General features: G+C 48.1%; 1 long non-coding RNA gene across 1 annotated transcript; it reads left to right on the forward strand.

Moving 5' to 3' along the window:
- Positions 1-19,024: 19,024 nt before the first annotated feature.
- Positions 19,025-44,244, forward strand: LOC149126813 (uncharacterized). Its single transcript, XR_016234792.1, has 3 exons — positions 19,025-19,440; positions 38,870-39,028; positions 40,807-44,244. It is a non-coding gene; the product is annotated as an uncharacterized LOC149126813 (long non-coding RNA).
- Positions 44,245-71,086: the final 26,842 nt, after the last annotated feature.

A 71,086-nucleotide genomic window follows, 5' to 3' on the forward strand; every position in this document is an offset into this window, starting at 1 on the left:
TTGGTCTAGGACCACTCATTTTTGGGGAAGTCAACTGCCCTGTTGTGAGGTCGAACAGCCCCTCCCAAGAGACTTGTGTGCAAAGGGACTGAGGCCTCCCACCAACAGCTGTATGAGCCCTCTTACCTGTGGATCCTCAGGTCAAGTCTGCAGGTGGCTACAGCTCCATGAGCAGCCCTGCGCCAGAACTGTCTGCCTCAGGTTTATGCCCAGGAGAAACTAGGAGGAGACAGTATCTGTGTTGCCTTACGTCGCTCAGTTGTGGGGTAGTTGGTTACATAGCCATGGATAATGAGTACACTTACTCCTCTAATACTCAAGTTTAAAAAAAAAAGTTTATGTTTTTTTCATGTACTTGAAAGGCAGAGCAACAGAGAGAGAAAGAGAGAGAGAGAGAGAGAGAGAGAGAGAGAGAAGCAGAGACACACAGAGACTTCCTTCCAATGATTCACTCCCTAAGTGGCCACAACAGCCAGGGCTGGGCGAGGCTAAAGCCAGGAACCAGGAGCTCCATCCCGGTCTCCCATGTGGGTGGCAGATCCCCAAGTACTTGAACTCGCAGGAAGCAGTTCAGGAAGCTGGGTAGAAGCAGGGCCTGGGGCTCCAGCTAGTGCTCTGGTTTGGTTCGTAGGCACCTGCTGCACCGCAACACCCACTCCACAGATATCCAAGTTGGTGCTTGCAGAATGAGTGATACTGCTCCAGATCACATAGCTAACACGTGGAAGGGCTGAATTCCAGGCGGAGAGCTCTCAGCTTCCTGGACTCTGGGGTGGTGGCTCTGGGGGCTGGGTAATGGCCCCTCACTCTCAGGGTCCCCCTGGAATGGTGCCATGCAGCATTGTGACAGCACTGATAATTTGGGATTGACACCTTGGCTGGGTCCTGGGTACCCTTCTCATTACCAACCTCCAAAAAATAATTTAGGAAGAAGAATAGCTGGGATTTTTGTCCAGTTAAAAAAAAAAAAAAACAACAGACAAAACACTATCTTCCTTTTTGGCTGTGTGTCCTTGGCCCCCATCACGTTCTGTCGTGTCTCCAGAGTCACTTTTACCCCAGTCTGTCATTTGACAGTGAACCTCTCTTAGTCTTGGTTGGAACAATTAGCTTCATTTCGGTGTGTATGCTAACATGATGGTGTGCAGCGGCTGACTCATCATCCGGTGGGGATGAAGCACAGGCCAGGGAGCTGTCCCTGACAAGCCCTCCTTTTGTCTTTGTGCCCTGTGCTTAGGTCTCCTTGCTCCTCTCCTTTTCTGAGTCTCTGCACTCCCACCCCACCCCTTCTCCCTTTGCTGTGTTCTTCACAGACTGCCTCCTATTTCCAACCACAGTGTGGTCTTGGAGAAGTGAGCCTCCTCGCCAAATGTCAGTTTCTGTATCTGGGAAGGGAACACCTCGCTTTCAAGGTTGTCTGAAGTTCTGTGACAAGACACGGGGAGAGCACCCAGCGCTGGGTCTGGTGTAGCGTCAGAGTTCAGAACTGAGAGCTCCTGTGTGCCAGTGTCGTGTCTCTTATTAGAACTCGCTGATGAGGACAGCCGGGCTCCCTGGAGTTGTCTCTGCTCTATGGAAATCCTTCCCTATTTGCATGGGGTCTAAAATTGCTGCTGGTTCTGTGTATTTTTTTTTTTTTTAATCTTTGTCACTGTAGCAGGTGCAGCACTTTGGACCCACCATTTGGGATTCTGTTTGTTCTTCTAGTCCTCCACCACCCCTCCCACCTCAGCTTTTGTCTCTCCCCTTGTCTAGGGTTTCACTGCCTTCCCCCAGGGCCGTGAACCCCTCTGCCATCTGCCCTCACCTGGCCCAGCTGTTTTTAGGTCACCTAATCCTTTTAAATTGTTCCTTTTCCAGGTGATCAACACATGGCATATTTTCCAAGTAGTTTCCAAGGTATCTGTACATACTTTCTCCATTTCTTTAAAAATACTAGACATTGGAGCCGGCGCTGTGGCATAGTAGGCTGGGGTTCTGCCTATGGCGCCAGCATTCCATATGGGCACTGGTTCAAGTCCCAGCTGCTCCACTTCCAATTGAACTCCCTACTGATGGCCTGGGAGGGCAGTGGAGGATGACCCAAGTCCTTAGGCCCCTGCACCCATGTCGGGGACCCGGAAGAAGCTCCTGGCTTTGGATTGGCCCAGCTCTGGCCTTTGCAGCCATATGAGGAGTGAACCAGAGAATGGAAGACCTCTCTCTTTGTCTGTCCCTCTCTCTGTCTGTAACTCTGCCTCTCAAATAAATAAATACATCTTTAAAAAAATACTTGACTTTGGTGTTTTACTACAATGCTGACTCCACAGATACCTTCTCCACATTCCTAAGGCTTGCTCCTGGTGGGAAGGACGGGTCTCTCACCAGCTTGCTCCTGGGGACACGCCAGCTACAGTCCTGGGTAAGGTGGAATTGACCCACACTTTTGATTAAAGAGGGAAGAAGCCCTCAGAAGTCCCAGGAGTGATCTGAAGGCCACTCCTGACCCATTCTGAATTTTTTCACTCGTTCGCAAATTAACTGGGCACATGGAATATTCTATCTGCTTGATTGGAGAACCTCATTTTTCACCTGCTAGCATTCCAAACTGACTTCGGGAATATATTTAACGTTTATTTATTTCCGTTTATTTGAAACATAGAAAGAGATTTGCATCTGCTGGATCACTCCCCAAATGCCTGCAACAGCCAGTAGCCAGGAACTCAGTCTAGGTCTCTGATGGGGGTGGCAAGGACCCAAGTCCTTGTGCCATCATCTGCTGCTTCCCAGGGAGAGCATTCGCTGGAAGCTGCAGTTGGGAATGGGACTGGGACTTGAACTTGGACACTCTGATATGGGATGCGACGAAGGTGTCCCACGTGGTGTCCTAACCACCGTGCCGTGTGCCTGCTTCTTTGGGAATCGTTACTTTGACTTTTCCGGTATGCTCCTCACAGGACTGTAAATTCAGGATGACACCCGAAGCACAAGGCAGTTATCCATCCCCCATCCCTTCTCCACCTTAAAGTCGAGTCCAGAGACTTCAATAAAACAGCAACAATTCCAGAAGGAAATATGGAAATAAAGGATGCCGTCTCTGTTTTGATTTTTTTGGCAAGAGTTCACACCCAGTGCTTAGCAGACCCACCATGGGCTGTTTTAGGGCTTTGAGAGGACAGAGGGGATTTGTGTGTTGGAAATGAGGGGTTGTCATTTTCACAGAAAGATAAATGAGCAGGGCCAGGCCTTCTTCAGTCTTTGTCTCTGGACTGGCCTAGCTGTTGCTACTGGGCAGGTCATTGCCCTGGACTAGGTTTGCAGTTCTGGGGGGACAGTGGTACCCGTGTCTCCGGGCTGCTCAGGCAGCACTTGATGTCATGCACCAGGCGCACTTGGGACCATGGGTGGGCCTGGCGGTTGCTGGGATTGCTTTAGGAGTGAGAACAGGCAGAGCTGTCTTCTGTGGTGCTGGGGCTCTTCTGGCCATGACTGAGCCGTGTTTGTCTGAGTAGACCTGAACTGGGACAAACAGCTAATTGCAGACCAGCTTATGTGATTCAGCCAGGCAAAGCTGAACAAAGCCCACTTTACTGCTCATTTTATAGCCTGCGACTTTTAATGGCTTCTGCAGGCCACAGTTCCTTCTCCTTGAAGCCAGTGTGAACTTGTTAGCCTGTAGTTTATTTTTGTTTAGCTTGTTCTTTGCATTTCCAGGGTGCTTAATAATCATCAATTTGTTCTCTCTCCTGCTAGGCCCCACTCTTCTGTTTATTTATTTATCTATATGGTGGAGATTTGCCTAACATCACACAGACCTGTTCAGGGACGTGTAGTGCTGTTGAGTCCCTGGTCTGTGTTGAGTTCACTGTGGTGTGTTACTTCTCACTGTACAGCAGGTATCCAGTGAGATCAAAGTGTATTTGGGTGTTTGGGAAAGGATTCCCAAACTAAGTCCCTTCTAGAATAACTCACCTCATTTTGGGCAAATTTGTGGAGACTGTGCCCTGTATAGGATTTTGAATGACCATACTGATTTTAAGGGAGTCGTGTTACTAGAGATGGCTGCATCAGGAGTTCTTGCCTTCCCTCAAGAAAAGAATCTCAGCCGTGAGACAGAGATGGATGGAAAACACCCTAGCAAAGTTTAATGCGGGGGATTCACCTGCTAGGCCAGATGGGCATCTTCGCAAGGACCTGAGAACCCAGTTGGCATTGAGACTGGACTTTTTTTTTCTCTTTAAAATTGTATAGTTTTTTTTTTTTTTTAGCGATTTATTTATTTGTTTGAAAGGCAGAGTTACAGAGGCAGTGAGAGAGAGAGAGAGAGAGAGAGAGAGGTCTTCCATCCAATGGTTCACTCCCCAAATGGATGCAGTGGCCAGAGCTGGGCCGATCCAAAGCCAGGAGCCTGGAACTTCTTCCAGGTCTCCCATAAGGGTGCAGGGGCCCAATGACTTGGGCTACCTTCAACTGCTTTCCCAGGCCATAGTAGAGAGCTGGATTGGAAGTGGAGCAGCTGGGTCTTGAACCGGCGCCTATATGGGATGCCAGCGCTTCAGGCCAGGGCGTTAACCCGCTACACCACAGCACCGACACCGAGAGGGATCTTTCAATTATTGTTTCACTCCCCAAATGGCTGCAACAATCAGGGCTGAGCTAGGCTAAAGCCAGGAGCCTGGAACTCCTTCCTGGTCTCCCACATGGGGGACAGGAGCCCAAGCACTTGGGCCATCTTTCTCTGCTTTCCCAGGTACATTAGCGGGGAGCTGGATCAGAAACAAAGCAACCAGGACTTGAACTGGCGCTCTGGTATGGGATGCTGGCATTGCAAGCTGCAGCTTAACCCACGGCACCATGATGCCAGCCCTCACTGAAGAACCTTGAGGTAAAGCTCAAGTGACAGAAATTGCCAGAGCAGCAAAATAGGGAAAGGAGCTGTAGCAGGGGGAGGCTGAGGGTGGAAAGGTGCGTGTGCATGGGAGCAGCGGCTCTTCTCGCTCATTCTTGCTCTTTCTCACTCTGTTCAGGGGTGGGGGAATGCCTGGCCCACGGGCTGTATAACGTTTGTGAAATCATTTGGTCTGGCCGTGCCAAGACAGCTGCAGGCAGGCGTTGAGATTCAATAAATTTATAGTTGGCCAAATTTTAGGTTGATAATTTTGTATGGCCTGCAATAATGTTATCACTATCCAAATGGCCCTGGCAGGAAAAAAAAGGATCCCCACTCCTGCAGTGTACCAACCAAACAAGCCCAATTTAGGGACTTGGTGGTGCTGAAGAACCGACAGAGGCCAGTGTCTGTGGGTGGTGAGAAGAGTCAGCGGAGCGGTCAGGGTGAGCAGTTACTGAAGACACTGCAGGGAGCAGCTGGCAGACAGGCCCATCTTCTAATGCTGGAAGGGAGCAGCAGGCAGGACAGCCAGAGGGTGTCTGGCACAATGTGGACCGCAATCCAAGGAGCACACTAGTAACTGCAGTCCCTTTCACTTAGGGCGAGTTTCCTATGGTCCAAACGGTTTTCCCAGGTGGATGATTTGCATTTCTGGGTGGAGCTGGGGAGTCTGCACCACCCTTAGCTTTGGGACTTTCCTAGTGTTCTGGGGCAACCCTCTACACTTATTATTTGTGAGCCCCTAGGGAGTAGTATGTTTTAGTAGAATAGGACCAAGAAGTTACTCTTGTACCCTCTGAAGGTTGGCTTGAAATGAGCTGGCAATAGATTAACAGACGAAAAGGCATAGACATTTAACAACACGCACATGCACACCAGAGTCATGCAAAATATGACACTCAAAGAAACATTCAGATGGATGAAGCTTAAATACTCTCTTCACAGCAGGAGAGGGAAAAGGAGAGAGCTAGGCAATTGGGGTGGGAATGAAGGGATGACGACTTTTCAGGGAAATGAATGAACAGCTGTCGAGCCCAAAGTTGCTCTGGGTTCTGTGGGCTCTTCACTGGGAACCAACACATCTTCTTAAGCACACAGAAGCTCTTGGCTGTCCTCTGAAGAATAGATGCAAAGTCCACCTGGATAGCGATGAGTTTCAGTCTCCCCTCCATTGAGTAATCTGTCCTGTTATTTGACGATATTCCTAGGGAGGGCATTTAAGACAATTGCATTTCTGTTGGAATTTTTCTCAGTCAGAGAAGGGAACTTCAGGGGGAGCCCCTCTGCTGGGTAGGATGTGGGGATGGATGCAGAGACCAGGGGAGGGTTAGAGAGTCCTTGATTCGGAGGCAGCGTCTGAAGTCTTCCAGCCTCCTTCAACTCCAAGTGCTCAGCATTTCAGTGCATCCTACTGGGAGACATTGGTTCCTGGGTCCACATTAGTATTCACACCTACGACAGCCTGCTGCTGGTCTAAGCCAGTCTTTTCCCTCCAGGCAGTCCTCTCAGCATCAATATCCCAGATGCCCAGGCTGGGGGCTCTGGGCACTCCTGAGGTACAAATGAGTAACTTCTGCTTCTTTATGCAACTCCCGCGTCCCCACGGAACCTTGCTAAGGTGCCAGGGACCACTTTCCTATTGATGTTTCCAGCTATGTGTGGCAGAATTGATCAGTCCCTGTGAGCATCAGGGTCTTCGAATTGTTGTTTTGGTCTCGTAATTTATTTTTCTCTCTGAAGAGTGGCTTCTTTTAGCTACTTGAGAGCAACTCCATGGACAAAGGCAGGCTTTTGGAGAACAACATGTGAATAGTTGGGTAGCAAGATAGCTTCCAGAGATAAATCCAATCCTGGCTTTGCAAAAGCACATCAAGACACATACCCTCTGGAAGGAGGATTAAAAGTGCAGCTGCTACCTCTGTAATATCTAATATTTCTATGAGATTTGAAGGCTTGAGAATGTAAAAAATTTGTCTTACGTGTTTGTGAGTTTCCTGAGGTAAGATTAAAGATAACGTCCAGGTAGACAAAGCCGACTCAGAAAGGGGATCAGGCAATGAGATGAACAATTCATAAACCAATAAATATTAATTATACAGCTGTGAATCCAGCACTCAAAATACTGAAACGAATACAACAGAATTGCTGACTTCAAGTTTTCAAGCAAATTACAATAGAATGTGATGACACCAAGACGATGCCGGCGGCCACCTACCACCTGCTCACCGGCCAGGAGCAGCCCGTGTTCCTGTGATGTCCCCAGCCCTCGGCCCCTCGCTATGCCTTAGCCCCGCCCTCCACGGGGCCCCGGAATGTTCCCGCCCCCACATTATTTTCTGATATAAAATATTAAAAGCTTATCGAATAGCCAAAAAAACCCAGAATGTGATGAAATATACAACTTCAGTGGTGTAGATGCTGTCAGGTTCCAGTATCTCTTCTGAAGTACGCAGTTCCGTAAAGATGAAATCGTTAAGTTATGGTGGTGACACAAGGGTAAGAAGCCCTGAGTTATGGACTCAAATGGCCCCTACAGTTAACATAGTCAACTTTGCAATGCTAGCCTCTATTCCAAAAGCTTTGGTGGAAATCACGGGCTGGGGGCAGAATGTAACTAATGCCTGCATGTAGCCCCCCAGACTGACTGAAGCCCACTTTTCCATCATAAAGAACCTGGTATTGCTGACCAATCATAGAAGGCCATGAGCACCACTGACCAACTGGGAACCTGGATGAGTGCTTGACATGCACTTGTCATCCCAACCCCGATCCGTAAGAGCCTTCATCCCTAACCCCACAGGGAGCCTGGGAATAAGCGAAGGCTGCTGGCTGCTTGCTCTGCACTCCACAATGAACCCTTCCTTTCTTCCACCACCGTGTCAGTGGTTGATTGGCTTTCTGTGCTTTGGCCAAGCAGACCCAGTTTTGGTGGTTCTATGGTAAGTACTCCAGCCAGTTTTGTGGGTTGATCGGCATGAGAGACAAGGACAAGGCATAGAGTAACCTTGTCCAGAAAGGAAGTTCATATAGTTAAAGTTCTAAGGGGTGGCTGGCGCCGCGGCTCACTAGGCTAATCCTCCCCTGCAGCGCCAGCACACCGGGTTCTAGTCCCGGTTGGGGTGCCAGATTCTGTCCTGGTTGCCCCTCTTCCAGTCCAGCTCTCTGCTGTGGCCCGGGAAGGCAGTGGAGGATGGCCCAAGTGCTTGGGCCCTGCACCCACATGGGAGACCGGGAGGAAGCACCTGGCTCTTGGCTTTGGATCGGTGCAGTGCGGTGGCTGTCGTGGCCATTAGGGGGTGAACCAACAGAAGGAAGACCTTTCTCCCTGTCTCTCTCTCTCACTGTCTAACTCTGCCTGTCAAAAAAAAAAAAAAAAAAATTCTAAGGGGTAGCTGAGTCCTGAAGGAAATAGAAGATCACTGCTGGGTGACGGCAGGTGTTGTAAGCGTAGGGACTGTGTGCAGTGTTTGGAGGACACCAAGGCTGGAATGGACAAAGGAAGGGGCTAGTGAGAGGAGGGTAGAACCAGACTGAGACTTTTAGACTTAATTACTGGGTCCAGGAGAATTAATGAAGCATTTTAAGCAATATGATCAAAATGTCTTTGTTCTAGTTTATAAAGTGACTCCACTTTATAAAGTGACTCTACTTTATAAAGCTGGAAGTAGAACTCATTTACAGTTTTTGTCTAGTAACCCTTCTTTCTGCTGGGTATGATTGTTCTGTTGCTGTCAGCATAATTGATTTTTTTCTGTATTCATACACATCCCTAATAACCTTATTATTCATGGGCTAATTAAGAGTTTTGGGACTATGCCTCAGTGTTGCTGGGCATTTGGCTTATTCTTAGTGTCTTATAAAGCTGGAGTAAATTACAGGATTTATATGGTTTAAGCTGTATTTTAGGGAGCAAAGGGACATCATATTTATTATAATTCTAACAAGTACATTTTGTAGTAACTCTGAGTGTGTTGTACAATAAAGAGGATGGCTCATTATTTTCTTTTTAAAGATTTAATTATTTGAAAGACAAAGCAACATAAAGAGAGGGAATGAAAGAGAGAGAGGGGAATATCTTCCATCTGTTGGTTCACTTCCCAAATGGCTGCAAGAGCCAGACCTAGGTTAGACAAAGCCAGGAGCCAGGAACTCCATCCTGGTCTCCCACATGCATGGAGGGACCACAGCATTTGGGCCATGTTCTGTTGCTTTCCCAAGCATATTAGGAAGAAGCTGGATCAGAAATGGAGCAGCTTGGACTCAGACTGGCACTCTGATTTTGGATGGTGCCATCATAAGTGGCTTAACCGGTTGTGCCAGAACTCTGGTGCCTGACTCATTCATATTTTAAAAACTATTTTTGGGGGCTGACACTGTGGTATAGCGGGCATAGCCACCATCTGCAGTAGTGGCATCCCATGTGGGTGCTGGAGTCCCAGCTGCTCCACTTCTGATCCAACTCCTGCTAATGCACCTGGGAAAACAGTGGAAGATGGCCCAGGTCCTTGGGCCCCTGCACCCATGTGGGAGACCCAGAAAAAGCTCCATACTGCTGGGTCTGGATCGGCCCAGTTCTGGGCATTGCGGCCATTTGTGGAGTGAACCAGTGGATGGAAGACCTCTTTCTCTCTGCCTCTACCTCTCTGTAACTCTGCCTTTCAAATAGATGAATAGATCTTAAAAAATAAAAAAAAACAAAGAAAAAAACCCTCTTTTTTATTTTGAGAGGCAGAGAGAGTAAGAAAGATAGGTAGGGCTGGCGCCGCAGCTCACTAGGCTAATCCTCTGCTTTGCGGCGCCGGCACACCGGGTTCTAGTCCCGGTTGGGGCACCGGATTCTGTCCTGGTTGCCCCTCTTCCAGGTCAGCTCTCTGCTGTGGCCAGGGAGTGCAGTGGAGGATGGCCCAAGTGCTTGGGTCCTGCACCCAATGGGAGACCAGGAGAAGCACCTGGCTCCTGCCATCGGATCAGTGTGGTGCGCCGGCTGCAGCGCGCTGGCCGCGGCGGCCATTGGAGGGTGAACCAACGGCAAAGGAAGACCTTTCTCTCTGTCTCTCTCTCACTGTCCACTCTGCCTGTCGAAAATTAAAAAAAATAAAATTAAAAAAAAAAGAAAGATAGGTAGACAGAGAGAGCTCCCATCTGCTGGTTTGTTCCCCACACACCCACAATGGCCAGGCCTACGCCAGGGCTGGAACCAGGAGCTAGAAACTCAGTATGGGACCCAATTACTTGAGCTGTAACTGCTGCTCCCAAGGTATACATTAGTGGAAGTTGGAATTGATTGTGAAGCCGGGACATGAACCCAGGCACTGCAATTTGAGACGCGAGTGTCCTGAGTGACATCTTAACCGCTAGGCCAAACACCTGCCCCTCATTAATCATTTTGAATTTCTGAAATTACAATTTTCACATCTTCACTGCCTTAAAGGTCTTCGTAATAGCATGCTTATGCAGGTGGGTGTTGCCGAGAAAATACTGTCTGATAATTATACTTACTGGGGGAGTGTGTTGAAAAAAGAAGTGGCTTTTAATGGTTTATTATTTTGATATGCTTATTCATTTGTTTGAAAGGCAGAGACCAAGACAGAGCTCTTCCATGGTGCTCAAATGCCTGCCACAACAGGGGCTGAGCCAGGCCAAAGTCAGGGACCAGGAGCTTAATTAAGGTTTCCCAGGTGGGTGGCAGGGATGCAAACACTGGAGCCATCAACTGCTGCATCAGAGCATGCACACTTAGGAGGAAGCTGGCATTGGAAATGAAGCCAGGGATCCAGTCCAGGCACTCTAATATGGGCTGTGGGTGTCCCAAGCAGCGTCTTAACCTGGGTATTTAATGCCTGCCCTGCTGGTTTTTAGAGCTAGCTGTGTGGAATGTATGACCTTGGGCAAATGCCTCAACCATTCAGAGCTCTGACTTTCTCGTCTGAAAAATGGGGGTGAGAATACCTAGCTCGTTGCAAGGCTGTGGGGATGAAAGACCTGCCCAAGCTTGTGTTGACAGGGGTCGTGAGTGTAGAATCTGGGGTCAGGTGGTGTACTAGACTGAACAGTGCTCCCCCAGAGTCATATCTGCTGAGAACCTCAGTACATGGTCTTATTTGGATACAAGGTCCCCTATAATTCCAGTTTCATGAGGAATCTAGAGTAGGCGAATTCATAGGGAAAGAAATTACAAGTTAACAGAGTCTTTGGGGAGAAGCCAGAGTTATTATTGCTTAATGGATACAGATTTTCTGTTTTGGGTGATGAAAGTGTTTTGGAAATAACCGCGCTGGTTGCACAACACTGTGAATGTATCAGTGCCATTGAACTGTACACTTGAAAATGACCCAGATGGCAAACATTCTCAGTATGTATTTTACAGTGATTACTGAGGTCATACTGTATTAGGGTGGGCCCTAAACCCAATGGCTGGAATTCTTATCAGAAGAGATACAGGAGGGTAAGCATTCTGGCACAATGGGGCAAGCCATCACCTGGGATGCCTCTGTCTCATGTAGGAGGCCTGGACTTGAGTCCTGCCTCCACTTCAGAGCAAGCTTTCTGCTAATGCTCATCCTGGGAGGCAGCAGATGATGGCTTAAGTACCCGGATCTCTGCCACCCACGTGGGAGAACTTAGCCAGAGAACTTCCTGGCTCCTAGCTTCTACCTGGCTGAGTCCTGGCTGTGGGGAGTGAACCAGGGGTTGGAGGATCTCTTGCTCTCTGTCTCTCAATCTGTGTTGGTCTGACTTTGAAATAAATACATAAACATTTTTTTTAAGAAGAGATACAGAGAGACACATGGAGAGTATAATGCCCTGTGAAAATGGAGGCAGCTATTGCAATGATGGGTCCTGCTGTGGTTTGAATAGGATATGGCTCTGGAACATATGTTGACATGTAATCCTCAAAGTCAGAAGTTAATGCCTCTGAGAGGGTGAAAACTTCATCCCAGTGTGGTGTTTAGGGGGCCCTTGGTCGTCAGGGGCTGCCCTCTGAAGGCAGTTCCCATAGTGGGTTGCTTGTAAATACCTTGCATTGGGCCCAGCCACTGTCTCTGCTCGCTGACTCACCACATGATTTTCCACGTGCACGTTCTACCATTGCCATTCCTGACCTCACCAGATGGTCAGTGGGTCTGGCTTGATCTTGGGCCATGAACGTCCCAAACTGAGCCAAAGCAAACCTCTCTCCTTTGTAAATGGCTTCTCTGTTATTGTGATGGAGAGGTCTATAAGCCAATATTGCTAGCAGCCACCAGAAGCTAAGAGAAGAGAGGGGTGGAGCAGATTCTCCTGCAGAGCTTCCAGAATGAACCAGCCTGGCTAACACCTTGATCTTGTACCTCTAGACTCCAGAACTGTAAGTGGATACATTTCTGTAGCGTAAGCCACCCAGTTTGTGCTACTTCATCACAACAGCCCTAAGTAACTAATACTGACAACCTGGGTTGAAATTTTAGCTCTGCCACTTATTTGCATGAATCTGGGTGACAACTTCTATGAACCTCAGTTTTCTCATCTGTTAAATGGGCATAATGATGCATACCTTACAAGGTTAATAGGAAGATCAAATGAGATATGAGTGTAAACTTTGCACAGACTGCTCGGTTTGTAATCAGTGCACATTCCATAGGTGTGTGTTATTAACAACAATTGAGAGCAACACATAGAAATGAGAATTAACTTAGCAGAGGCTGGCTCAGCAAGCTTTGATATTCATAGATTTGTTTCAGAAATCAAAAGGACTTGCTTCAAAGAAGATTTGCTTTCTCATTCAATGTGATCAAAATGTGTTATTTGAGCTGGCGTCACTGGAATGCACATGAAAGTTGAATGATTTTTCAGGCTCTGAGAGGCTTGGGAAATTGGTAAGCTCATCGTCCTTCCAACAGCCTCCCTCTGTCTCTGATGCACCTGCCCACACAGCCACGCAGGCTGCACACTTGGGAGAAGAGGGAGAGCCTTCTGTGGAGCATGCTGCCTGGGGCAGGTCCCTCAGTCACGCAGGGATGAGCCGACTGTCCGGGCGCTCAGTGCACCCTACAGAGCCAAGACCTGCAAGGCAAGAATCGCTTGCTGTAAGATGTGTGTGTGTGTGTGTGTGTGAGAGAGAGAGAGAGAGAGAGATTTCGTTTGTTGACAAATGGGGAAAATAACACATTTTTCCAAAAACAGTGCAGCACTATTGTCGCGCTGTAAAGTGGGGTTAAATCCATAGGTGAGGGGGCGGCGTTGCAACTGGATTGGGTATGAGAGCAGCCGTTGTGAACCCCACTGCGGCTGGAGTGGCCTGTTAGCAGCAGCAGCGTTAGCATGCCCGCCTCACACAGGGACTGTGGGACTGGTTAAATGTTTGTGCTCCCTGGTGCTTGTAACAATTTACAGGTGAACCCACAGGTCTGGCCAGGCCAGGCTTGTATTTGTAGCAGTCCCTGTCTGGGCAGTTCCTGACTGGGCTCTGTGATTCATAAGGGATTTCAATGCCAGTCATCCAACATGGCTTTTTAAAGAAGATTTATTTGAAAGGCGGAGTTACAGAGAGGAAGAGTCAGAGAGAGAGAGAGAGAGAGAGAGAGAAGAGAGAGAGAGAGAAAAGAGAGAGAGAGAGAGAAGTCTTCCATCTGATGGTTCACTTCCCAGATGGCTGTAATAGCCAGAGCTGCACTGATCTGAAGCCAGGAGCCAAGAGCTTCTTTTGAGTCTCCCATGCGGGTACAGGGGCCCAAGGACTTGGGCCACCTTCAACTGCTTTCCCAGGCCATAGCAGAGAGCTGGATTGGAAGTGGAGCAGCTGGGATGCGAACTGGCACACCTGTATGGGATGCTGATACTGCAAGTAGTGGTTTTATCTGCTATGCCGCAGTGCCGGCCCCCACCATAGCTCTTGACACACCCCTGGTTAGGATAGGACAGGTCTTATCATCCTTGGATTGCAAGCAGGGAGTCTGAGTCCGGAGAGGTTAAGCGAGTTGTCAAGTTCAAAGTGCTGGCCAATGGTTGTCAAATGTACTTGCAGTCAAAGTGCCCCCTTCCACCACTGATGGAGCCAGCAGCTGCATGAGCTCTGTGAAGTGTGGAGGTTGGGATATGGGGCCCAGGGGAGGTCGAGGTGCGGGCTGACAGGTCGTCTCAGATGTTGGTGGTGCAGGGAAGAAGCCTGCTGTGAGGGGAGCTCGGAAGGCAGCATTCTCACACTAGAGATGCGGGCCTCGTACCTGCTCCAGTGGATCTGTCTGCCAGAGCATGTCGAACCCCCCATGACGCTGACAGTGCAGGAGACAGGGCCCGCTCAGCTCAGGTCTCATGACTCAGCAAAGTGTGCCTCCCACCTTCTGCTGCGTCTGCCACAGGGGCCTGCAGACTCGTGTTCTCCAGGACGGCACCTGGCATTGATTGGACACTGCGCATTAACGCATTGACTTGCACACTGACTCTTCCATGGAGACCGGTCCTGTATGCCTGTGTGCTTCCTTTCATCGCTGCTGGCATAAAGCATTCTCACTTGGCCAAGCTTCTCACCCCGCACCCTCTGCCTCTGCTCTAGCCATACTGGCCCTCTTTCACGTCCACCAGACCTGGGTTACTCATTCTTCACCTCTTAATTTTAAAGCTACTTGCTTAGAGACGTATTTCCTAAACCCCTTTAGTAGGATGTTTGCTTTTTACTTTTTAAAAAATGCTGGAGTGCAGGTTGTGGCACAGTGGGTCACGCTGCTGCTTGCGGGGCCAGCATCCCCTGTTGGAGAGCTTGTTAGAGTCCTGGCTGCTTTACTCCCTACCCAGCTAATGTGTCAGGGAAGGCAGAGGGAGACCGCCCAAGTACTTGAGTCCCTGCCACCCATGTGAGAGAGCTGCTTGGGGTTCCTGGCTCTGGGCTCTGGGCTGACTCAGTCCAGACTGTTGGGACCATTTGTTAACTGAAGCAATGGATGAAACATCTTTCTTTCTCTCTCTCTCTCTCTCTTTCTGTCTGCCTTTCAAATAAATAACTTTTTCAGAAAATTGTGACAAAATACACATAACGTAAAACTTACCATCTTAACTATTTTTAAATGTATACTTCAGTGGTGTTAAATACTTTCATCTTGTTTAACCAAGCTCAAGAACTCTTTTTCAGGCTGGCATTGTGGCACATTAATTAAGCTGCTGCCTGAATCGCCGGCACCCCATAACAGTGCTGGTTCATGTCCTGGCTGTTCCACTTCTAACACAGCTCCCTGCTAATGTGCCTAGGAACGCAGTGGCAGATGGCCCAAGTACTTTGGTCCCTGCACCCATCTGGGAGACCCAGACCAAGTTACAAGCTCCTGGCTTTGGCCTGGTCCAGCCTTGGCTGTTGTGGCCCTTTGGTGGAGTGAACCAGTGGATAGAAGATCTTTCTCTCTCTGTCTCTTCCTCTCTCTGCTGCTCTGCCTTTCAAAAACAAGTAAGTACATCTTTAAAAAGAAAGAGATTGCATTTTCTAGACCGTTCAGGCGTGCATACTTTGTTAAGGTTAACCAGCACTGCAGGAGGCCGTCTACCTCCTAATCTGGGCCTGGCATGTGGGTCCCTTTAGCATTTATGGAGACCCAGGGCACGAGTCTGTGTGGTCCAAGGGTCCTGTATCTAGAACATTAGAAGTTATAAATGGCTACATAATTGGTTATCCTCCACCTTGTCAGATTTGTCGTCATTAACAATCAAATTTAGAAATCTATGTAAAGCTGTTTTTTTTTTTTTATCTCAAAGTTGGCAGTCCATCAAGGTTCACTGAATTTCATTATTATTGCTTGTGTCAGTTTCTGCTAATGGGCTAGAGGTGTTTGGGTGAGCAATACATAAAGATGTACTAATTTGTGCTTTTTTATTGTGTATTTATTCTATAACATTTCCCCCAGCTAAATGGAGGTATAATTCATAAATGAAATCATGCATATTTTGATATACAATGTGATGCTTTGTACACACGCACAGGAGTGATTGAATCCAGCTAATTAACATAACGGTCACCTGACATACTTATGATTTAATTGTGTGGAGAACATTTAAGATCTCCTGTCTTGGTAAAGCTGCCACCTTCAGTGTGTGAAGGTTTGGGTCCTGGCTGCTTCCTTTTCATTCCAGCTTCCTGCTACTGCACCTGGGAAAGCAGCAGACGATGGCCCAAACGCCTGGGCCCTGACAGCCCTGTGGGTGACTTGGAAGAAGCTCCTGGCTCCTGACTTCATTCTGGCCCAACTCTACTCTAGCCGTTACGACCTTCTGGGGAGTGAGCTAGTGGATAGAAGGTTTCTCTCTCTCTCTCTCTCTCTCTCTCTCTGTAACTCTTCCTTTCAAATAAATAAAACCTTTAAAAAGATGATTTTCAAAATTCTTCTAAAAATTCAAAATTATCAAGCAAAAAGCAAATGCAAATTATAATTAAAATGTCTAAAAGCTTAAAAATAATTGCTTAATCGGGATAATGTATTTAAAATTTAATTGCATTTTACTCTGTTTTTATAAAAATTCATCTATTTATAATACTAGCCATTCTGTGTCTATCTAGTTGCTGATGTTCAGAATCAGTGTCACTGAATGAAGATCCTGACATTTATACTTCTACAAATGCATATTTGTAAATTTAAGGATAATATGGCCTGTTTAAGGTTGTATAATATCCCTCAGCTGCCATATGCAACAGTTGGAGAAACCATCGCAACTCCTGGGGAGCTCTGGAACACAGTGTGGGGTTTTCCCTTTTGTGTAAGGTTTCTACTTCTGAAGTGCTCCTGGCACTTGCAAGTGTGGTCTGTTGCAGATGTTGGCAGTGACACAGCCCGTGATCTTGATGGTTCCAGGGCATAGTCACCTTGAGAGTAAATAAGGCAGGATAGTGGAGAGGCTCTCTCCTGGGGTTTGTGTGGGGTAAGTCTGGGTGCTGTGCAGGCGCTCTGCAGCAGGTGGGCCTGGCAGGACCTTCTAGCCGGTTCCATCTGAGGCTGGTTCCAAAAGGCTGTGATAGAGACGGATGCCACGGCCAAGTGCTTTTCTAGCTAGCGTAGTGAATGTTGGGAATGGTGTGCTATTGCAGAAAGTGCTTGAATGTTAGAAATGGGCTCCTGGAGAAATTACAAGGCATCATGTTTGCAATATGGTAGCGACTCCATTGGAGACAGTAAGAGTGAAACCTGATCCCAAAGGAGTCCTGAACGTGCCACCCCTGCCCATGATCCTTGGGCAACTTTGTTGTTTCAAACTGAAGGCAAATGAGACACTTTTTGGGTTTTTATCTCTTTTCTGTGTAGACCCCATGAATGTAAAAATAACATCAATAAAAAAAACAGCATCAATAAAAATTGCTTGTTGGGGCCAGCGCTACGGCGCAGCAGGTTAAGCTGCCGTCTGTAGTGCCAGCATCCCATGTGGGTGCCGGTTTGAGTCCTGGCTGCTCCGTTTCTGATCCAGCTCCCTGCTAATGTGCCTTGAAAGCAGTAGAAGATGGCCCAAGTGTTTGGGCCCCTTTACTCATGTGGGAGACTCAGAAGAAGCGCCCAACTCTGGCTCTTGTGGCCATTTGGGCAGTGAACCAGCAGATGGAAGACTTCTCTCTCTGCCTCTCCCTCTCCCTCTCTGTAACTCTTTCAAATAAATGAATAAATCTTTAAATAAATTGTGTTTTCATTAACTTTTGTTTGCCTTCTGCCTTTGTAATTCATAGACCTCAGTGACTGAATCAAAGGGAGTAGAGGAAATCTTTTTCATCTCCTACATGGATTTCCTTAATTTAACATTTTAGGTGTTAATATTTATTTATTTAATTTATTTAGTTTATTTATTTACTTAAAGACAGAGTTAGAGAGAGAGGTAGAGACAGAGAGAGAGGTGTTCCATATGCTGGTTCACTCCCCAGATGGCCGCAATGGCCAGAGCTGCGCTGATCTGAAGCCAGGAGCCAGGAGCTTCTTCTGGGTCTCCCACGTAGGTTCAGGGGCCCAAGGACTTGGGCCATCTTTTGCTTTTCCAGGCCATAGCAGAGAGCTGGATCAGAAGAGGAGTAGCAGGGACTAGAACCAGCGCCCATCTGGGATGCTGGCGCTTCAGGCCAGGGCTTTAACCCGCTGCGCCACAGTGCCAGCCCAATATTCATTTATTTAAAGAGCAGACAATGAGAGAGGGAGGGAGAGAGAGAAAAAGGGAGAGAGAGAGAGAGAGAGAGAGAACTTCCATTATGCTGGTTTACTCCCCAGAAGCCCCAAACAGCCAAGGCTAGGCAGGGCTGAAGCCTGGAGCCACTCCCAGGGTGTTTTAGCAGGACCTGGATTGCAAGCAGAGGCAGCACTGGGTCCCAGGCAGTCTAATAGGAGGTGTGGGAGTCCCAAGAAGTGGCTTAACCTGCTGCGTCACAATGTCCACTCATAATCTGAGGTTTAATCTAAATGGCCTAAACGAATTGTTTATACTCTTGTGTAGCCATCATTCAACAGAGCATTGCATGTTGGGAAGTTTTATGAAGGAGGTGTAGCACTTGCTGAACTATGGTGATTACAACGAAGTCTGAAGATCCTCTAATGTTAGCTGGTAGGCAATGATTTCACGTGTTTGAAGACTTAGACAATGGGAGTGAAGTGAGAATCAAGGAATCGAGGTTCTTATGCATTTGTTTATTTATTTGCTTTATTTGAAAGGTGGAGAGATAGAAACAGGGAAAGAGAAAGAGAGAGTGAATTCCTATCTGCTGGTCCACTCCCCAGCCTGCAACAGCTGGGGCTGGGCCAGGTTAAAGTTGGGAGCCAGAAACTCCATTCAGGTCTTCCCCATGGGTGGCAGGGACCCAGGTACCTGCTGCCTCCCTAGGTGCACATTAATGGGAATTTGAAATGGGAAGCACAGCTGGAGCTAACACCCAGGTACTTTGATATGGGAAGTGGGCATCCCAAGCAGTATCTTAACTGCTGCACCATAAGCTCACTCTTACGCATGTTGGTGTGTTTGGGGCTTGGTGTTCTACAGTGATTTCAGACATTGCTGCAAGGAAAGTCCTATGTCTTAGTCACACGTCGGCCAGCCCCAAGCCCGGTGCTTGACACACAGGAAGGACAATGCTCAGTTAAGGTTTGTAGCATTGCGTCTGGGCCATTTTAGCTTTGACTGCCTTCTTCCCAGAAGCCCCCACACTTGCTGGCTTTTCTGTGTTGGGAACTTAAAAATGTCCAGGCTGCCCTATCTCCCTCCAAGGCCTTCAGGGCGGATCCCTTGCCTCTACCTGCTGGGTAGGACTGATTTCAGCCTGGGAGATAGCAATCTGTGTAAGTCACACCAGACTTCACCCTGCTGGGGGACTGTTTGTGTTCAAACTGGAGTTTGGTGTTGGAAACACTTTGCTATGGTAACAGGGACTTTTAAAGCGTTTCCTCCAGTACCCTCTCTAACTGGCTGTTGGGATTTTAAGTGAATCCACCTGCCCTCCAGCTGTACTAAAGCATTGGCAACAGTGCAGGTAGCACCGGAGAGCTTGCTGGGAAACCAGGCTCTCAGCTCACCTCAGGCTGCAGGAGTAGAAATTGTACAGAAGCTCCCCGCAGTCTTCCCCAGGAGCACCTGAGGGTGTACCCCTGCAGGTAAGAGCAATTGGTGTCTTCATTCCTCTCTTGGGGGGACTCTGACCCTTGCCCTGCAGTCATCTGCCTTCCCTATCGTTAGTTTTCAGGCTTTATTGTGTAACAAAGGATTGGAGGACACATGTTCAACATGCAGATCCCTCTGAGGGTCTGATGGAGTTGTTCTGGCCCAGGCGAGGCTCTGGGGGGAAAGACTGGAACGTTATGATGGAAGCCTGCTTGCTCCATAGCATAGAGGAAAGGCTGGGTGAGGTGGGAGCGCTTCATGAAAGCCCTGGGCTTAGAGGATAAAGTCCTTGTTATTTGCAGACTGGATCTTCTGCCTGTTTCTCTATTAAGAAAATGTGATAACTTTACGTTTTGGGGTTGTTTTAAGGCAAGTGATTGAAGTTAGGTTTATCACCTGGGTACCTTTTTTCCCCTCCTTGCAAGAGGAATATGCCTTTTTTTTTTTCCAGTGCCCAGGCACCCTGTCTCCATTGCTTCACCTCCTGCCTTTGGGACCCCCCTGGGGCTGTTGACACTTTCTGGAGTCTGGGGAGTGGCTGCTGACTGCAGCAGGTGAAAGCTGTGCAGATGGTTGATAGGGAAGGAGGTGGAGTTGCATCATTTTCTTGGTCTCTTCTGAGTTATTACGGAGGGTGAAATCGTTGGCTGTGGGGAATTAATTGAGTAGGATGAGCCCAGAACTAAGAAAATGCCTGTCCCAAGACTTTCTGGAAGGTATCACCGTAGATTGCATATTCTTGAGGGTTTTGGCCATGGGGCTGCTGAGATAATCAGTGGAGATGTAGTCACACACTAGATTAGATGGGCAAGCAGACGTTCATGGACAGCAGGTGGGCAAAAGGAGTCATTTGTTGGCTGTGCTTTTTTTTTTTTTTTAAGAACGGACAAATTATTCTTAATTTTTTTTTTATCTATTTGAAAGAGGGAGAGGGAGAGGGAGAAGGAGAGGGAGAGATTGGTCTCCCATCAGCTGGTTAATTCCCCAAATGTCATGCTGGAATGAGGAACTCTGAACTCAATCTGGGTCTCCCACTTAGGCAGCAGGAACTCAAGCACTAGAGCCATCACTCGCTGCCTCCCAGGGTGTGCATTGGTAGGAGGCTGGAATCGGGAGCAGAGCTGGGACTCGAACCCAGGCCCTCTGAAACGGGATGTGGACATTCCAAGCTGTGTTTTAACCACTGTGCCGAACACTCGTCCCTCGCTCCCTGCCCGAGTGAACTGTCCATGATGCAATTCTGAAGACTGTAGTTGTCTCATGGGTTTTGGTGTCTTTGGGAAGATTACTGAGTCTCCCAGAACGCGTGTTCTGCCAGGAAAGTGAAGATTGCAGCCGTGTGTGATGCGACACTTCTTTTCACCTGATGAGAAGATCTAAGGTACCAAAGAGGGCCAGGAACACATGTGCATTTGTTGTAGCAATTAATTCAACAATCAGTTGTCAGTTGTTGCTTACTGATGAAGCAGCCGGCTAACATTCTGTCTCACCCTCACCTTGGGCCGAGATGTAGTCGTCTGTGCCTGTTGGTGTCTGCTCTGTCAGTTTTTTTTTTTCCTAGAGAGAAAGGCACTGACTGTTTTGCGAACACACTTGAAATGGTCACATTCTGAGCTCATCTCCTACAGCAGGGAAACCTCTCTATCTCATTTGTTTGGACACTCCGCCTAGTCCTTCTTTTTAGGCCCCAAATGGCACTTGGCCTTCCCCTTGATGGATTCATTGTGTTGATTTAAGCCAATGTGGCAGAAAATCTGATGTCATCCGCAGCTGCTACCCTGAGTTTCAAAGAGGCAGCTGTTAACCCTTACACAGATCCACGCGAAGGTGTGTGGCTGTTCCAGTGTGCGCTTTGTCAGTATCTGTTCCGGGAGGCGGGTTTCTATACTGTATTTAACATTTATGGGGCATTGGCCAAGGAGTTTTGAGCTATTGCACACGTTCAATTAACACCCATTTATCAAACTTGTATCATATGCCAGGCAAGGAAGTAAATCCAGCCACATCTGCAGCCTTCCCGGTCTCTGGGTGCCTTAGGAGTTCCCAGACTTTAGGGAATGTTTTGGCCTTGGGGAAGGAATTCTGCTTCTAGGAGACGCATTGGGAACCCTCAGCCTCTGGCAGATTTCCAGGTGGAAGACTCACTCCCAGACCGCTGGCCCCAGAGCCCTCAGATGGTTGGTGTGAGAGGGTCTTGGCACAGGCGGGGTTGCTGGGGTGTTAGGAGTCTCCTCGTGCTGCTGGTGTGGCATCTGGGGGGTCCTCAGGACCTAGTGGAGGTGTCGGCCCGAAACACTCGAGTTCTTGGATACTGCTGTGGGCTGTCTCCTGCAGTTCTGCTTGTTGGAGCCTTGCTTCTCAGGGTGGTCATGGGAGTGATGTGGAACTTTCGAGGGTGGGGCCTAAATTGTGGGAGATCTTTAGTCCATTGGGGGTGTGCTCTCGCAAGGGAGCACTGTGTCTTCCAGAGAGCAACTTGCTCTGAAGCCCCAGCCTGGCCCCCAGATCTCTGGATCCCTGTTTTATGATGTGGTGTCTTCCTCCTGGGTGGGCTCCTGCCATTGCAAGGCCGTCCACCATAAAGTCCCAAAGCTGAGCTGCTGCTGGCACCTCCATCTCTAGAACTGTGAACTGTGTGGCCCTCCTTGTGGAGTTAGGCTGCCTCAGGTATTTTGTTATAGTAACAAAATAACTAATGCAGATACTCCCAGTGGCTTTTTTTTTTAACCTAGGAAAGACAATTCTGCTGTTTTAGTTTTATGGATTAACATTTTATTTACTGAAGTTGTGCATTCAGAAATCTTGATCGTTCTTTACGTTTTAAGGGACAACTTAAGAATCCTATTATTCTAGCGTGTTTAACAATCATTTTAAAGGGGTCTTTGAATTATGTTTGTTCCAATTCATAACTTTCATTAACTGAACTCCTTTATGTATTTTAAACTCCATTTGTAAATTCAACGTATTCCATTTCATTTTTGAAGTGCTTTAATGATCAGACTAACAAACATTTTAAACACTGAAGTAATTTTTATAGGTCTAATACATGTGGAAGTATGGTAGGCCTTAAGTACTCTTAAATGTCCCAGTAGTGGACTAGCACTTTAGTAAGGTTTTGACTTAAAAATCATAAGCCTAAATCAATTGTTCAGCTACAGATTCTAAATTGGAATTACAAAGCTGAACTGTTACTCTAATTGCCCATATTATCTTAAACCTTGCAAAATTTTAAAATATTGAATACATCAGCTGAGAACAAAAATAGTAGTGATTTCTGTACTAAATTCTAGATTTTCCTGGGGTTGCAAAGTGTCGACCAACTAAGCGAACAGCTAGGCACTTCAGGCAGGTTAGAGGAAACACTCTCAGCCTCTTGATTCATAAAGACGCATGAGTTCATGGGGGAACACCGAGAACTTTCTTGGCGACGCTAATGGCATACACGGAACGCTGTGTGCGGTCTGTGGCTAACCTGAGGCTCAATCCGGTGGCCTTTGTTCCTACATGGGCGACTCCCATGATCCACCTGAAAAAGCCTGACATGTCTGCCAGTGATCACTTAAGTGGACTTTGTATTTCTTTGGCTCCCACGGTAATGGAAGAAGTTTCCATCAATTCTTTTTCTTTTTTTTTTTTTTTTTTTGACAGGCAGAGTTAGACAGTGAGAGAGAGAGAGAGAGACAGAGAGAAAGGTCTTCCTTCTGTTGGTTTACCCCTAAAATGGCCGCCACGGCCGGCATGCTGCGCCGATCCGAAGCCAGGAGCCAGGTGCTTCCTCCTGGTCTCCCATGGGGTGCAGGGCCCAAGGACCTGGGCCATCCTCCACTGCCTTCCTGGGCCACAGCAGAGAGCTGGCCTGGAAGAAGAGCAACCGGGACAGAATCGGGCGCCCCAACTGGGACTAGAACCCGGGGTGCCGGTGCTGCAGGCAGAAGATTAGCCTAGTGAGCCTTGGCGCCAGCTCCATCTAATTCTAAAGGGCCTTTGAACTGAAGGTAAACTTATATTTTCATAAAATGTTATCTCCTAGGACTGTATACCTCTTGCAAATATTAAAAAAAGATCTGACTTCTCTCTACATCTCTTGGCTTTGCCTCATTATTTGATTGATTTGACTGATTTGGCCACAACTTCCGTTCTACTGACACATCCTGATTTTGGATGGGATGATATCAGGTCCATAAAAGCATGTTCCACACTGTGTGTCTGGCACTCAGTGGCTGCCTGGTCAGTGGTGGTCATTGTTACTTGAGATTCAGACCGGGATGCCTAAACCATTAAGAGAATCAATCCAGTGGTGTCCCTAGGTGTCCTACACATACTGAAAACCAGACAAGGTATTAGAGAGAGAAAGAGAGGGAGTGTGGGGGGAGGAGAGGGAGACATGCATGTAAGAACTCAACAAGAAATAGGGAAAGGATAAAAGGGAGAAGATAGGCAGCGAATCACCTCTAACCATATAGAGATATTTATATTTAGTAAAATATTTTCAGCTTCAGCTTACACAAAAAAACCAGTGAAGCATCCAGTTGAATACAGGAACGTGTCACCGCAGGGAGACGATGACTCACAGAGAGATTTTCTTCATAAAGAAACAGAGCGCAGCCTATTCAAAAGCCGTTCCATTTAATGCAACACTGCATTGAACCGGGCTCCTTTTCAAGGGGCTGCTATTAGAAGCAAGATGATTATCTTTAGCATTTAGATGGCATGCTGACTCGGGCCATAGCACTGGGGCACTTAGGTGCTGCCATTTCAATGTTCGGGGTGATATCTGGGAGTTTAAAAATAGCCTGCACAGCCTTTCAGGGCTTCCTCGTGCGGGTGCGGCTGTGTGCCATGTGCACGGAGCCCTGCAGGGACGGCGGCTGTGTTGGAAGCTTGCCCTCTTGTTGACTTGAGGGGTCCAGGCCGCAGCACCACCCAGGGGGCACGGGCCTGTCCTGTCAACATACTTTGGGACCACAGGTGAGCTAGAGGGGAGAGGAAAGCCATGCCGGGGACGTGGTTCTTGTTCTGGTCATGACCTGTGGGCCATTCGTCTGTCCTCTTGGTCTAAAAATCCAGTTAGGGACTTGGCAGGCCTTAGACTTCTCTGGTTTTCTTCTCCCTTTCTTTTTTTAATTTCAAAAAATCTTTATCTTTTGTTAAAGACTTGTTATTTATTTGAAAGAGTTAGAGAGACCGATTTTCCATTTGCTGGTTCACTCCCAAATGGCTGCAACAGTCAGGACTTGGCCAGGCTGAAATCAGGAGGCAGGAGCCTTATCTGGATCTCCAATGTGTGGGTGGCAGGGGCCCAAGTACCTGGGCCACCTTCTGCTACTTTCCCAGGCCATTAGCAGGGAGCTGGATCAGAAGTGGAGCAGCCAGAACATGAACCTGCACCCATATAGGATGCTGGTGTCACAGGCAGTGGCTTAACCTGCTACATCACAATGCTGGCCCCTCTGGCTTGTTCTTTTTATTAAAAAAAATATTTATTTATTTATTTGAAAGAGAGAGAGACAGACAGACAGAGGTAGAGAGAGAGGAGTCTTCCATCCAGTGGTTCACTCCCCAAATGGCTGGGACAGCTAGGGTTGGTCCAGACTTGAGTCACTAGTTAGAAGAGTATTTTTTTTTCTTTAAAGATTTTATTTGAAAAGCAGAGTCACACACACACACACACACACACACACACACACGGTGGGGGGTGGGGGCCTTCCATCCTCTGGTTCACTCCCCAAATGGCCAAATGGCTACAAAGGCTGGGACTGGACCAGGCTGAAGCCAGAAGCCAGGAGTCTGGAACTCCATCCTGGTCTGCCACATAGGTGTTAGGGGCCCTGGCACTTGGGCCATAGAAGAACATTTCTAGTAGGACAGTTCAGAGATCAAACAATGCTTTTAGAGGTGATACGTGTTTAGTGTTAAATAAAATTCACAGGAGGCCGTTGTTTTGAACTAGGCACCTGCAATGGGCCCCAACAGAACAGGATAAAAATCAATATGGAGTCTCTCCTGTTAGTTTCACATCTGCAAGCTGAAACTAAGCTGCCACCTGATTTTCCAAGAAGTCAAGAGAAAAGTAACAGCTGATTTTCTCCAGCAGGTCAGTTCCAATGGACGTGATAGTCAAGTTCCTTTCGCCTTAATTCTTAACAGAAAAGGCAGCCTGATGTTAACCAATGAGTTACTTTTCCCATTGTTCTGTCTTCCTGTCTCTGCTTTATAAGGAAAATAACCGTGAAATGACAACCTACTTTTTTGTTTGTTTCTGCTTTCTTCAGCCCTTTTTGTATAAAACCAGCCTCCTCTGTTCCGCTCACTGGAACTTACTCTGTTTTATGGAATGAAGTGTTGCCAAATTCTAGAATTTAAAATGAAACCAATTTAGGTCTTTAATTGTCATTTTGTCCTTTGACACTAGGTCCTTAGGTGTGCTATAGAGGGTATTCAAAGAAGAGGTTCTTCTGAGGAGAACAATGAACAGAAGAGAGAAAAATTCTAAGTGAGTGAAGGCTGGGACACAGTTGGCTAGGACACAGGAGGCATGAGCAGAGACGGTGAGGCAGAGTGGAGCCCTGGGGGCCGCAGGGGTCTGTTCCCAGAGGGGTGGCTACCACCACTGCTGCTGAGCCAACCAGGGTTGCGGCACCTGTGGCTGCTTTGACGTGTGCCGTCCAGGATGAGTCACCAGGTACACTTCGCTGTTTACATGGCAATGAACTAATGAGAAGCAAAAATTTCACCCCATCAGTCACATTGGCCATATCTTGAGTACTGAGTAGCCGCAGGGGTGAGTGGTCCCTGAATTGGAGAATGCAGAGAACATCTCCTTTCTTAATGAAAGTTCTATTGGATGGCGAAGAGCTAAATGGTTTCTTGGACTCATTACTTCTCTGTGTGTCCTTAACTGAGACCCCTAGGCTTTATTTCTCTTTGCTCTTGGAGAGTTTCCTTAGTACAGGAACTTTATTTTTTTTTTTAAGTTTATTCATTTATTTATTTGAAAAAATCAGAGTTACACAGAGAGAGAAGGAGAGGCAGAGAGAGAGAGAGGTCTTCCATCCGCTGGTTCACTCCCCAATAGGCCGCAACGGCTGGAGCTACACCAATCCAAAGCCAGGAGCTTCTGGGTCTCCCACATTGGGCCATCTTCTACTGCTTTCCCAGCCACAGCAGAGAGCTATACGGGATGCTGGCATAGGAGGTGGCAGCTTTACCCGCTATGCCACAGTGCCGGCCCCAGCTGCACCATCTGAGATTCCCATCAGCATGCATAAAGGTTCTCATTTCTTCACTCCCTTACTAATGACTGATACTTGCTTCTGTGTTTTTTTCTCCTAATGATTAGTGATGTTGGGCATCCTGTCCTATCCTTGTTGGCTCAGCTGCTTTCCTGGAGCACCAAGGACTGGACGTCGGAAGACCGTGCTATTTTCAATGGTTTAACTAGCTTTTTTGATGTTGCTGATATATTTGGTTTCTATTTCTCTGGTGTGGGGGATTTACTGCACTTTGAGGACATCGTTGCTTTTTTTTTTTTTTTTTTTTAAAGATTTATTTTATCTGTTTGAAGGAGTTACAGAAAGAGATGGAGACACAGAGAGAGAGAGGTCTTCCATTAGCTGGCTCACTCCCCAGATGGCTGCAATGTCTGGGTGTGAGCCTATCTGAAGCCAGAAACCAGGAGCTTCCTCTGTGCCTCCCATGTGTGTGCAGGGGCCCAAGGACTTGGGCCATCTTCTGCTGCTTTCCCAGGTGCGTTAGCAGGGAGCTGGGTTGGATGTGGAGCAGCCAGGGCCTATATGGGATGCTGGTGCTGTGGGCTGGGGCTTGAACCCACTACGCCACAGTGCTGCCTTGTTACTACTTTTCCAGGAAATAATTTTAAGGGCCTTTGTCTAAACAACAGTGAAGTAAGGATCCTCTCAGAAATGGAGAAGTTTGAGGCATGAAGAGCTAAGGATCTAAAAGTTTGTCCTCTTTGTAAGTGAAAAGAAATTGCCATAGATGCTTTTGTTTTCTTTTTTCTGCTAAAAATCTTTCCTCTGTGTTGTGTTGGAGGTTGGGGTGTGGACATACAAGGGGAAAGAGAATTGACCCCTAAAAACAAGTCTGAGATGGAGCTTCCCTGAAAGCCCCTCGCCCAGGGCCTTGGTCTTGAACAGGCCCTGTGAAGCCTGTGTCTCAAGTTCTTGAGGCGGCAGTTACTGTTGGTCATGTCCCAGCTTTTCAGGGCATCTCAGATTGTACAGCCTGGTGTCAGCTGCCACTGAGGGGGATTTAGAGAAAGGCCCATGCTTTGAGTACAGTCAAGGGAAGAGCAGCTGCCTGCAGAAAAAGTCTTGGAACAGGACGAAGGCAGAGCTGATGTGTAGGGCCACATGGTGTTTGAGTGGCCAGTGTCATGAGCAGGACAGGTCTGTGGGACATGTGGGCTTTCCCTGGGGATTCCCAAAGAGATGTGGGAAAGGGAACCCCGTGCAAGGCTCACTCTCCTGCTGTCTTGCGTGTTGAGGTCCGCGCTGGGATGATTCAGGCCTAAGGAGGAAGTATGACATTGGTTTGTAGTCACGGGCTGGTTAGGGCTGAGGTGTTTGGGTTCCACGAGTCAGAGCTGGTTGCCCACTGGGCTCTTCCCTAGCCCCTCTCTTCTGCTAGTTGTAGCTTTTTGTGGGTTGGGCTCCCTGGCTTGGGCATGACAGTCACCAGGTTTTGACTCTGTGTGGCCACAGGTTCTTTGAGGTGCTAAAGGAGAAGTGGAAAACGCAGGGTGGGGCCCAGGGCCACAGACAAGGCTAGTCCGAAAGCTGAAAAGAAGAGGTTTGGTATAGTGAATAGGACACCGCCTGAGGGCTGGCATTGTGGTACAATGGGTTAAACTTCTGCCTGGGGCACCAGTATCCCATATGAGTGCCAGTTTTGTTCCCAGCTGCTCCACTTCCCATCCAGCTCTCTGTTAATGTGCCTGGGAAGGCAGCTGAAGATGGCCCAAGTACCTGGGCTTCTGACACTCATGTGGAGGACCCCATTAAACGTCCTGGCTCCTGGCTTTGGTCTGCCCCAGCCCTGGCCATTGCAGCCATTTGGGGAGTGAACCAGCAAATGGAAGATTTCTCTGTCTGTCTGCCTTTCAAATAAAATGAAAACAAACAAATGAATCAAAAGAGAAGTTCTAAATTATTTGCTTGTTTGGGTTTTAAAAAAATTCTTTGGTAAAGGTTGATTGCATTTGCAAGTTTCCATTGTGGTCTGAGCCTGGGTTCTCTCATCTGTAAGAAAAGGGTTAAATCAGATCAGTGTGTTTCAATCTGTCCCCTTCTAAGTTCTGGGGTTCGGAGGAGTTCCTTGGGGACCTCAAAGGAGGAAGCTCAGCAGGCCTTTCATCAGAGCAAAACTTCAGTTTCCTGGCTTTCATAAGAGGTTTCGTTTTAGCAAAGCCCCCCATAGCTAAAACTGCTTCGGAAACCATGGACCAGACGCCCTCTGGGCTCCTTGCTGGATCACACTGCTTATCAGGCACTGAGGATTAGCTCCTTCAGTTTATAAATATCACATTTGTCATGAGAATAACAAAATTATTTTGCATTTACCATCTGTTTGTGAATTGATTTATAGATTGGTATTTTATTTAAAGATGTATTTATTTATTTTAAAGGCAGAATTACAGAGAGGGAGGGAGAGAGAGAGAGAGAGAGAGAGAGAGAAAGAGAGAAAGAGAGAGAGAGAGAAAGAGAGAAAGAGAGAAAGAGAGAAAGAGATCTTCTATCTGCTGGTTCACTCAAATGACTACAATGGTTGGGGCTGGGCCAGGCTGAAGCTAGGAGCCAGGAACTCTATCCTGGTTTCCTATGTAGGTGTGAGGGGCCTAAGTACTTGGTTCATCTTCCGCTGCTTTCCCAGGTGCATTAGCAGGGAGCCAGATTGGAAGTGGAGCAGCCAGGACTCTGCTGCTCTGATATAGAATGCCGGTGTTACAGGCTTTGGCTTAACTTGCAGCAACACAATGCTGGCCCCAAGAATAGTATTTTAAAAACACACATGTTTTTATTAAAGACTAGGCCATCATTTGGCTTCCCTTTTGTGGTAATAATGTTTTTCTTCTCCATCTCAATGACCTCCGTGATCTCCAGGTTCAGTGATTCTGTAGGCGGCACAGAGTGTGGGGAGCAACTCGGACTAGACTAAGTTACTGGAATTAAGACTTATTCTATGCATCTGCTCTCCCACAATATGGCGCTGAGAAGGGAGAAACAGCTTCTACACAGCTGCCTCCAGTTCAACCAATAAACTGTAGGACCTGCTCCTGTTTGGAGGAGAGCAGCGTACTCGGCGTGTGGGTAGCAGAGTTGGGATTGGTGGAAGAGGACTATAAAGGAGGAGAGAGACAACATGCACCAGGAACATCTAAGGGGAACATCTATCTGAAGGAACACCTGTGCAGCCCCTGAGAGAGCCGGCCGGCGGTGTGCCACTCCCCTGCGGAAGTGGGGAATGTGGCAGGGGGAACCGCCCTTCCACGGAGGTGGAAGGGACGGCAGCCAATCCGGGAAGAACCAGCAGCAAACCCGGGGAGGGCCGAGCAGACGAAAGAACAGCGCAGGGTCCTGTGTCGTTCCTCCACGAAGACGGGGAGCGACACAGAGGAGTTGGTTATAGTCACATTCATGGCTGTGATAAATCACAGAAAAGAGACGTAAAGCAAAGTCAGCAAGGATGAACCCCTACATGGAGTGACTTGGGGGAGACCAGGTGCCATCTTCCCAAGTCCTCTCCCAGTGGATTCATGTAGGATGTGCGACATCCCCAGCAACCAACTGTGATGACGCGCTAGTGACAGTGTCCACCAGGGAACTCAGTGGAGACTCAGCACCCAGTACTGGGGACTGGTTGTAGTTTTTTTGGTACGTCCCAAAACTCCAGACTTCCAGAGGAAAGGATAACCTGTGTTGTGTAAGCAGTGTTGACTTAGCGAACCCCTCTTGCCAGAGAATGATGGGCGTCCTCAGAACTCCAGCTTTACAGATGCCAGCCAAGGGCAAACCTTGCAGGCAGGCTTTTCTAAAGATAGCAGTCAAGTTTGCTTTGGGGACTTTTCCGCATGCTCTTACACTCTTTATTCTTGTCTCTTACTTCTGCTTCTCCTTCTTCCTCTCTTTAAGAAATAATGTACTGGATGTCTTGCACAGTGGAAGGTAGCCTGGGTTTTGCTCCTCTACTGAGGGGCCCAGTCATAGTGGGCATATTCATGACTGCTCCTTCTGGGAGGGAGGGCTGCCAAGAGGGAGGTAGCAGAAAGAATAGGCAGGAGCCTGATGCTGGGGTTCAGTTGTTTGGCGATACTATGTTCCATGGGAAGCAGGGGACCATTCTGAGAGCCCCCACCAAAGACAGAGATTGGCCAGGTCTTGGAGGATTTAGCTTGGCTTGCTTTCGCCATAAATTCAGCATGTTTCTAGACTATCTTCCATGGCCTTAGGTTGATGTGTGTTCATAGAAGGTCGGTTATCACCTTTCTCTCAGTAACCCACATGATAGGTCCTTAGCCCAACTAGATATTACTTGTTGAAAAAGATTTATTCATTTATATGAAATGCAGAGCAACAGAGAGAAGAACACACACACACATGCACACACACACACACACAGAGAAAGAGAGAGAGAGAGAGAGGGAGCGAGCTTCCATTCTCTGGTTCATTCCCAAAATGACTGCAATAGCCAGGGCCGAGCCTGGCTGAAGCAAGGAGTCAGGAACACTATCTGGGTCTCCCATGTGGGTCGTGGAGGCCCAACCACTTGGCCATCTTCTGCTGCCTTCCCGGGTACATTGGCAGGGAGCTGGATTAGAAGTGGAGCAGCTAGATCTTGTCATGCATATGGGATGTCAACATCGCAGGCAGAGGCTTAGTCCACTGCACCGTAATGCCCGACCTTCATGTAGGACTATTTTTTGGGGGAAAGATTTTAAAATTTATTTGAAGGGAGAGGGAGACAGAGATATATCTTCCATCTGCTGTTTCACTCTTTAAATGGCTGTGATGCCCAGGGATGGGTCAGGCTGAAGCCAGGAGCCAGGAACTCCATCTGGGTCTCCCACATGAGTGACAGGGGACCAAGGACTGGGCCATGTTCTGCTGCTTTCCCAAGTGAATTAGCAGGGAGCTGGACCAGAAGGAGAACAGCTGGGACTCAAACCAGTACTCCCGTATAGGATGCTGCTGTTTCTGTGGCTTGACCTGCCGTGCCTCAGCACTGGCTCTCCTCATGCAGGACAGCTTTTTGTTTGTTGTTTTTATTAATTTATTTGAAAGAGCATGAGAGAGAGAGAGGGAGAGAGATGACTTCTATCCGCTGATTCGCTCCTCAAATGGCTCCAACAGCAGGTCTGGGCCAGGCTGAAGCCAGGCACCGGGAACTCTATCCAGGTGTCCTACATGGGTGGCAGGCACCCAAGCACTTGGGCCATCATCCTTTGTCTGTCTCAGGTTCATTAGCTGACAGCTTGTTTGAAAGTGGAGTAGCTGGGACTTGAACCAGCACTCTGATGTGGGGTGCCAGCATTGCAAGTGGTGGCTTCACCTGCTGTGCTGACCCCTCCTGCAAGACTTTTAACCCAGAAGTCCTAAGTGAATGGTGCTAAGAGGCAGGAATGATCTAACTATGATGCCTGTGAGGTCAGGCCTGTTGGAAGTTCCTCAGGTCACTGGAGGCGTGCCCTTGGAAGGTACATGTCACAGAACTGTTGCACAGCCTGGATTTGGGCTCATCCTCTCTGCTTCCTTGGCCACCATGTAATTCTTCCTCACAAGTGCTCTGCCATCCGTCATACACCATGAGCTCCTCACTGAAGAAGCCAAAGGCTACGCTATGCCATTTGGACTTGGAACCTCCAGAACTGTGAGCTAACTACCTCCCTCTTTAGTCCACAAGGAGCCTATCTCTGGTGCTTCATTATAGTTACGACAAACTAATACACTTTCACTCTTTGTCTTCGACTTATTTTGTGTGTCATTTTCTTATCAGTTGAACTTTTTCCTAATTAGAAATGGTACAAATATGTATATTTTAGAGCTTAAATAGAAGCCAACTCACATTGGTATAGCAGAGAAGCCCTGACTGTAGAGTTAACGATCTCCTTGTTTTGGTGGATTAATCATCTCTTGATGATTAAATTAGGCTAGGTGGGTGTGGGTGGGGAGGGGTGCTGAGCAAGTGGGAACGCCCAGGTGTGTGCCTGTCCCTGGGGTGCTGGTTCCATACATTTCTTCACAGTTCTGGAGGCTGCAAGTCCAAGGTCAAGGAGTCAGCAGTGGCTTCCTCTGAGACCCCTCCCCCGGCTTCCGCGGGGCTGCGTTCTCCCCGTGTCCTCGTGTGGTCCTCCCTGGGTGCCTGCTGTGTGCTAGTTTCCTCCTCTTATCAGAACACCAGCCTACTGACCTCATTTTGACTTAATTACCTTCTGAAAGACCCTATGTCTAAATACAGCAGCTTCTGAGCTACTGGGACTTAAGGCTTCAACCTATGAATTTTGTTGGGGGAAGACAATTTGGCCTACAAAACCATAGATGAGGCTATGAAGGCAATTGCTAGTTTTATGAAAATTTCTCTAAGTTAAATGTGTAAGGGAGCCCTCTTTGCCTTAGCAGACCGTTCTCCAGGTGTGAAACCAACTCCCTTACAATCTGCAGCTTCTGCATTCACATGAGCATTGACCTGAGCTGGTTTAAAATGCAAATACCTGGGTCTGGTGTTGCCTCGCCAGTGGGTTATCTGAGTGCAGATTAGAGTCCAGGCTGCTCTGCTTCCCACCCTGCTAATGTGCCAGGGAAAACAGTGGAGGATGGCCCAAGTGCTTGGGCCCCTGCAGCCACATGGGAGACCCCGAGGGAGTTTATGGCTCCTGGCTTAGACCTGGCCCAGCCCTGGATGTTGTGGCCATTTGGGGAGTGAACCAGCAGATGGAAGAATGATTCTCGCTCTCTCTCTCTCTCTCTCTCTCTCTGTCACCCTGCCTTTCAAGTAAATCTTCTAAAAATAAAAAAGTACATATAGTTGCTCCTCACCCCAGCCCTGTTCAAACAAAAGTTCCAGGGGAGAGCCCAGCCAACGTGCAGGGGACTGTGGCTGGCTCCGTCTTGAGAAACCGGCCTTGGCAGCTGGGCGAGGGCAGCTGCGATGCAGGGCTGGTCTGGTTTTACATCCCAGACATTCAATGCCCAAGTTCTTTTCTAAATGATGACTCTCCCGAGACATCAGTGTTATGATTGATGGCCGGGCCTGTCAGGGAGCAGCCTTGCAATCAATGCTCATCTGTCTAGCCCTATCATTCAGTATTTAAATATCACCTACTCATCTGAGGGTTTATAAAGGAGCAACTTTAAGCAGGGAGTGTTCTTGTTTGAGGAATGAGACTCTTTGCCAATCTAGGCTTCAGGTTTATTATCTTGAAAATGAGATATCTCCATTTCCCCCTAACTTTGACAGTCTGGGTGTGCATACACATGCCTCAGAGGAAGTGGCATGATTTTCTGGAATTTCCTTCATGGTCAGACTAAACCCCCCAAACTGTGCTAAGCAGGGTACCTCAAGTTAGAAGTGTCAGAGGGTGGTATGAAGTTTGCACCGAATTGTCTTAGTTTGTCTTAGTTTGATGCTGGGTGACTTATAAAGAAAAGAGATTTATTGAGCTCACAGTTCTGGAGGTTCAAGGGCATGGCACTGCATCTGCTTGGCTCTGGTAAGGCTCTCACGGCAGAGGGTGGGAGTGAGTGTGGGCGTGGTGAGCAGTGCTGGAGGAAGAGGAATTCTGGGGAGGTGCCTTCTCACAATTCTTTCTCTCTCTTTTAACTTTGATTCATTTATTTCCAAGGCAGAATTACAGACAGAGGGAGAGGCAGAGAGTGTGAGGTCATCCATTAGCTGGTTCACTCCCTAAGTGGCCACAATGGCTGGAGCTGACAAACTGGCCAGTGAAGAAGTTAGGAAGAAAAATCCCCCAACCCCGAATCTTTGTTTGGGGCTGGGATTAAGAAGGAGGAAGAAATGCAAGTAAAAAGCAAACTACTGAAAAATGAGGCACTCCTGGGCGTGTCTGCTCTAAGGAGCCACCAAGCTCTTAGAAGCTTCTCGTCACTGATATAGTGAAATTTACTTAAATATCTCAAGTTGATGAAAATGTCAGGTTGGGATGAAGTGGTAAGGAGGCAGATTAAGACAGATCTGGCCCAATATTCATTTCCTCCCTGTAGTGGAGGAGAATCCTGCCGACCATGTTTCTGGGGGGACTTAGAGCTAGGTTTCTGGTTGTTCTTAGCAAGGGCAACTGTGTCTGGGCCTCTGTGGAGGAAGTGGTTAGGAAGCCAAAGGTTTCTGGGCTCAGTGGCTGCTGCGTGGTAGGAGAGGTGAGGCTTCTGCATCCTTGCGTGTTTGTTCACCAGAACAGTGATGCCTGGGCGTGCTCTTAGGGTGGATGGCCTGTGTGTTCCTGTTAATTGTTGGACAATGACCGTTCCTACTGGTGCCATGTGATGGTGCCTCATTAGGAGGTGGGATTGTGTCCGTGTCTCGTGTCTCGACTGTAATGATATTATTCTGTGTGATTGAAACATTTTACTTTCATCGTACTTGCAAGGGAGGGAGGGGAAGGCTGCTTGGAGAGCTGCTCTGAAAAGGGAATGGAATTTTATTTGATTCTGAGACCTTCTGCAGAATGCTGTGAGGGTTCCTGGGGACCGTCGCCTGGCCCTTGTTTTAATGGAAACCGGCAATGTGAGAGGAGCTATTGTTGGGAGAGTACTTCTGGTGCTTCCTAAGTTTCCAGTTTTTATGTTTGCCTGGGGTTACCTCTGAGCATCCATTTCTTCCACAATTTAAGGCTTCCAGTTACCTCCCCGAAGCAACATCTCCTGTTGCCAGTGTTTTCTTTAAAGCAGGAAAACAAAACACCAGTGTTACTCTCCAAGCTGGAAGAGCCGTTTCTAAAAAGGAGCTTGGTCCCCAGTCTCCTGGATGCTATCACAATACAAATGCAGAACAGACACCTATTTGGAGAAGAAAGAGAACTGAGCTTGTTGTGTGTTTAAACACAGATGCACTTCAGATGTTGTTGTTGTTATGATGATTGCTCTGCATTGACCGGCTTGCCAGCCGTTAGGGTAGGAAGTTAGAACACCTGGCTTCCATTACCGCGACTTGTGTTTCAGGCGCGCTCTCAGGCCTTTGGGCAGAGGATGTGTGCATGCTCGGGAAGGCAGTATCTGATCCTTACTGGGGAGTTTTTGATTTATATTTCCCTTTGCTCTTTCCTGTTGCATTTCCTTGAAGTCGGTTCTCTCTTCACAGCTGCTGTGTTTCTGCTGGCCCGGGGTTGGTGTGGTTGTCCCTCTCCAAAGGGACATGAAAAGCCAGATGCTTAAATCTGCTGAGGTATCCAATGTCCGTAGTCTTCCCTTGGCCTATTTCTCCTCCTTCGTGCCATTTTATTTTAATCCCTTAAAGGAATTAGTAGCGTAGATGGGGCAGGAAATGAGCATGTACAGGGGGCAGTTTTCCAGCTCGTCTCTCTCCTGTTCTTTTGAAAACAAGTGAGCAGGCTCCTGCAGTTGAGGTGATTTCCAGGGACTTCCTGTGTGTTTACCTTGGTGGATGCCATTCCATTGGTGCTCCTTTGGGCAACTAGAGGATTGTTGAGCACATCCTTTAGTGCTGGTTAGAAAGGAGTTGCATGGTCTGAACAAGGTGGAGAAGTTCTATGAGAACAACAGCGTTGGGGAACAGCCTTGGAACCGCATGAACCAAGGTGCTGACTGAGGAGTCCCGGGTGCGCACACCCATGGATGAGCCTTCCGGTGGCTGGGGCTTCAGGCAGTGACGAGTGATGTACTGATGATGACAAAGCTGTTGAGATTCCCTGCCTGTTCCCCAGTGGGCGTCTGTTTTATGGCAGCTCCAGTGGGATGATCTGCGGAAGGCTGACTCCCAACAGAGGGATTTACGTCTCAGAAAGCCAAGGTGTTGCTTGGTGGGGCTCAACACAGGATGACTACCCTGGCATCTCCTCTTCTGGTGAAGCCCAGACATCCACAGTCCCCAAAGCTCTGGTTCACGTGGGCCCTGGGCCAATCGGGGTGCGTGGCTTCCTTAGGTTTTCCCAAAGAGCAGTAGAGAGAGAGAGTGCAGGGGACTTACACCATGTGCTGCACAGCACACAACCTACAATCCTCAAATTCCAGTTCTCTCCAAAGTCCTTCCAACCCTACCCAGTGCCCAACCTCTTTGACTGTTCCCTTCCTTTCTCTGCCTACACCACCCCCACTTCATTTTTTAATTTTTTTTAACCATGCAGAGCAAATAAATTTATACCAAATTCAGTCCGATTTACAGACTCCAGTGTGATGACCCGAGCTCCTTAGGAGGCAGGCAGATAGATCAGCCCTGTTGCTTGTTGCTTGGCAAATCACTCCTCGGCCCGTGCGGCTCATGCACAGATTTTTTCCTGGTAAATATAGTACTGTCACTATGAGGAAGTCTCATTCCAGCTGCAAAGGGAGGAAAATCTCCCCTCTCTCATTACGCCCAAAGCTGGAAAGCAAAAACTAGTCATTAGAATGTTGCTTGGTTTTCAGGAAATTGGAGAGAAAATTGTTGGACGACTTGGAGGGAGCTCTCAGGCTAAGAGAAGGGCAGGCTGGTACTTGAGCTGCCCTGATTGAGTGTGTCGCTGTAATGATGGTGTGACAGTGGCCAGAGTCATGCCTGGGTGAGCCCTAATCATCTTGTCCTTGCCAGCTGGCCTGGCTCTGGGCAGACCTTCCCCTCTCCACTTGTTCTGTCCTTAGCACATTCACTGTTTCTTCAGCGCTCTCCCCCGAGAGCACGCGTCTGTATTCTGTGGATTTCCTTTTGCATTGCAGTTGGCTGTTGTTACTGCTTTTAAAGATTTATTTATTTATTTGACATTTAGAGTGATGGAGAGAGAAGGAGAGAAAGAGATCTTTCATTTGCTGGTTCACTTCCCCAAAGGCTGCAAGAGCTGGGGCTGGTCCAGGCTGAAACCAGAAGCCAGGAACTCCATCTGGGTCTCCTATGTGGGTAGCAGGGACCCGAGTGCTTGGGCCATCTTCCACTGCTTTCTCAGGCACATTAGCAGAGACCTGGATCTCAGTTGGATCAACTGGGGCTTGATCTGGCTCTCTGGTGTGGGATGCCGACATCATAAGCAAGTGGTTAACCTGCTGCTCCACAATTCCAGTCCCAGTTGCCTTTTTTTTTTTTTTAAGGTTTACATATTTATTTGAGAGGCAGAGTTATAGAGAGAGAGAGAGAGTGAGCAGGATCTTGAGAGATGGTGATCTGCTGGTTTACTCCCCAGATGACTCAATAGCCAGGGCTGGGCCAGGCCAGAGTCAGGAGCCTGGAACTCCATCTAGGTCTTACAAAAAGGTATAGGCGCCCAAGGGCTTGGCCCATCTTCTGCTGCTTTCCCAGGCATATCAACAGGGAACTGGATTGGAAGTGGAGCAGCCGTGACTCAAACTGGTGCTCATATGGGATGCAGGCATCACAGGCGGTGGTTAAACCACAGCATCACAATGCTGGCCTGGTCCTTCTTTATGGCATGGAGAGAGGCACCTTCCTCTCCAGACCTTGTGTTTGCCACATCTTTCTCATAGGATGTACTCATCAGGGAGGAAAGATTTCTTTCCCTCACTAGTCACTAGGTTCATGGCCGAGGCTCCTATAACAAAAGGTTAGCAAGAGAAAGGCATTACAAATTTATTTAATATAAACTTGATGTGACACAAGAGGCTTTGTGAATGAGGACCAAAGAAACAGCGAAACGTGTATACTTGGAAGCTTGGGGTTGACAAACTGGATAGTCGCGGAGAAATGGGACTGGGTGAAGAAGGGTGTGCTCTGATGGAATGTGCTGGGGGCCTCAGCAAGGCTGTGGGTTCAGAGTCTTGTCTGGGTCCCCACGACTTCAGAGATAAAGATGTTCCTTTTCTCTCATTCCTGGAAGCCTCTCTCAAATGAGTGTTTCATGACCTGCTTCAGAGGAGAATGGCCGGGAGGGAGGGCGTCAGAGGGACCTTCCAGTTCCTGCTGTCGAGTTCTCAAAGGTTGAGGTGCCACATTAGGGGGTAGCACGTCCTGGAGCTCACCACACTCTTCGGAAAGCATTCTTGGTGGGGTGGGCGTTTGGAGCAGGAGGTGAGACCCGCTTGGGATGCCTGCATTCCATATCAGAGATCCCGGGTTTCTACTCCACTCCCAATTCTAGTGGTGCACACTCTGGGAGGCAGCAGGTGGTGGCCCAAGTAGGTGGGTCCCTGCCACTCATGAGGGAGACTTAGATGGGGTTCCAGCCATGTAAAAAGGAAAAGGCTGAACAAAGCTGCTCGCTACATCCACATGCCCAATGCCTACTTCCAGCTGCCGCCCAGCCACCATGGCCAGACAAGTGCCGAAGGGGATGCTAATGGAGACAAAGCCAAGGTGAAGAATGCACCACGGGGAAGATGCACAAGGTTGTCTGCTATCCCTACTCTGCTACAGCCAGAATCCACGCCTACAAAGTCCCCAGCAAGCAAGGTAGAGAAGCTGCCCAAAGGGAAAAAGGAGATGGCTAATGCTGGCAGGGATTGGAAGAACCCTGTGGAAAATGGTGTGGAAAATGGAGAATCCTACACAGAGCAGGCACAGTGCTGTAGGTGTGTCAAGGGTGTGCATTGCTGATAACTCTGCCCTCTTGCTGGCTGTACAGCATGAAACACGATTTGTTATCAAGTTTTATAAAAAGGCAGGCTTCAAAAAAAAATCTTTTTTGAAAAAAAAATCTGTGTGCTATGTTGCTAGCACACAGATCACTTTTTTTTTTTTTTAGATTTATTTATTTATTTGAAAGGCAGAATGACAGGGAGAGACAGAGATTTTCCATCTGCTGGTTCACTTCCCAGATGGCTGCAATAGCAGGAACTGTACCAGGCTGAAGCCAGGAGCCTGGAGCTTCTTCCAGGTCTCCCACGTGGGTGCAAGGACTCAAACACTCCTGCTCCTTTCCAAGGCACATTAGCAGGGAGCTGGATCAGAAGTGGAGCAGCCAGATCTTGAACTGGCACCCACATGGAATGCCAGCATCGAAGGAGGCAGCTGAATCCACTATGCCACAGCACTGGCCCTCCCTTCCAGTTTTGAGAGATGTCCTCTTGGCTCCCGGGTGGGGGGACTCTCTGCTCTTTTTTTTTTTTTTTTTAAAGATTGTTTATTTATTTGACAGGTAGAGTTACAGACAGTGAGAGAGAGAGACAGAGAGAAAGGTTTTCCTTCCATTGGTTCACTCCCCAAATGGCCGCCACGGCTGGAGCTACACCGATCCGAAGCCAGGAGCCAGGTGCTTCCTCCTGGTCTCCCATGAGGGTACAGGGGCCCAAGGACTTGGGCCATCCTCCACTGCCTTCCTGGGCCACAGCAGAGAGCTGGACTGGAAGAGGAGCAACGGACACTAGAACCCAGTGCTCATATGGGATGCTGGCACTGTAGGTGGAAGATTAACCAAGTGAGCCATGGCGCCGGCCCTGGGACTCTCTGCTCTTAAAACATGTAGCCACCATGGGCCGGTGCCATGGCTCAATAGGCTAATCCTCTGCCTGCGGTGCCGGCACACCGGGTTCTAGTTCCGGTCAGGGTGCTGGATTCTGTCCCGGTTGCCCCTCTTCCAGTCCAGCTCTCTGCTATGGCCCAGGAGTGCAGTGGAGGATGGACCAAGTGCGTGGGCCCTGCACCCACATGGGAGACCAGGAGAAGCACCTGGCTCCTGGCTTCGGATCAGCATGGTGTGCTGGCTGCAGTGTGCCGGCCGTGGCGGCCATTGGAGGGTGAACCAACGGCAAAGGAAGACCTTTCTCTCTGTCTCTTTCTCACTGTCCACTCTGCCTGTCCAAAAAAAAAAAAAAAAAAAAAAAAAGTAACCACCGTGACACAAATACCTTGTAGTGTAGAAAAGCTGTACTTCTTTTTTTTCCCTTAAAAGATTTATTTATTTGAAAGGCAGAGTGGCAGAGAGGCAGAGGCAGAGGCAGAGAGAGAGAGGTCTTGCATCTGCTAGTTCACTCCCCAAAGAGCTGCAATGGCTAGAGCTGGGACAATAGGAAGCCAGGAGCCTAGAGCTTCTTCCAGGTCTCCCATATGGGTGCGGGGGCCCAAGCACTTGGGCCATTTTCTGCTGCTTTCCCAGGCACGTTAGCAGGGAGCTGGATCAGAAGTGCAGCAGCCGGGACTTGAACTGGCACCCGCACTGCAGCTTTACCAGCTACGCCATAGCGCCGGCCCCTACAGTTCATTTTTATGTGCTCTTTCTGTCTGCCTTCCAGATGAATGGAGCTCCTTTAAACCCAGAGACCTGTTGGAACCTTGTGGTGGAATGAGAAGGCCATGCCAAGATGGCCACTGGCAAGCAAACCTCAGTTACTCAGGAATGGCTTTGAAACCCACCTGGCAATGGAGCCTGCCTGGCAATAGGCTGTGATTGGATGGTTTTGGAAACCACCTGGCAAACGGAGCCTGCGTGGCAACAGGCTGTGATTGGTTAGGGCATAAACTGCCCCTTGACCAGATTGGCTGTCTTGGCTATATAAGCCGTTGTGCCAACTGAAATAAACGAGTCTGCGGGCTGCTTGCCTCTGGTCTGCTTTCACCCGACTCCCGGGGTCTGTGTGGTGACTGCACACCTGTTGGCTCCACCACACTTCTCATCTCAGAATGAATCCACCTCAACAGGACCTGACTCCCAAATTTGGTTACCAGCATCACAGGCAGCCTGGACTTAACAGTGACACCCACAGATCCTTTCTGAGATTGTGGATCTTCAGGTCGACTGCTCTACCAGTCTCATTTCGGTTCCCTCACTCTGCACCTTCCCTGTTCACAGCTTCCATTTTTGGGTTCTGTAGTGGCTTCCTGAATTTGGGAGGCCATCGAAGAAGGGAGTCTGAAAGCTGTTGTGCACTGGTAACCATTGTCTGCCCATGTCCCATCTGAAATGCCATGATTCTTTGGGAAAAAATATGTAATAAAGAGGTTTTTAAAAAATATTTATTTGGAAGACAGAATTAGAGAGAGAGAGAGAGAGAGAGAGAGATCTTCCATCTGCTGATTTACTCCCCAAATGGCTGCAATGGTAGAGGCTGGACCAGACTGAAGCCAGGAGCCATTGGACCTGGACCATCTTCCACTGCTTTCCCAGGCACATTATCAAGGAGCTGGATCAGAAGTGGAGCAGCTGGGGCTCAAACTGAGACCCATACAGGATGCTGGCATTGTAGGTGGTGGCTTTACCTGCTATGCCACAATGCTGGTCCCATGTAGTGTTATTTCTTTTTAAAGATGTTTTTATTTATTTGAAAGAGAGAGAGAGATCTTCCACCTGTTGGTTCATTCCTTAAATGGCTGCAATGATCTGGACTGGGCCAGGCTAAAGCCAGGAGCCAGGAACTTCATCTGAGTCTCCCATGTAGGTATCAGGGACCCAGGTACTTGTCCCATCTTCCACTGTTTTTTTCCAGGCACATTAGGAAGAGCTGTCTTTGAATTGGAGCAGCTGGAACTCCAAGTGGTGCTCATGTGGGATGCTGGTGTCCCAGGAGGCAGCTTAACCCTCTGTGCCAGCTCCAGTTATTTGTATTATTTTTATAGTTACTAGTGGCATCATCTACTGTCACAACAGGACAAAAATCTCTTTTCAAATGACATGCCTTACTGTCTGAAATTGTTCCAGTAACTTCCTTTAAAAATTCAAAGGCCTTCATGAATATACTTATGTAAGTAGGAAGTCAACTTAGGCGATCAGTCATTGACTCTTTAGCGAGAATTCTGTTACCCAACAGAGCCCAGAGGAAATGGACTATATAACAACAAATCAAAGGACTGGATGTTAGGACAGCTAAATAAGTCACATATTTGGAGAGAGGTACTTATGGAAAATATCATTACCCAGATTCTAGCAATGATTTACTGACATTATATTCTGGGGAGGCACTTCAGGGGTTCTATAAATGTTTTATAACATGTCATTTAAAAACAATCTAAACTACTTAAAATATGTACCAAAATAAAAAAAAATTAGAGATGCCAATATATTATCTGCTATCTGATTAATTCATCTTGTGTTGGCCACATAATTCAACTTCTTATTCATCCTCTCTTTAATTGGGAAATATCTCTTTTTTTGTTCTTAAAAGATAACTTATTTAGGGGCTGGTGCTGTAGCGTAGCGGGTAAAGCCACCACCATCAGTGCCGGCATCCTATATGGGCGCCAGTTCGAGTCCTGGCTGCTCCACTTCCAATCCCGCTCTCTGCTATGGCCTGGGAAAACAGTAGAAGATGGCCCAAGTCCTTGGGCGCAGGGGCCCAAGTGGGAGACCTGGCAAAATCTCCTGGCTCCTGGCTTGGGATGGGCCCAGCTCTGGGCGTTGTGGCCAATTGGGAAGTGAACCAGCAGATGAAAGACTTTTCTCTCTCTCTCTCTGCCTCTCCTTCTCTGTGTAACTGTCTTTCAAAAATAAATACATACATCTTAAAAAAAATAACTCATTTGAAAGGCAGAGTTCAGAGAGACAGAGAGATCTTCCATCTGCTATTTCACTCCCTGAATAGACACAATGGCTGAGGCCTAGAAGTCCATCTGGGTCCCCATGTGGGTGGCAGGGGTCCAAGTACTTGGGCCATCTGCTGCTTTCCCAGGCGCATTAGCAAGGAGCTGGATTGTAAGTAGAAGCAGTTGGGACTTGAACCAGCAGTCATATGGGATGCTGGCACTGCAAGCTGTTCACCACAATGCCAGCCCCAAACTGAGGAATATCTTGATTGCAACATGAGCTGGAAAGTAAGTGCAAATAGTGTCTATTTCTACTTTTTAAAATATCTGAGAGGCAGAGAAACACACACACACACAGGGGTGGGTTCACTTCCCAAATGCCTGCAACAGCTGACTGGAGCTGAAGGTGGAGTCAGAACTCAACCCAGGTCTCTCCCATGTGGTTGCCAGGACCCTCATTACTGAGCCATCATTGTCTGCATCAGCCAGAAACTGGAGTCAGGAGCTAGAGAGGAGAATCAAACCCAGGCACTCTGATGTAGGATGTGAGTGTCCTAACCGATATCATAATTGCTAGACCAAATGCCTCTCTGAGTATCTTTTTACAAACAAATCCCTGTCAATTAAAATTTTCTGAATATTTTGTAACTAATCAATACAGAAATAAGTTGCTAGAAGCCTGCCACTGCTTTCTGTAACTCTCAGTTAAGTTTTCATTTTGAGCAAGATATCATTGTTCTTATTGACTTAATATTAAATATCATTACTTTGAGATTATAAAATCACTGTCCTTTGGGGTGGACATATGATGCAGTGGCTAAGACAACACTTGGCCTGCCTGCATCCCCTGTTGTGGTGCTGGGGATTTTGTCTGGACTCTGCATCCAACCCGGCTTCCTGCTAACGTGTACCCGCAAGGTAATGGTGCTGCTTCAGTACTTGGGTCTCTGCTACCCATGTGGAAACCCAGATTGAATTTTGGGCTCCTGACTTTGGCTTGATCCAAGAGTGGCTATTGTAGGCATATGGGGGATGAACCAGCAGATATCTGTTTCTGTGTGTCTTTATTTGCGTTTCAAATAAATGAAAATAAATAAACATTAAAAAGTTTTAAATAAAAGCTAAACCAGGGGCCGGCGCCGTGGCTCACTTGGTTAACCCTCTGCCTGTGGCGCCAGCATCCCATATGGGCACCGGGTTCTAGCCCCGGTTGCTCCTCTTCCAGTCTAGCTCTCTGCTGTGGCCCAAGTGCTTGGGCCCCTGCACCCGCATGGGAGACCAGGAAGAAGCACCTGGCTCCTGGCATTGGATCAGTGTAGCTCCGACTGTAGCGGCCGTTTGGGGAGTGAACCAACGGAAGGAAGACCTTTCTCACTGTCTCTTATCTGTCCAAAAAAAAAAAAAAAGCTAAACCAAATGTGTATTAATAAAAATACCACTGTTTTCACTTTTGTGTGTTAACATTTTCTATCCAATTATTTTATATAAAAAGGTCTTTGCTGATAAGATATTTTAAGACTCATGAACTTGGAAAATAGCTTTGATCTTGGAACTGGGATAAACAAGAAAAGGAAAATATCTGTGGTGAAGCCTGCACACACAGGAGAGACATGGTGTTGCCCTCTTCCCAAGGACACTGGTGCGTAATGGGGTACAGCCGCTAGCACAGCTGGGGTGTTGAGAATCTTTTGTATCTCTGAATTCAACAATGTGGTTTGATTATTCCCAAACAATTCCTGAAGGACAATGACACATAGCATGTTGTAATTTTACTGAGGCATACATTTAAAAAAAAATTCTGTACAAATGAATTCATCAGATAAAAATTGAGGCAGGAACTTGCCACCAGCTTTGGGTAAGAAGCCACTGTCAGGAGGAAATCCAGTAGCTCCATCCTCCAGCTCCCAGCAGCCTTTCTACTCAGCTTTCTTTCCTGCTGGTGCTGTCCACACTGAACCCTCTTGTGCTACAGAAGTTTTCAGTCTGTTGTGGAAAGTGGGCCTGTGACTCCTTAGGGAAGTGAGAAGTTACTGATTCCATTGCTGGGGCAGGAAACATGCAAGATAAACTGAGGACATCTTGTAGTCCCAATAAGTAAGGCAGTGCTAAAAAAAATAAACAACAATAAAAACAAAATATAATACCCAAAAGCCCCAACAGTACTGGGGATATGTCCAAGGGCCCTGGGGTCAACTAAAAGAGCTCCCATGGCCAAAGTTGCAGCAATTTGAACCACAAAATAGAATAGTATTGGATAACATTCCAAAGAACAAAATACACATCCATGATCCAATATCACTGTAGAGGGCGCTTCAAAAAGCTCACAGGAAATAGAATTAGGGCCAGAAATGTGGTGCTGCAAGGTAAGCTGCCTCCCACAATGCCAACATCACGTGTGGGTGCTGGTTTGAGTCCTGGCTGCTTCATTTCTGAGCTAGACCCCTACTAATGTGCCTGGGGAAGCAGCAGAAGATGACTCAAGTTCTTGGACCCCTGCACCCACAAGGGAGACCCAGATGGAGTTCCTGGCTCCTAGCTTTGGCCCAGCTCAGTCCTGGCTGTTGCAGCCATTTGAGGAGTGAACCAGTGGATGAAAGGCCTCTCTCTCTCTCTCTCTCTCTCTCTCTCTCTCTGTGTGTGTGTGTGTGTGTGTGTGTGTGAGTATGCTCTCCTGTATCTCTGTAGTTCTGTTTTTCAAATAAGCTTTTTTTTATAGATTTTTTTTTTTGACAGGCAGAGTTAGACAGTGAGAAAGAGACAGAGAGGAGAAAGGTCATCCTTCCGTTGGTTCACCCCCCAAATGGCTGCTATGGCCGGTGCGCTGTACCAATCTGAAGCCAGGGGCCAGGTACTTCCTCCTGGTCTCCCATGCGGGTGCAGGGCCCAAGCGCTGGGGCCATCCTCCACTGCCTTCCCGGGCCACAGCAGAGAGCTGGACTGGAAGAGGAGCAACCGGGACAGAACCAGTGCCCCAACCGGGACTAGAATCCAGAGTGCCAGCGCCGCAAGGCGGAGGATTAGCCTAACGAGCCATGGTGCCAGCCAAATAAGTAAGTCTTAACAACAACTAAAAAAGAAAAAAAGAAGGATAGAAAGATCAGTTGATTTTAGTTCAAAAGTTTTTGTTTTGTTTTTTAAGATTTTATTTATTTGAGAGGTAGAGTTAGAGGGAGAGACAGAGAGAGAGGTCTTCCATTTGCTGGTTCACACCCCAAATGGCTGCAACAGTTGGGGCTGGGCCGATCCAAAGCCAGGAACCAGGAGCTTCTTCCTGATCTTCCATGCGGGTGCAGCGGCCCAAGCACTTGGGCCATCTTCCACTGCTTTCCCATGCCACAGCAGAGAGCTGGATTGGAAGTGGAGCAACTGGGACTAGAACTGGTGTGCATGTGGGATGCTGTTGCCGCAGGCAGAGGCTTAGCCCGCTGCGCCACAGCGCCGGCCCCTGGTTCAAAAGTTTTTGAAATCCATATATATGAGGGGGTCTTAAAAAAGTTCATGGGAAATGCACATTAGGAAAAAACTCCACATGGTTTTCAGAATTTTTCTGTAACCAAAAAAACTCCCTGATCTTTTAGTTCCATTTTCCACGAACTTTTTGAAGGACCCATAAATAAATGACTGAATAAATTAATAAAGAAGGGACAAATCTCCTAAATAGAAAAATTCCAAATAATGTATGTTGCAACTCTGCCCCTAAGGATGGGTAGCTTGGCTCCCCACTCCTTAAGTGACGGCCGCTGCAGGTAACCTCTTTTCTAAGAGGAAGCCATGGAAAGGAGGAAGGGAGTAGCTTTCCAGCGGGGACACCTGTCAGGTACAGCCTCGGCCAGGAGATCAAGGTCAGCAGCAGTGATAAGACATGCTGATAGTATGTATCCTTGATACGAGACGGTGAAAATGGCACTTTCCCGCTGTAATCTTCCTCCTCTAAACCGTAACTCACGTCTAATCATGAGAAGCTACAACTGACAAATCCTGATAGAGGCAGTTCTCACGTAACACCTGAGCAGTCCTTCTCGGAAATGCTAAGGTCGTCAAAAACAAGGAAAGATTGATACCCTACCGCAACCAGAGAGTACTCAGGAGACGTAACGATTAAAGGTTATACAGTTTCCTGATTGAGACCCTGGAAAAGAAGAAAGACATTTGGTAAATACTAAGGAAGTCTGACTTAAGTATGGCCTGTAGTAAATAATGTTATGTCAGCATGGGTTTATTAATCATAATCAATATTCTGTACTTAGGCAAGTTGTTACTAGTGGAGGAAATTGTGTGGATGTGGGTGAGAATGGAGCATACATGCAACTTGCCACTGTTTCCTGAATTTTTCTTTTTTTTTTTTAAAGATTGTATGTATTTATTTGAGTTATGCAGAATGAGAAGGAGAGGCAGTGAGAGAGAGAGGGAGAGAGGGAGAGAAGGAGAGAGAGAGGTCTTCCATCCACTGGTTCACTCCCCAGTTGGCTGCAACAGGTGGAGCTGTGCCAATCCAAAGTCAGGAGCCAGGAGCTTCTTCCAGGTCTCCCATGTGGGTGTAGGGGTCCAAGGACTTGGACCATCCTCCACTGCTTTCCCAGGCCATAGCAGAGAGCTGGATGGGAAGTGGAACAGCTGGGACTCGAACCAGCACCCATATGGGATGCTGGCACTGGAGACAGTGGCCCTATCTGCTATGCCACAGTGCTGGCCCCCTGAATAACCTTTTTCAGAAAGGTTATTCATGGATTTTAAAGGCAGAGTGACAGAGAGGGAGAAACATACAGAGAGAGCAAGCTTCTATCTGCTAGTTCACTCCCCAAATGGCTGCAACAGCTGGGACTGGCCAGACTGAAGCCAGGAGCTCCTTTCTGGTCTCTCATGTGGATGGCAGGGGCCCAAGCACTTGGGCCATCTGCTGCTGCCTTCCCCCGGCACATGAGCAGGGAGCTGGATCAGAAGTGGATCAGCTGGGACTCAAACCAGTGATCATATGGGATGCTGGCATGGCATGTGGCCCATTAACCTGCTGTGCCACAGTGCTGGCTCTCTGAATTTTTATATAAACTGTTCTAAAAGAGAAAGTCTATTAATTAATTAGAGGAGAAAGAAACAGGAATAGAAGAAATAAAGACCCTAGGAAGAAATGCATCTGTAATCGCTGCTGATGGAATGAAGAGATAATAAAGAATATGATTCTTAGGGGGAAATTGCACTGGAGAAATTAAATGTTAGGATTCAGGAAGATCTGGCGATATATCCCTTTTGGTTGTCAAAGGTTTACCCTTTAGGATAAAAGTCTGGTAACTAATGAGTTAATGCTAGTATCTTATTAACTTTTATCGTGAGCATATGCTTTCTGTTTTGTCATGAGAAGATGTGAGAGAGGAAGAGCTTTTCCTCCAGCCTCTTATGATCCATGATGGAGTCCTGCAAGCTAAACCAACAAAAGGCAAATGAACACGAGAACACACAGATTTTTATTTATGAATTAGGATGTATACAGGAATCCACAGGAAAATATAACTCCAGAGGTGGTTAGAACTTGGGGAACCATATACCATCTTAGTAAAGAAAGGGAGGAGGAGAAAGGGCATCTCGGGAAGATAAGTGAGCCCTGGGGAGAACAGATGGGAGACACGATAGTCTTGTGACAATGTCCATGTAGGTGACTTCTTGTCTTGGTGCTGGCCTTCTCCCTGCTGATTAGAGTCACTCGTCACAGATTGTGAAATGCCTGGGGAGGGGAATTATGAAAGTTGAATTCTTTTGGGAGGCTCTGCTGTTAGGTAGATAAGGAGGGTTTAGGGAACATAAAAATAAAAGACAAGGCTCTTCACAGTTGTTGTGGTCTGGTTCTCTTGGTGGAGTGCTGCATCCCCAGATGCCAACCATCACTAGCTGTGTTTATTGCAGCTGCGGCGATACCACTTGGAACTTTGACAGAACTATCTCCAGAGGGAGTAGCAGGTGCACACTGGCTGAGAGTCAAAGGTCTGTCTTTGCAGTGTGGAGGCCTGGGTAGCCTTGAGTAGAACCACGGTGCCATGGTCCTGATGTGGCAGAGGCCAGGGAGTCAGTGAGAGACAAGGAGTTGAGGATCCAAGACATGTGCACCACCCAAATCCCACCATCTTTCGCGCTAATTCAACATGGCTGAAGACTCCGCACACCCACTACTTCTCAAGCTGCTAAGCCTCACTTTCCATCATGTACCAGATGCATGACACCTTCCTGCAGACCACCACGTGGGCTGCAGCCCCACCCCAAACCCTGCCTCCTCTGGGTCCTCAGTCAGACCCTGCCGGAGCACCAGCCCTACCTACGAAAGGAGGACCCCAGGCTGGGGGAGCAGATCTTCCTCATGAGGTTGCCCACACTGCTGTCTTGTGTCCAGCCCTTTGCCTTTCAATAAATCCCGCTTTTCTTCTCGCTGCCTTTAGGTCTTCTGGTTGTGTTGTTTCATGCGGGAACATGAGAGCCTGAACTCAGTCTAGCTGAGCACCACCAGGGCTCTCGATCCCCACAACATAATCTGGGACAGTCTGGGGTTGGTGGAAATAGGGGTTTGAGATCAAGGGTTAAAAAGTCTTAGGGCTCCCACAGTCTGTTTTCCAGGGGAGAGTTGAACTGTCTTGTAGGCAGTTTCTGTAATGAACAACGAAGGTGGTTGTTGCCAGCTTCTGCAGGAGCAGTAGCACCTGCTAACAATGACAGTGGGTTAAAGTCGTGCTGCACAGAGTACTTTCTGGAAACACCTGGGGAGGAGGGGTGAGCTTAGTCCTATGTGTGCAAAGCTGTGTGTGCAGTTGGATGGTTTGGTTCTCAGATTTCACTGCAAGACTTCGAGAAGAAAGCTAGCCACGCGGTTGCGGTAAGCAAAGCCGGAATCCTTGCCTGCCACCCTGGTGCTGTTTTCTCTGTTCACTGAATAATCTGTCGCAGCTGCCCTTCTAAGTCCCTCATTCAGATCGACACCATTCCTTTCAGGGAAAGATCACGGCGAGGCTCTGGGACCCCTCTTGCTTTGTGGCCTTGAAGTGGGGGAGTGGGGGATTCATTTTTACCCCAGGCCCTTGTCATGCACAAAGACAGGCACCCCAAAGGTGAGAAAGTGAACGCACACGAAGGTGAGTGTGGGTTGCCCCACGAAGAAAGAGCCCCATTATGAGCGGCCAGTGGGCCCAGGAGGAGCAAGGGGGCACGGAAGGGAAAAGGAGCACCCCAGCACCTCCTCCAGTCCTGGTCTCCAGCGGAAGAGAGGGAGAGAGAGTGAGGGAGCCCCTCCCAGCCCCTCTTCTTATGAGGGAGGGTTTGGGGCCTCTTCAGGCATGAAACCACCAGAGGATTTTATGGCACCTCCATAAATTCCACATGGAGCTTGATGTTCATATTTTCATGGTGTCTTCCCCCAGGTCCCAGATGAAGCAGATGCATCCTGGGAAAGGGGGTGTTTTGATTGACAAGTGGGAGAATAGAATTACATGGGGGTTGGGGGAGGAGGGGTCATGGCTTGCAGGTCCTTCCAGCTCAGCAGACCCTAAACTAGCTGCCTGCCTCTCCTGTATCAGCCTTACTTGGGGTTTATTAGGCATTTTGGGGGCAGGACTGGCAATGGGACAGACTCTTGGGCCTTGACTTCCACCGTCTTATTTTCATTTTTTAAGCAGAACAAAGCCTTCTGCTGGATCATCATGGCGACTTCCCCACGGGGAACAGAACTGAGCCTATGTAAATATTCCTCCATCAGTCTGCACTTGACTCGGGGCAGAGCTGTTCCCCCCTGCCTTGGCCGCTCCAAGCTGCTTGGGTCTCCTTGGCAGGTTCAGGAGCTCGGGATGAGACACGAGAGCACCTTGGAACTCTAGAAAGGTGGTGGTCCCTGGCCCAGTTCTGTGGCCCAGCTGCTTGGCTGAAGCTTGGGGTGCGGGGTATAGCTTTGGAGACAGACTCTTTTCTAAGGAGCTGAGATCAGCTCACCCTCCATGCTGTGTGAGGTAGTTTCTGATCAGTATTTTCAATTTAGTTTCCTTTAATACAGAGTTCCTTTCCTGTGGCTTCTCTCTGATCACCTTGATGTGTGTTTTAGCCAGCCTGAGTGACGCCCCCCCCCCCCAACACATACACATCCTGTTAAGGGGGTTCCTGGATGTGCCCTTAGAATTTTCCAGAAAGTTTAAGATATCCCCTTTTAATCCACCAGGCCCTAGTTTTTTTCCCAGAATGCCTCAGGGCACTGATTCCCACCCTGTCCTTGCCTCCCCAACCCTCAGTCCCATTCTCCCTCCCCTTAGCCCTTGGCACCCTTAAACCTTCCTCCCTCCCCCTATTTTTATATATTTTTTTTTGTTGTTTAAAACACATTATCTCTCTCCAAAGCAAGCTTTGTATGGCCCATAGGAGCAGCTGACAAAGAGCGCAAGTAATTTCCTAGCCTTTCAGCTCTGCACTGCCTCTGTTTTTGTGAGTGGCCGTGCACCTGTTGTGATAAGCAGAATTCTCTTCCTAAAAAAGACAAGCTCCGCACCCCAGGGCCAGTCCCCTGTCCTTTAAGCAAATGTTAATAATTTGAACAAGGAATCGGGGGAAGCAGAGCCAAGTTCTCTGGATGGATTCTTTAGCCTGGCAGAGGCCACTGAGGGAGAGCAAGGCACCCTCCTCGCGGGCCCACTCTCTCTGCTGGATGAAAGGGAGCCTCTCGCTGCTCTCTCTGGCCTGTTGTGGTTTACTTGTTCCCTGCTTCTCTAAGTCTCTTTGTTTGACCCCGGCTGGTAGAGAGCCGGTAGGCTTCGGTGAAAAGCATCATCTTCCGGCAAAACAAATTTTGGCCTAAGGGGAAGAAAAGGTTTCCATTGCTCCGAGGGTGGGTGAGTGGGAGGACTGGTAGGTGGCCTCTTGTGTTTCTGCTTTCTTCATTAACATCTGTTAACCTCACACTGGCAAAAGGGGTTGTCCTGCCGGGCGGAGAAGGGAAACTCTCTGTTTTGACCTGTTTGAGCTGTGGGCTGCTTGGGTGTGCACAAGGCTGTTTCGTTGGTCAGCACCAGCTCCCTGGGGAGGAGGCTCAGCATTCTGCTTGTGCAGTTCTGCCACCTCCATCCTCGCCTGCCTGTGATTCGCCAGGCGTGGGGGTGCAGAGGAGGCTGAGAGCCTGAAGGTGCTGTAGGGTGCCGTGACCTGTGTGGGTGTCTGGGTGCCTGGGAGGCGTTTGTGAGTGGTGGTGGTGGGCAGCACCTGCTTTCTCCCGTACTGACTGCCCTGCATGTGGTCACCAGTGAGAGATGCCGCCCCGAAGCATGCACTTTGCCATCAGAGTTATTTTGAATCAAAGGCAAATGCATTGCTGAAATCCTTTATTTGCCAAAAAGCAGAGCATCTCCGAAGAACTCAGTTGTCATTAACCCTCTCCGTAGTCCCCTCTTGGAGGCTGGAGTCATCTCACCCAAACACTGTCACAATACTGTCATGTCTCCTAAGAGCCCGTTTATCTGCCCCAAATCATTTTCATACAAATATTCATTTATTTGAAAGAGTTAGAGAGAGAGAGAGATCTTCCATCCATTGGATCATTCCCCAGGAGCTTCTTCTTGGTCTCCCACATGGGTGGCAGGGGTCCAAACACTTGGGCCATCTGCTGCTTTTCCCAGGCCATTATCGAGAAGCTGGCTCGGAAGCAGAGCAGCCAGGACACAGACTGGCACCCATGTGGGATGCCGGTGTTGCAGAAGGCAGCTGGACCTCCTATGCCATAATGTTGGCCTCATTTTTTTCTTTTTAATTTTTATTTGACAGATAGAGTTAGACAGTGAGAGAGAGAGAGAGAGACAGAGAGAAAGGTCTTCCTTCCATTGTTTCACTCCCCCAATGGCCGCCACGGCTGGAGCTATGCCGATCCGAAGCCAGGAGCCAGGTGCTTCCTCCTGGTCTCCCATGCAGGTGCAGGGCCCAAGCACTTGGGCCATCCTCCACTGCCTTCCCGGGCCACAGCAGAGAGCTGGACTGGAAGAGGAGCAGCCAGGACTAGAACCCGGTGCTCATATGGGATGCTGGCGCTGCAGGCAGAGAATTAACCAAGTGACCCACAGCGCCGGCCCCTCATTTTTTTTTTTTTTTTTTCAGATCAATGCACTTTCTCCCTTCCCTTTTTCATACCAAGTTAAGTATATGGATCCCATATCCTAACTGCCCCTTTGAGTTACTGAACACTGGGTGTGGTGTGTACCTGAGCCCCCAAGCTGCTGTTTTTCTTGTGTTCATCTGTCTTGGATGGGTGTAATTTATAGGGCCTCAACCAGTGAGGAGGGTAGAGGGGAAAAGTCCCCTATACCTGTGCCTGTAGCTGGGGCAGTCTGTGGACAGCCGCCGGCTGCTGGCACCGCCCCTGGCTCCTAGTAAGGTGCCAACAAGATTCGAGGAGGAATAACTGTTTTGCTTGGACTGGTGGCACTCTCCCATATGTGTAGGTGGACCTAGCCTCTTCGTGGGTTGGCTTCAGCTGAGATCTGAGGTGGGCATGATGGGATCTTGCAGCCTGTGAAGGACATTGTGGGTGAGGGGTGGAGTCTGTGTACAGGTCTTGAGCTGGTGCTTTAAGAGGAGATGTGGGGTGAGGTTGTTTGCCTGCTCGATAAGTTCCAAATTTGCCTGTGACACACCTGGCTTTGTGAAGCTAGGTGTGTTTCCTCTACCCCAGCACTCTGTGGGCACTCTGTGGGCCAGTCAGACCTTTGTTGGGCACCACAGACTTGGAAGGTTGTTGAAGCCACATGCAGGCGTCCAGTGCTTGGGTCATTCAGTTACCTTGGGAGGCTGTGGATTGAAACTTATTCCCCCTCTGCTGTGGGTTCTGCAACTGACCATGCCCGGAAGGTAACATTTTCCCCTCCTCTGCCAGCGTTTCCTATAGCTTTGTCCTCCTGGGCTGCCTGCCAGTGTCCACTCTTGGCAACGCCTGCTTTCTGATATTATATAAAATGAGACTTTGACTGGGCTTCTCCTACCCTGCCCCAAAGGATACGCACTCAACTGATACATTATCAGAGATTTTACAGCTGTAAGGGCTTGGAGATAGTCTTAAAGGGAGACCTCCAAGGTTAAAAGTGGACCCTGTACTTATTTTAGGGGACTCTTTCATTATTTCTAAACAGTCCTCGCACAAGAAAATGAACCTTTGTAGTAGTTTGGAGGGTACCCTCCTCCACCCAGAGTGTTTGGGATGGGTTGGCTTTCCTTGAGGGACACTTCAGGCTCTACCAGTCTGACATCACTGGGGGTCCAGGTGCCTCTGTCAGAGTGGGAGTGGTTGCAGGTGATTACTACCTGTGGTGTCAGATAATGAGATAATACATTAAAATGACACAGCAAGAAAGCATTGCCTTTTTTTTTATTTTTAGATTTATTTATTTGAGAGGCAGAGTTACAGATAGAGAGAAGAGAGACAGAGAGAGGTCTTCCATCTGATGAGTCACTCCCCAAATGGCCGCAATGGCCAGAGCTGAGCTGATCCAAAGCCAGGAGCCAGGAGCCAGGAGCCAGGAGCTTCTACCGGGTCTCCTATGTGGGGGCAGGGGCCTAAGGACTTGGGCCATCCTCTGCTGCTTTCCCAGGTCATAGCAGAGAGCTGAATTGGAAGTAGAGCAGCTGGGACTCGAATTGGCGCCCGTATGGGATGCCAGCACTGTAGGCGGAGTCTTAACCTATGCCACAGTGCTGGCCCCAGGATTGCCTTTTAGCTCTGCTTCATGGCTACTGATTAACTCAGAGAGTTGCAACTAGGTCCTAAAATGTCATCTGTAACACATCTCTTTTTCTTTACATTCTCTTCCTCATCATCACCATTTTTTATAAACAAAGAGGGAACAAGCAACAGGCTCCTAACTTCATTTTCTGACTGGTATCTGTAGCATTGTTTGCCTTATACGTATTTTCATGGCCAACTTCTGTTTCTTGCAAATAACACTGAATTTTTAAAGTTTATTTCTTTTTATTGAAGGGGGAGAGAGAGATTGAGAAACAGAAAGAGGAAGGGAGGGAGGGAAAGAGGAAGAGAGAGAGAGAGAGAGAGAGAGAGAATCTTCCATATGCTTGTGAATTTCCCAAGTGCCCACAGTAGCTCAGCCTGAGCCAAGCCAGAACCAGGATCCAGGAACTCCATCAGGTTCCCTCATGTGGGTGGCAGGGACCCAAATACTTGAGTCATCACCTTCTGCCTCCCAGGGGGTGCAAGGTCAGGAATCTGGGTCTGGAAGTGGATGTGGAACTCCAGGTAGGAAGTAGAGGTGAACCCAGGCACTGCAGTATGGGATGCAGGCATCCTTACCAATGGCTTAACCAACCGCACAATACCTGTCCCATGACATAGATTTTTCTCTCTCTCTTTTATAAAGATTTATTTATTTGTTTTGAAGGCAGAGTTAGAAGGGGGGACGGGTGAAAGAGACAGAGAGAAAGAGGGAAAGAGAGAGAGAAGTCATCCATCTGCTGGGTCACTCCCCAAATGGCTGCAATGGCATGGCTGGGCCAGATGGAAGCCAGAAACCAGGAGCCAGGAGCTTCATCTGGGTCTCTCCCACGTGGGTGCAGGGACCCAAGCACTTGGGTCATTTTTTGCTGCCTTCCAAAATGCAATAGCAGGAAGCTAGAATGGAAGTGGAATATCTGGGACTCAACCAGTGCCCATATGGGTTGCCAGCATCGCAGGCAGAGGCTTTACCTACTATGCTAAAATGCCAGCCCTTGACATAGGTTTTTAACTTGCTGTTAGTGCTACCATTTTTTCTCCCAAGCAAATATTGCACACTAATAACTTCACCAAAAAAAACACAAAATTTAACCCTCTGTGCTGATAATGAATCCGCTGGTGTGGATTTTTTTGATGCTTTCATGTATTAAGTGCTTTTGGTGAATTTGTTTTTGGGGATGCCCAGATGGTAATCAGCCACTTCTAGTGCATAGATTACATATGCACACACACTCACACTACACTGTGACTGCTGAATGATTTCAGAGTGAACGTCCACACAGGAAACATAAGATTTCTGGAGTCAGAAGAGGAAGCTGCTGGAGTTTTAACCATGTCACTGCCTCTCTTGCAGTGGTTTCGTTTCTTTTCGTTTCTTTTCGTTTCTGACAGGCAGAGTGGACAGTGAGAGAGACAGAGAGAAAGGTCTTCCTTTTCCCTTGGTTCACCCCCTAATGGCCACTGTGGCCGGTGCGCTGCGCTGATCCGAAGGCAGGAGCCAGGTGCTTCTCCTGGTCTCCCATGGGGTGCAGGGCCCAAGCACTTGGGCCATCCTCCACTGCACTCCCTGGCCACAGCAGAGAGCTGGACTGGAAGAGGGGCAACCGGGGCAGAATCCAGCGCCCCGACTGGGACTAGAACCCGGTGTGCCGCCGCCACAGGCAGAGGATTAGCCTATTGAGCCACGGCGCTGGCCAAATATAGAAGCAAGTAGTCTTCTTCTTCTTCTTCTTCTTTTTTTTTTTTTTTAGTGGTTTCGTTTCTTTGCAGTGATCACTAAGCTTGCTTGTGCTGGTCCAGCCAGTCCCAGACAGCTCTTTTCTGTAGAATGGGAGTAGTAAGCCACTTAAATTATGGGTTTTCTTCTCTCGAGGAGCTCATGAGAAGATGTGTGCTAAGTAGCCTTGCAAATGGTAAAGAGCTCTTCCAAGGCAGGCTACTTCTGTTGTTGTTACCCTCAACTCCCACATCGAAGCCAAGGATCTGGGAAGCCCTCTCTTTCCTGGGATGGGTAGCTAAATCACATGTAACTGCTAAAATCAAGAAGTGAATTGAAGTCCTATCTTTGCTTCACTAGTCTTGAGCGACATCTAAGAAAGTAAGTGGGACTAGAACATTTTCTGGTTCAAATGACCACCTCTCTTCCCTCTGAACTTGGATGTGTAGTTCAGAGGTTTAACAGCCAGTATTATGAAGCATAGAGAAAAACTTATTTTTAGTGCTGGCATTGATACTCAGGATGATTGGTTTGTTTAAGGGCAGGGGTATGCATCTGGAGCAGTGGTTAGATGCCTGCCTCTGACAGTGAAGTGTTTGGTTTGAGTCTTGGCTGCTTGGCTTCTGATCCAGCTTCCAGCTCATGCATATCCTGGGAGGTCAGCACATGATGACCTGAGGTTTGTTCCCTGTCACCCATGTGAGAGACCAGGATGGATTCTCCCGGCGTTGGCCTGGCCCAGACCAGGCTGTTGCAGGCTTTTGGGGGGGTGGACTGGTGGATGGAAGATCTTTCTCTGTCTCCACTCTTCAAATAGTTAAAAAGATAAAAATAAAACATACAAAAAAAAAAAAAAAAGATCAGGGAGAGGGTTTAGGCTTGCAGTTAAGCTGCCCACATCCCATACTGGAGTAGCTGAGTTCAGTCTTCAGCTCCCTGGTAGTGCAGGTCTAGGGAGGCTGCAGGGAAGGCTCAGGGGGTCGAGTTGCTGCCCCCAACGTGGGAGACCTGGCTCCTGCTCTGGCCCTGCTCTGGCTCCTGCTCTGGCCCTGCTCTGGCTCCTGCTCTGGCCCTGCTCTGGCCCTGCTCTGGCCCTGCTCTGGCCCTGCTCTGGCTCCTGCTCTGGCCCTGCTCTGGCCATTGGGTGCATTTGGGGAGTGAAACAGTTGATGGAAGTTCTCTCTCCCTCGCTCTTTCCTTGTCAAATAAAAAACACTTTAAAAAATATTTTTAAAGTAAAGACATGCTTCTGTGGTCCATTTTGGTCTGGAAGCAGCACTGGCTGTTTGGCCCTGCCAATGCTAGTGTGTGTGTGTGTGTGTGTGTTTCCCTCATAGGTTTCTTCCTACATGACTTGGCTTAAGAAAACACACGTTTGCCTGCCCTGTATGAGCTAGGGACTCTCCTGTTGAATCAGATTCTTATAAAAAGCAAAATAGGGAGTGGAATGTGCTACATTTCTTTTAGACCAGTGCTTATTTTCTTGGCTGGCAAATGCTTTTTTCTCACCTCCTGACATAATCCTAACAGTCCCATTAAAATACATTTAGCCTTCTTTTCTCTGCTCCATCTGCCAGCACTCCATGTCATTTGGTGAACGGCAGGCAGGGTTTAAGTTCCGAAAAGCAGAGAACGGGCTAAGCATTGGCACAGGATCGTATGTCTCCTTCTTTATTTTCAGCAATATTTCCCTCCCCGCCCCCTTTTGCTGCTGAGTGTTGAATTGCAGCTGGACAGGGAGAGGCTGGGACCGAGGGAGATTCCTTTGCCTTTGAGGACTGAGGGATACCACGGAGGGTGAGGCACCTCTTTCATTAGGAGTCTTTTGGAGCAAAATATGGTGACTGCTATTTTTGGAAAGTCTGATTTGGCCTTGTTTAGATGAGTTCCAACATTCCTTCCATGTCTCTGAGTGGGTGATTTTTGTGGCTGCCCCTCGGGTTCAAGTTCATAAATAAATGAGCGTGCCTTGGCCTCGCGCAGACTTTCTGCCAATAGAGAGAGCTGGAAAGAGCAGTGGTGGCTGCATTTTAAGGGCAAATACAGCCCGGGAGCAGTGAGGGCGAACTGTATTTACTCAGCCTCTACAGAGGAGCTCCTCGCCCAAAGGCGGGCAGGGGCAGCTGGGGCAGGTAAGTGATACCACATCGCACAGCCGTTCATACTCCTCCCCTGTCACCGTCATCACCGGGGGTGACACACAATCCCTTCCAGGAAACAACAGGGGCCTGCCACAGCTGGCTAGAGGGAGCTCTGTCTTCTGGTAGGGAGGGTGTGGGGTGTGCTGGGTTTTAGGGGCCCAAGGTGAGCTTTGCCTGTGGCTGAGCCAAACATGTGAGGAGAATGGTTTGAGTGCCCTTTCCCTGCAGGGAACTTCAAGGACACACACACACACACACACACAGAGAGAGAGAGAGAGAGAGAGAGAGAGAGCGCAAGAGTGTGTGCAGTTGCTAACTCAGGGATTGAAGCTGGAGTTTGGGGATCCTTAGAAAATGCCCATCGCTGGCCGGCACCGCGGCTCACTAGGCTAATCCTCCGCCTAGCGGCGCCGGCACACCGGGTTCTAGTCCCGGTCGGGGCGCCGGATTCTGTCCCGGTTGCCCCTCTTCCAGGCCAGCCCTCTGCTGTGGCCAGGGAGTGCAGTGGAGGATGGCCCAGGTGATTGGGCCCTGCACCCCATGGGAGACCAGGAAAAGTACCTGGCTCCTGGCTCCTGCCATCGGATCAGCGCGGTGCGCCAGCTGCAGCGCGCCGGCCGCGCCGGCCATTGGAGGGTGAACCAACGGCAAAGGAAGACCTTTCTCTCTGTCTCTCTCTCTCTCACTGTCCACTCTGCCTGTCAAAAAAAAAAAAAAAAAAAAAAAAAAAAAAAAAAAAAAAAAAAGAAAATGCCCATCGCATGAGGCTTCTGGGCAGGACGGGAGGAAGAGCCTTCAGAGGTGTGGCTGGTCGGGCGCTGTGGAGCAGAGGCAGGTCACGGGAGCCCTCGGCTGCTGCTCTGAGCTGCCTCAGAATACAGCTGGCCAGTGCGCTGCCCTCCTCTGACGGGCGAATGAGCTGTGTGTTCAATGGCATTGCTTAAAGGCGCTGCTAAGGCTCTGAGTCCCTGGTAACACCTGCCACCAGGGCTTCCCAACCTTAGCAGATTATTCACTGTGGTGGGGCTGCCTTGTCTGCTGTATGCACCCCTTACATGCCGTCATGTCCCCCATCCTGTTGGGACAGCCACAGAGGAGATATCACACAGCTTCCCCGCCCATGAGGCAACATTGCTGCCTTCCCCCACCCCACGTCCAGATTCCTACGGACCCTTTAGGAAGAGGGCGGGTGGGACATCATAGGATACGATGTTAGCATTTGAATACCAGGCTCCTTTATTAGATCGATCTTCACAAAATGGTCATCCTTTGTGGATGTCAGCATGGTTGAATAACTGCAATTTCATATGGCTCAACCTAATGCCAGCCCGTGAAATCGGATTTGTACCAGCCTCAGTCACGTCCGGCCCTGGGACGGGGTCCTGACCTGTACTGTTTATGAAACTTCCCCAGAAGTGTTCTCTGTGCAGTGGCAGTGTCTGGGGCAGGTGGTGGGGATGGGGGAACGAAACCAGGGCAGTGTGCTAGAAGGGCCCGAGAAGGGAGCCAAGAACGTGGAAGAATCTCCGGGAGGAGAGTGGGGGATGCAGGATTGGACACGTCCCTCACCGTGGGAAAGGAAGAGCGTGTTCCCTCAGGGGCTGGACAGTGGAGGCAGCATCCGGAAGAGGGGAAGGAGAGCCCGAGATGCAAGGGTGTTTGCTGGGAGGGCTCAGCCTACTGCCTTCACGGTTTAGGTCCAGGTATGCCAGGCAGTAGCAGGTCAGCCCTGGGGACCTGAGTGCTGTGGGAGTTCAGTGTATTTCTGGGGGAGAAGGGGCGCAGAGGCTGAGCCTGCCCATCTGGCTTGGTGCGCTTCTCACTTCACCCCGACACTGACCTCTTGGGGTGCTGGCTTCTGTGCCTTTGTCTTGTTGAGTTACCAAGCCCGTACCCCCTCACCAGGACACGTTTCCCTTTAGAGTCAGCTTCTTAGTCTCTTCTTTCTCTCCCCCTTCTTTAATCCCTGCCTCTCTATCCATCTCAATATGCCCCTTTGAAATTTGGTGCGCTAAAGCCTGTTTTCCCCGTCTGGCTACAAAGCTGTGGGATCAGGCTGGAGTCTTGTTTGTGGCAGAGAGGGAACAAGGGGGTGGACAAGTGAAGGCTGGCCTTGCTGACTGTGGAAGGAATGAGATGGCTCGAGTGAACAGCGTGAATCCCAAGATGAGACTCTCGGGAATTCACAGGGATATCTGGGGGATGCTAGTTTGTGCAGTTTCATTTCTCAGACAAGGCCAGCGTGACCTCCTGAGCTGTCCCCACTCCCAGTTCGTTCCAACAGTGGACTTGAGTCTTTTTGCAGCCCAAGCCTGTGCTCTTTGCTTTGAATCACCCCTGTATGATGTGGTGTGACCAAGGTCGCAAAGCGCCAGGGTCCCTGCGTTCAGAGTTTTCCCTCCCATGTGACTGCCATTTCTGCTTTTTCATCCTTTTCCTAGCTCCTGCTTCAACACAGTGCCTTCATTTGGCACCGCATCCAGGCTTGTTGGCGTCCAGTGCTTGCTCAGTGGCAGGCTGCCCCCTCCAGCCAGGAACCCATCACCAGAACTGGGCTCATTGCAACCCCCGCAATGGGGACACATGACAGCTTCTTCTAGGGTGACGACCCTTGGCTCAAACTCAGCGAGTGTCTGTGTCTGATGTGTGCCCCTTAGATGGATGGAGGTAGCAGCACAACAATGAAAGATACTCAGGGCTGCCCCTCCCAACTAACTATAGTGTGAGTGGGTTCCCTAGTACCCGCTTTGTACCAGCACTCACAGGGGATGCCCATGTCACAGGCGGTGGCTTCGCCTGCTGCGCCACAACGCTGGCCTCCACCTTTCTCTCCTGTGCCCTGCAGTGTTGCCACATAGGCCCAGAGTTCGTCTGTCCTTCCGTGTTTTATGACCTGGTGCCGCCTTTATATCACGACTCTTGTGCTCTGGGGCCACTGTGAGATGAAATAAATGCTGCTTGATGCAGTACTGCAGGGCTGTGCCAGATGGTCTGATCACTGAGATGGGTCGCCAGTGGCCAAGGAGCCGGCAGTGACGGTACAGACATGCAGGACACAGGGATGTCTCCTTTTCTAGGAGCATGGAGCAGTCATGATGTCACATGACTCAGCACAGAGCACACTTGAAAGGCTATTAATTGCCTATTTCTGGGATTTCCCATGTAGTGTTTTTGGATCTTGGTTGACCACAGGTTAACAGAAATAGCGCAACGTGAAGCCACAGAGGAGGGGGACTACTGTGTGTGCTCCCAAAGAAGCAGTTCAGCAGTGGACCCTCCCTCTCTCAACCCTGTTTAAATCAATACCAGCTCTGTCAATGAAGGCAGTGAGCATCCACTTGAATTCGGCTTCCTTTTTTCCTTCTTTCAGTGGTGACACAGAAGGGAGGTCATGGGTTGAGTGGGACATCAGGGGCTTGGAAAGAGCTCCAGGCTGGATGTGGGGAATGTCCAGCACAAGGACTGTGCCCCTGAAGCAGACCACTCAGGGGTCTCTTGAAGACCCTGGGAACTGACCCTAGTGCAGACTGGGATGCTGCTGCTCCAGACGCATGGTGGGGACATCACCATTCCTTATCTGTGTGCAAGGCACACCAGCCACAGGCTCCAGTTGTCTTCCAGGGCACAGGGGGACAAGCCAGGACTGCTGGAGAGCAATTTTGCTTCTATGCAGCCTCCTTCCCTTGCGCTCCTCTCTCCCTGATGTGTGCATGGGTAATTAGATGACCGGCAGCCGGGCCCATTGACCGCAGGAGGAAGTTCCACCTCCTCCCACCACCTTTCTGGTGACTTTAAGTGGATACTCTATTCTTCTGCGCTTCCTGTCTTGGAAGTGCTGACCAGGGTCACTTGCTGGGCTGTTAAACAGCTGCTTTGCCTCACCCTGGCAGCAAAGGAGCCATTCCAGGCTCATCAATCAGCCAGGCTTGACAAGGGCTATGGGCCCTGCCAGGGTGAAAGATGGGACGTGAGCGTGGGCGTGGCCTCCAGGCCAAATTTGTCCAGAGGCCCCAGTGTCCCTGGATGCAGGGACCTGCATGAAGAGCTCAGACGTCCCCTTGTTGTCATCTGTGTGGTGGCCATGGGTACTCCTTTTCTTTCTTGCTCATTCTTTCAATACTAATTGATGGCTTGCTTAAGACTGGACAAAAGCCTGAATTGTCAACCTTTTATTTCAGTAGTTAACATTTGGTGTTGATGGATGTCAAAAAGATTGCTCAGTTAAGGAGAAAAGAAGAAAGAGTTTTTGTTTGTTTGTTTGTTTGTTTTTGGTGTTTCCTCACTCTTAGGTAGTGCTGAAAATTCAATAGCTTGATGCTACACAAAGCTAATCACTTCAAATTTTTTTAAATATATTTTTTAAGGGTGGAGGGGTCCTTAGTATGGCTTTTTAAAAAAAGATTTATGGAACTGGCACTGTGGCGTAGCAGGTAAAGCTACCACCTGCAGTGACAGCATCCCATATGGGCGCCGGTTCAAGTCCTGGGTGCTCCACTTCCAATCCAGCTCTCTGCTATTGCCCAGGAAAGCAGTAGAAGATGGCCCAAAGCTTCTGGCTCCTGGTTTCAGATCAGTGCAGCTCCGGCCGTTGTGGCCAATTGGGGAGTGAACCAGAGGATGGACTACCTCTCTCTCTCTCTCTCTCTCTCTGCCTCTTCTCTCTCTGTGTAACTGACTTTCAAATAAATAAGTGAATCCTTAAAAAAAGAGATTTATTTATGTTGAAAGAGTGTTTAGAGAGAGAGAGAGAGAGAGAGAGCTTCTGTCCACCAGTTCACTCTTCAGATGGCTGAAATGGTCTGGGCTGGGGCAGGCTGAAGCCAGGAGCCAAAAGTCAGGAGCTTCATCTGGGTCTCCCATGTGGGTGAGAGGGGCCCAAGCACTTGGGTGATCTTTTGCTGCTTTCCCAGGCACTTTAGCAGGGAGCTGGATTGGAAGTGGAGCAACTGGGACTTGAACTAGTGTCCAGGCAGTGGCTTTACCCACTATACCACAATGCTGGTCCCCCCCCCCCCCCCATTTTTAAAAACTCCAGAATTCCTAGTTTCTAAGTGGAGAACCTTGGATTTCAGCTGTTAATTCTATTCTTGAGAAAGCAATATGGAGAAATGCAGAACTGTGGTCTCCTAGGATGTCTGGCAACACTCCCTTGCGGTGCAAGGGGACCATGTGCACTTGGAGAGACTCCTCCAGCCCCTGGGCTCTGGGCCTGTGATGCTTCAGGCCTTCACGTTGAGGAAGAAAGGTGGTGGGTGATGGGCAGAAAAGTAATAGGGGAGCTGAGTCCCCTCCCCTGTGCCTCTGTTCTGAGAGCTGGAATTTGTGAACTGTGCCTGTAGGACAGCCTGGGACACTCAGTCCATACAGAGAGCGCCAGAGAATGGGTGGAGGCATGTGGGGTGGGGTGGTGAACGCATAATGTCTTCCTCATAAGCTTTTCAAACGTCTGTAGAGGCGGTTGTAAAGTTATGCATATTTATTATCAAGGAGTTACGTCTTTTATAATAGCCTTTTGTCGTCATGTGTTTTCTCCATCAAAGGAAATTAAAATACAATTACTATCACATGGTTGTTGAAGACATGATTTGAAGGGATCCTCGTGGTTGAAAAGTTCACTGATCTTTCAGAAATAAAATAGGAGCACACACTCTTGTATTCACCCCTCCCCTGCCCCCAGAGAATCCTGGGAGAGAAAAAATGAGGGTACTTAAACAGTTTATGGAAAAGTGGACTTCAAAGATAGGTTTGGGGGTCGGCATTGTGGCTCAGCAGGTTAAGCCACCACTTGAAACACCAGCATTGCATATGGGAGTGCTGCTGCGAGTCTCAGCCACTCTGTTTGCTATCCAGCTCCCTATTCAGGTGCCCGGAAAGCAGCAGAGGATGGACCAAGTACTTGGACTCCTGTCACCCATGTGGGAGACCTGGATGGAGTTCCAGGCTCCTGGCTTCAGCCTGGCCTGGCCAGGCTGTTGTGGCCTTTTGGGGAGTGAACCAGTGGACGGAAGTTCTTTCTCTATATCTCCCTCTTTCTGTTGTTCTTTGAGTAAATAAGTCTTTAAAAAAAGAAGAAGAAGAAAAGAAATTTTGGATAGGTGTTTGGTACAGCTGTTAGAGATACCACTTGGGGATCCTGGACCAGAATGTCTGATATGAGTCCTGGCTCCACTTCTGATTCCATCTTCCTGCTAATGGGTACCCCGGGAGGCAGCAGGTGTTTGGCTCAAGTACTTGAGTCCCTACCACCCATGTGGGAGACCCAGGTTGAATTCCAGGCTCCTTGTCCTGGCTAATGCGGGCATCTGGGCAGTGAACCAGCAGGTGGAAGATCTCTGTATGCCTTTTAATTAAAATGAAAATAAATTAAAATATTTAAAATGGTGCTAACTAGCTAAAAGATACATTCATTGTAGTGTAAAAATATTAAAAATCCACGCATAATTCTGCCTGATACATTTTCCATGAATTCTTTGGAAAACCCCCCAAGTCGATGCCAAGGAGGCCTGGCTCTGGCTCTGGCTCTGCTGTGCAAAATGGCCTGATCCATCTTTGAGGTTCAGGCCATTTGCCTCCTAGCAGAGCACACGGGTGAGCTCTGAGCTTGGTGAAGATGCGCTATTAACAGCAGAGTGCATTTCAGAAGATCTGCTGATGCCAGAGCTGGCCCAGCAGGAATTCTGAGGCGTAAAGGCAGGGGAGCAAAGTCAATCTTCCAGCAGCTCCCAGAGTGCAGAAAGTCCCTTGGCTCACTGAGCATGCCTCTGCTGTTTGCCTTCTGGCGCAGTTGCCCTGGTGTCGTTGTTTAAATATTTTCCTTGCTTTCCCCGTAGCATGATGAATTGTGGATGCCTAAACATGAGTCCTTTCCCACCTAGGCCTGCTCTGCCCCTCTCTTGGGGACATGAAGGGCTTGTCTGAAGGGCCTGACCTGGCAAGGGTGCCGGGCAAACACAAGCAGAGGCAACAGTACCTCTGTGCACAGCGCTAGGGTTAAGTAGCCCTTTCACTGGAGTAGTCAGCACCTGTTGTTGCTGCCAGACCCTTCAGGGCTGATCCAGCAGTAGCCGTGCTTTGAGGTGGGTTGGAGAAGGAGAGATGTGCCCGGAGCAGCTTCCAGGAGGGACCCACTGAACACTGCCTCCTTTGGCTCCTTCCTTCAGGGGATCTGCAAAGGAAAACAGAAGCTTGTTAGTCCTAATTTTGGCGATAAGTAGAATATATAACGAGAGACAGTAAAAACCCTTTAGGAAGTGCCCACTTAACACATTTGCTTCTATGATTCTTCGCGTTTTTATATCCTGCTCTTGATTTTCGATTTCCTTTCTATGAAATTTTCATGAGTTGGTTCCTTTTGAAACAAGAAATCTTAAATCACACGTAATTCTATTTACTCAGACTCTACTTACTCTATGAACTCCGTGGAGCCGAGAGGGGACCACTCGAGGAGAAAACCTCAGGTTCAATTGCAGGTTCCGGAAGGAGCATGCAGGAGCAGCAGAGCCCATTGGGTCTAGGTTGTGGGTCTGAATTGTGAGGACGCCTGTGGGAGCTGGATGGTGGTCTGCTGGGTGCACAACGCCATGGCTAGTTGCTGTTGCAAGAGATGATGTTGATTCCCAATTAAAGAAGGATTCTTAACTCATTTCCTGTGCTCCACACCGTCACCTTCCTGTCTGCAGGTGAAATTCAAGCGGAACGTGATGAATTTCAAAGCACCTATGTCGATTCCAGGCCTCTTCTTTATCTTACCTATTTTAGAGGTTTGTTTCTTTCTTCTTCTTCTTCTTTTGGACCAAAGTGGTGGTGGGAGAAGTACCAGGAGGGAGGAATTTTGTATAAACAAATGATTATATTCAAACTCTAAGGCTTTAGAATCCTTATATTATTTTCCACTCTGTTACTAAATTGGCAACAAAACCCAAAAAATCCTTTATGTTGGCCCTGGAATTGTGCCTCGTGCGGAGGCAGAGAAAGATGTGCGTGGCCTCATCCTTAAGTAGCTGACCATCTGGCCACCTAGGCAAGACGTAGGCCTGAGTCAACTGGAGAACATTGTTTGATGGAGCCGATCCACTTCTAGCCTAGTGCTCCGCATGGAAAAAGCTTAATTGATATCTGTTCAATGAAGAAAAGTGCTGAACTGCAGTGTTCAGACAGTAGCGCAGCCGAACTTCAGGGAGCTAGGAGAGGATGGAGGATACAGCAGTTGATAGAGTCACTGTTCAGTAGTGGCGGCAGGAAGGAAAGAAGGAAAGAGGTTGGACCTCATTAAAAAGAGAGTATCACGGGCTGAAGGAAAGATCCGGGGAACAATACCTTGGTTGGATCAGAGGATATACTGGGAGACTGGTAGAAATCAGATGAGCTGAATTGTGGAAAAGCTTGGAGATCAGCTAGAACTGGCAACTCGAATTAAGCCAGTTTGATCCAACTATGGGGGAGCCACTGTGGATCTGGAAAGGGGTGACATGTTTATAGTAAGATTTTTTGTTGTTGTTAAAAATATTTATATAGTTATTTGAAAGATTGGGTCGGGGAGAGAATGAAAGAAAGAGGTATCTTTTATTACCTGCTTTGTTCCCCAAATGCCAGGCCACAGCCAGGAGCTAGGAAATCCATCCTAGTCTGCATGGTTGGGGCCTAAGTATTTGAGCCATTATCTGCTGTCTCCCAGGATGCACATTAGCAGGAAGCTGGGTGGGGAGCCGAGTAGCCAGGACTCAAACTAAAAACTACAATACAGGATGAAGGCATCTCAGGCAGTGACATAACCGCTGTGCCAAATGCCTGCCCCTTTTCTGTACTTTGGATATTTATTAATCCCTTATCAGATATGTTATTTGCAAATATTTTCTTATATATTATGGGTTACCATTTTACTTTTTTTCTTTTTAAAGATTTATTTATTTATTTGAAAGACTGACAGAGAGAGGGAGAGATGAGATCTTCTATCTGCTGGTTCACTCCCCAAAGGCCACAACAGCCTGGACTGGACCAGGCTGAAGCCAGGAGCCAGGAACTCCATCCAGGTCTCCCCTGTGGGTGGCAGGGACCCAAATACTTGTGTCAACTTCTGCTTTCTAAGGTGCATTAGCATGGAGCTGAAGCAGAAGTAGAGCAGCCAGGACTTGAACAAGTGCGTGGATATGGGATACCAAAATCACAGATGGTGGCTTAACGCATTGCAGCACAATGCTTTTCTTTTTTTTTTTATAAATCTTACTAAAATTTTGCTATATTGGAGTCAGATTGAATTTTCCCCCAGAAACCTTTTACTTAAGGTATACAAACTTCATGGATTTCATCAATACAACTTTAAAACCCATACTGATGGTGACTTTTCCCCTCCGTATCTACACTCTCACCCCTATTCCCACCCTTCTTCCTCCTCCCTCTCCTATTCCCATTCTTATTTTTTTTTTACTAAGATCTTTTTCAATTAACTTTATACACAGAAGATTAACGCTATACTAAGTAAGGATTTCAACAAAAGTATGAGAAAAAAAAAAACTGTCCCTCAGCAGTTTTCTTATTTCTCTTTTGCTTTCTTCTATGACCAGTGTTCATTCAGGAGCATGTTCAGTCTCCATGTGTCTGCATGTGTTCTAGAGACCCCTGATCTGTTGATCTCCAGCATAAGTCCATTGTCAGAGAAGATGCAGGATCTGATTTTGATTCCTTTGAATTTGCTGAGACTTGCTTTATGGCCTGGCCTGTGGTCTAGCCTAGAGAAGGTTCTGTGCACTGGTGAGAAGAATGTGCATTCTGTATCTGTAGGGTGGAAAGTGCTGTAGATATCTGTTAGGTCCATTTGGTCTGAAGTGTTGATTGGCTGTTGTTTCCTTGCTGATTTTCTGTCTGGTTGGTTTGTCCATTGCTGAAAGTGGGGTATTGAAGTCCCCCATTACTATTATATGGGAGTTCATGTCTCTCTTTAGACTCAGCAACATTTCTTTTAAAAAGCCAGATGCCCTATAATTAGTGCATATACACTTATTATAGTCACATCTTCCTGTTGAAATGATCCCTTAATCATTGCACAGTGTCTTTTGTCTCTTTTAAAATTTTTGTGTTAAAGTCTATTTTGTCTGATACTAGGATGGCTACACCAACTCTTTTTTAGTTTCTTGTAGCATGGAATATCTTTTTCCATCCTTTCACTTTTAGTTGTGTATATCCTTGTAGGTGAGATGCATTTCTTGTAGGTAGAAATTAGAGGGTTTTTTTTTTTTTTCCATTCAATCAGTCTGTATATTTTAACTGGTGAGTTGAGGCCATTTACATTCAAGATGACTATTGATAAGTAACGACTTGGCCCTGCCATTTTTCCTTAAATATTGTTATCATTTACTTTGGATTTCCTTTGTACCTTTACTGGGAGATTTTCTGCCTTCACATTCTTTCATAGTGATGACCGTGCTTCTGTTTCTGTGTGAAGCACATCCTTAAGCATTTTTTGCTGGACGAGTGGTGACAAATTCTTCCAATTTCTGTTTGCTATGGAAAGTCTTTATGAATGAAGGTATAAAGACCTTCATTCATAAAAGAGAGCTTTGCAGGGTACAGTATTCTGGGTTGACAGTTTTTTCTCTTAATATCTCACCATTCTCTCCTAGCTTATAGGGTTTCTGATGAGAAATCTGCTCTAAGTCTAATTGAAGATCCTCTAAAATTAATCTAGCATTTCCCTCATGCACATTTTAGAATCTTTTCTTTATGTTTTACTGTGGAGAGTTTGACTACAACGTGTCATGGTGAAGATCTTTTCTGGTCATGCCTATTAGGAGTTCTATGTGCTGCCTATACTTGGAAGTCCCTTTCTTTCTCCAAATTAGGGAAGTTTTCTGTAATTATTTTACTAAAAAGGCCTTCTAATCCATTCTGTTTTTCCATGCCTTCAAGAACTCCTAAGAGCCATATGTTGCGTCATTTGATAGTATCCTATAGGTCTTCAACACTGTTTTTTAGTTTTCTAATTCTTCCTTTTTTTGAGTCTGACTTTAAGATTTTGAGAGATTTGTCTTCTTACACAGATATTCTTTCTTCCGCCTCAGCGATTTGGTTAAGGCTTTCCACTGCATTTTTCATTTGTTCTATTGAATTCTTCATTTCCAATATTTCATTTGACTTCTCTCTCTTTTTTTAAAGATTTATTTTATTTATTTTAAAGACAGAATTACATAGAGAGGTAGAGACAGAGAGGTCTTCCATCTGCTGGTTCACTCCCCAGATGGCCGCAATGGCCTGAGCTGCATCGAGCTGAAGCCAGGAGCCAGGAGCTTCTTCCAGGTCTCCTGCATGGGTGCAGGGGCTCAAGGACTTGGGCCATCTTCTGCTTTCCCAGGCCGTAGCAGAGAGTTGGATTGGAAGAGGAGCAGCCGGGACTAGAACCGGCACCCATATGAGATGCTGGCGCTTCAGACCAGGGCTTTAACCTGCTGTATCACAGCACCAGCCCCTTGGTTTCTCTTTAAAATGCAATTTCTTTCTTTCTTTCTTTCTTTCTTTCTTTCTTTCTTTCTTTCTTTCTTTCTTTCTTTCTTTCTTTCTTTCTTTCTTTCTTTCTTTCTTTCTTTCTTTCTTTCTTTCTTTCTTTCTTTCTTTCTTTCTTTCTTTCTTTCTTTCTTTCTTTCTTTCTTTCTTTCTTTCTTTCTTTCTTTCTTTCTTTCTTTCTTTCTTTCTTTCTTTCTTTCTTTCTTTCTTTCTTTCTTTCTTTCTTTCTTTCTTTCTTTCTTTCTTTCTTTCTTTCTTTCTTTCTTTCTTTCTTTCTTTCTTTCTTTCTTTCTTTCTTTCTTTCTTTCTTTCTTTCTTTCTTTCTTTCTTTCTTTCTTTCTTTCTTTCTTTCTTTCTTTCTTTCTTTCTTTCTTTCTTTCTTTCTTTCTTTCTTTCTTTCTTTCTTTCTTTCTTTCTTTCTTTCTTTCTTTCTTTCTTTCTTTCTTTCTTTCTTTCTTTCTTTCTTTCTTTCTTTCTTTCTTTCTTTCTTTCTTTCACAGGCAGAGTAGACAGTGAGAGAGAGACAGAGAGAAAGGTCTTCCTTTGCCGTTGGTTCACCCTCCAATGGGCACCGTGGCCGGCGCACTGCAGCCGGCGCTCTGCGCTGATCTGAAGCCAGGAGCCAGGTACTTATCCTGCTCTCCCATGGGGTGCAGGGCCCAAGCACTTGGGCCATCCTCCACTGCACTCCCTGGCCACAGCAGAGAGCTGGCCTGGAAGAGGGGCAACCTGGACAGAATCTGGTGCCCCGACCGGGACTAGAACCCGGTGTGCCGGCACCGCTAGGTGGAGGATTAGCCTAGTGAGCCGCGGCGCCGGCCTTAAAATGCAATTTCATGAGAAACATTTTCTTGAATGTCGTGTATGATTTCTTTAGTTCATAGATTTGCTTCTGATTACTTCTAAGTAATCTTCTGTGGTCAATTTTTTGAATTCCAGTTCTGGCATTTCTTCAATTTCTTCATTTTCACATTCTAGTATTGAAG

This window comes from Oryctolagus cuniculus, chromosome 5, assembly GCF_051225735.1.
Source record: "Oryctolagus cuniculus isolate XC-2025 breed Fujian yellow rabbit chromosome 5, ASM5122573v1, whole genome shotgun sequence".
NCBI classification, from domain to species: Eukaryota; Metazoa; Chordata; class Mammalia; order Lagomorpha; family Leporidae; genus Oryctolagus; species Oryctolagus cuniculus.